This window comes from Temnothorax nylanderi, unplaced genomic scaffold (genome assembly GCF_030848795.1).
Source record: "Temnothorax nylanderi isolate EJ_2023f unplaced genomic scaffold, tnyl_v1.0 TNYL_tig0936_pilon, whole genome shotgun sequence".
NCBI classification, from domain to species: Eukaryota; Metazoa; Arthropoda; class Insecta; order Hymenoptera; family Formicidae; genus Temnothorax; species Temnothorax nylanderi.
The window spans coordinates 1-51519 of record NW_027249998.1 but is presented as its reverse complement, the minus strand read 5'-3'; the positions used below and the strand labels follow the sequence as shown (position 1 = coordinate 51519).

The window sequence follows — 51519 nt, the reverse complement described above, 5'->3', positions numbered from 1 at the left end:
GGTAGTCCCAGGGGGTCTCCTCTTTCCCCTATCCTTGCTAACATGGTGCTTGACGACCTTGAAACATTAATATTGCCTGGAATTATTAAGGTTCAAGGTTCCCATATTCGGGAGATTTGTTGACGATATATTTGCAATTATCCCACGTGATAGAATAAATGACACGCTTGAGGCTTTTAATAGTTACCCACCGCGCCTGAATTTTACATGCGAAAACTGAGACAGATCTCTCGATCAACTTCTTAGATGTGACTGTTATTCGGGAATGGTGAAAATCTGTTAACAAATTGGTACAGAAAACCCACCTTCTCAGGACGGTATATTAATTTTTATTCAAGCCACCCAATTAACTACAAAGTTAATGTTATTTCTAATTGGTTGACCGAGCTATTTTATTGTCCGACGAACGCTTCCATGAGAATAATATTCGTGTTGTTAAGAGATTCTTACTGATAATTGTTATCCGGCATATTTTTATAACAAATATATAAAACGACGATTAATGCTTATAAAGAACCGCGATTCGGGAAACGACAAAGTTCATACTTTGCGACATCCTGTCACCATTCCTTACATAAAGAATTGTAGCGAGAGTTATTAGCAAGGCTCTGAGGAACAAGGGATTCGACGTGGTCTATACGGTTCCGTAAAAAACTCGATCGTATTATTAGTAGAGGCAAAGATAGGCTCGAAAGCGCTAAACGTATGGAAATCGTATACGAGATCGATTGTCTTAATTGTGACGCATGTTACATCGGACCAGACCAAAAGAAATTTGGTGACTAGAATCAAAGAACATCGTGCTGATATTAAAAAGCATCCCAGTAATCATTCTGTGGTCAGCAAACACAAGACCTCTTGCAATCACGAATTTAATTGGACTAGTCCCAAAGTTCTACATAGCGAGAAACAATTTAAAAGAGAGAGATAGCCGAAATAGTGTTTATTAAGAAAAACAATAACACTATTAATTTACAAAAGGACACCGATAACCTTCCTGTTATTTATGACAAAATAATAACTTAAGTGAGCGCTTTCGGATACCTCTGCCTTGTTTCTCACTCAGTCGTCCGTCGTCACCTACAGTGAGCACACCATCGAGTTTCACGTTGTTAATATGACTCGCATATCCTTTATCACCTTCGACACGCAAAACATGTAAGCGTTGCTAATTTATTCCTGAGTTTACTTTTCGTACGTCATTTTAGTTTGTTAATTTATTATTTTACTTTTCTTTTTTTATATATTTTAGTTCGCAGACTCATTGCTGCCACATGGTGTTTAATGAAGTGGTTTGCGAGCGTTAATTTATTGTAAGCACTTGAGAAGAACCGGAATCACGGTCGAAACGCGTTGTGCTGTTTAAATAAATATTAGCCAGTTTGGTCGCAGCAAAGGATTTTTGTAATTTCACTACTCACTGGCGAAGTTAAAGTATTTGATATTAAGATAGTAAATTCATGCGGATCGAGTCCCTGTGAATGAACACAGGGGAAGATACAATGCTCCAAATACCAATGAGGTGGCTATATTGCTGGTAGATGAAGATAAAGGTCCTAGAAACATCGTCTTAAAATGTCGAGATGGAGGATTGCAACGCCTGTCTGAGTTTCATCGGGCATATGATTCTCTCCAGTATCCCTTGATGTTGTAAGAGGAGAAGATGGCTATTACTTAACTATTCCACAACAAAATAACACAAATAGTGAGAGAAATAAAACAGTAACATGTATGCAATTTTATGCATACAGACTTATGATTAGAGAAAGCAGTATGAATCATCTGCATTATTATAAAAATTGTTAAATCAGTATAGTGTAGATATGATGGCAAAAATGATCACAGAAAGATTAGATTTTATACGTAGAAATCAAAAGAAAATGAGAGTTGATGATTATATACATCTAAGAGACGCACTAAATCAGCAGGATGGTAATATGAATCCTGAAAACATGGTCAGTTTATTATTCTTCCATCAACATTTACGGGGTCTCCGCGTTACATGCATGAAAAAACGCAAGATGCGATGACATATGTGCGTAATTATGGACGCCCGGATTTATTTATAACTTTCACTTGTAATCCAGAATGGCCAGAAATAAAGAATGAATTATTTAAAAGACAAAAATCATATGATAGACATGACATAGTTTCAAGAGTTTTTAATTTGAAGATGAAAAAACTAATAAATTTATGTACCAAAAGTGAAATATTTGGTCGGGTGAGATGTTACATGTATAGTGTGGAGTGGCAAAACGAGGATTGCCACACTGTCATATATTATTATGGTTACAAACGAAAATTCAGCCAGATGAGATTGATGATTTTATTAGTGCTGAATTGCCTGACAAGATACGCGATCCTTTGTTATATGAAATTGTGTGTAAAAATATAATACATGGATACATGGATACATGGATCGTGAGTCGAAAGGCTCAAAACAATGTGACACACTACTAGGCGGCCGGTCCTCGCGGGCCGGTCGTCGCACGAGCCCGGTTTGCCGTACGGCGCCTCTGCCCGTCGTCGGGATCTCCGCTTACGACGGCACGGCGTCTAACGGTCGAACATGAGTTTCGCGAGTTCGATGTCGAGACTCGGAATCGTCTGTAGACGACTTAGATAAAAATAGAAATCCAGAGGATGTGGAGGACAAATTGCAATCCTTAATTTACGAGGAAACACAATGGAGGTAGACAACAGATGGTTGTCCCATATTGTCCAATGCTATTGCGATGCTTGGTTGCACATATAAATGTTGAGTATTGCCACTCGGTTCAGGCAATAAATTACATATGTAAATACATTAATAAAGGATCAGATCAGGCTACGTTTACGGTTCAGAATAAAAGAGATGAAATTACAAAATATGTTAATGGTCGTTACATAAGTACTTCAGAGGCGGTATGGCGATTTTTTGACTTTCAAATTCATGAACGATATCCAGCGGTTATACATTTAGCTGTTCATTTAGAAAATGGACAACGCGTTTATTTTACAGAAAATAATTTACAACAAGTCATTGAAAATCCACGAAAAACTACACTTACTGCTTTTTTTGAATTGTGCAGAAATGATGATTTTGCAAGAACACTTTTATATCACGAAGTACCAAGTTATTACATTTGGAATAAAAATTCATTTACAAGAAGAAAACGTGGGAAAGATGTAAAAGGATATTCCGGAATAAAAAGAGATACAGCACTAGGAAGGATTTATACCATTCATCTAAAGCAAACAGAGTGTTTTTATTTAAGAATGTTACTGCACCATGTCCGAGGGCCGACTTCATATGAGAATTTAAGAACTGTAAATGGTGTGGTTAAATCTACTTTTAAGGCAACTTGCCAAGAACTAGGTTTATTGGAAAATGATAACCAATGGAAAGACACACTTGCTGAGGCCGCGATTTTGAAGTCGTTGTCGAGGTTGAGAGAATTATTTGCAATCATTTTAGTATTCTGTCAACCGGCTCAACCAAATATATTATGGGAAACATTCAAACAAAGTTTTTGTGAGGACATTCTATTAAGAGAGCAACGACGATGTAATGATAGCACAATAATATTATCTGAGGAAAACATCAACCAAGGACTGTGTGAATTGGAGGATAAGGTAGTAGCATTGAGTGAAAAATATTTGGTTGATTTTGGTATGCCTATACCGAAACGTAGTGAACAGAATGCAAGCGATCCCTATGATGCAATTTTAAGATGTCCGTTTGATAATAACGAGATGCAAAATTATGTACATGAAAATCTTCATAAATTAGTGACTGATCAGAGACGGGCATTCAATATAATTATTAATAGTGTTATCAATAATCGAGGAAAAGTATTTTTTGTGGATGCTCCTGGAGGAACAGGAAAAACATTTTTAATCAATTTAATACTGGCTAAGGTGAGATCGACATGTGGGATGGAATTAGCAGTGGCATCGTCAGGTATAGCAGCAACTTTATTAAGTGGAGGTAGAACAGCACATTCGATTTTTAAATTACCATTAAATGTATCTATGGAACAAGAAACAGTTTGTAGCATTCGTAAAAATGGATCACTTGGGAAAGTAATACAAGAAACAACATTAATAGTGTGGGATGAGTGCACGATGAGTCACAGAGCACATATTGAAGCAATTTAACGAACTTTAAGAGATCTTAAATCAAGCAAAAAATTAATGGGAGGGGTAACAGTGGTTTTTGCGGGGAATTTCAGACAGACCTTACCAGTAATTGTAAAAGAAACTCGGGCAGATATCGTAAAAGCGTGTATAAAATCATCTTGGATATGGAACAATATGGAAAAATTAAATTTGCGAACAAACATGAGAGCACACCTTGGAGGAGGAGACGTAGAATTTCCGAGGCAACTATTAAATATAGAAGAGAGAAAAATAGAAAACGAAAAGGGGAACATAACTATTGATCAGAAAATAGGAAAAATTGTTAGTATATCTGAATTAATTTGCGAAGTTTATCCTGAAGTTGAAAATCTATTAGAAAAAAATTATCAATGGTTATGCGAAAGAGCAATCGTATCGCCCAGAAATGCATCTGCGGAGGAAATAAACAACATTATTTTGGAAAAACTGAATGGAGAAATAAGAGAATATAAATCTATAGACACTGTCATTAATAATGAGGATGCAGTACACTATCCAAATGAATTTTTAAATTCACTAAAAGTCGGAACACCAATTATGTTATTACGTAATTTGAATCCACCAAATCTATGCAATGGAACTAGGTTGCAAATTAAAGTAATGCATACAAATATTATTGAGGCGATCATTTTAAATGGAGCAGCAACAGGAGAAATTGCATATATACCACGAATTCCGATGATACCAACAAATTTGCCGTTTCAATTTAAAAGACTGCAGTTTCCCATAAAGGTATCCTTTGCAATTACAATAAATAAATCACAGGGTCAAACTTTTAAATATATTGGGATAGATTTGCGTATAGATTGTTTTCCGCATGGATAATTATATGTAGGATTATCAAGAACAGGAAATGCAAAAAATCAATTTATATTAATACCAGAGAGTAATAAAACAAAAAATATTATTTATCCAGAGGTGTTGTGAAAAAATAATATAGATATATTTATATATATAAAGACAAATGTCCTGACTGATTGACTGACTGACTGACTGACTGACTTATCAACGCTCAGCACAAACTCCTGAACCTAGAAACATGAAATTTGGAGAGTGTATTCCTCTCATGACGTAAGCACTCACTAAGGAGTATTAAGCTATTTTTATTTATAGTGGAATAGGCCTACTGGGGAAACCACTAAAAAAAACGCATTTACAATAGTACCTCAAGGGTGATGCGGAAATCTATTGGCGTTAAATGTAAATATACGCTAGCACCTATTTGCGTGTTTTATTATATATGTCCTCCGGGGCGAAGCCTTTATTACATATGTCCTCCGGGGCAAAGCCCGGGTAACCAGCTAGTATCTAAATAAACCAAAAATTATAACTCAGCAATAATGATAAATGGCACAGTATCCATTGCATAAATAAAAATAAATCGCACGAAGCAACTACATCGGCATCGACCTGTTGCCGCTGGAGATCGAAGGACGGTTGCGTATATTAAAACGCACTTCTCGATCTGTACAATGTTGTGGCGTATAATATTTTGCTGTCACTATTGTATCCGAGGGACACTCAATTCTTAATATAACTTTCACTTACCTTAGAGATGTGACGAAGATTCTTGCGATGTCCTTTCTTAGGACATATATTGCGAGTCTGCGTGAAAATGCCAGGCCAGCTATAATAAAACTGACCCGAGCCAAAAGTTCGTCATGCAGCTGAACCAATTTATTCTGGGGAAAATTCCTGTTTCTCGTATATTTTCTGGACTATGCTGAGCAGCATAAACTGATCGGCCACGATCCGTACCTGTTTCACAAACGCGCCCAATATAAGGAGAGCCGCGAGATCTTGCTGAGTTTCTCGCGCGAGTTCCTAAGCGGCATCGGCGACGTAACCAGACTGCTGCGTGGCCATACGACTACGTGCTCACTTATCGGCAGATTTACATCAAGGAGTACGATTACGCGGTGGTGAATATACGGCACGATTTACGTGACGGCGTGCGACTGTGTCGCGCGATGGAGCTCATCACCGGCGCCCGAGGATCGAATATACCGGTATCACTGGAGGTCTTGGCAAGGGCACGTATAGCAACAGCAAAGCTCACGCGAATTAGCACACCGCTGGGCTATATAGTGCCGCGCGGCGGTTATCATTTGTCAAACGCACTTTCTCGCGCCACGCGCGCAGAGCGACTCAACGGCGTAAAGTGTAAACAATTACCGCGTCTTTCTTTTTTATCATAACCGTCCGCGCGCTTCGTCGGTATAAGTGGCATCACGTGCTTGCTATCGTGAAGCACGTTTTTTGATTGTTATAAAAATACTTAATTATACTTAATACTATTTCTCTTTACTGCAATATTGCATAGATCAAGTATCGTGTTTGACTTTGCAGGCTTGTAGTTTTTTTTTAAATAAATTTAATTTATTAAGGTAGTCCTTTCATGAAAATAAGTATTAGATATTGTCGAACGTTTTGCTCTGATATTTGAGGTTAAATTAGTAGTGGATCCAATCGCATATTGCTTTCGATCCGAAAGTGACATCTTTGCTGGTCTGACCTCAGGCTTTTTAGGATTATAATTACGATTTTATATATTTGAAGGGTTGAAACGACGAAACTGTCCATTTTTTGACATTTTGCCTGAGGAAATATTTGTTCAGTGACCCAAAAAGTAAACATATTTCAAATTCAGCCATTTTCGGCGGGGCCCAATTTCACGCGGTTTAGTACTAATTTATTAATATAATTATAATTAATGTGTTAATTCTAATCCCTCTGAAAAAATACTTTGCTATTTTTTTCAATAACTTTAGTTATCAATGTTGGTTTTCGTATAATAATTTAATAATTATATTTCGTTTACACTTTAGGCTTTTGCGACATGCAACTCGACTGGCAGACGTAGAACGTCAGAACACTGCGGACATCAGCAATTCGTCGGATACGGAAGGTGTTCCGACAGACGACAATAATTTAGAGTATGCGAGTACCCAAGACGAAGGTGACAACAGGCAAGATGATACAGCCGTAAATGATCGCATATTTGAAGAACCCGAATACGAGGAAATTGATGAGAATGACGATGAAAATAAAAAAATTGAAGAGAATGACGATGAAAATGAAGAAATTGAAGAGAATGGCAATGAAAATGCGAGTGATGGCGATAGCAATGTTGAAGAAGAACAGTTCAACGATAATCGACCTCTGTATGCTGGGGCATCTATTACAGTAGCCCAAAGTATGCTGTTAATTATATCACTCGTTCTCAAGCATAATTTGACCGGAACTGCTATTGCAGATATTATCACGGTAATTAATTTACATTGCTTGAATGAGGCTTTTCAGAAAAATAGTTTGTACAAATTTAAGAAGTATTTTTCATGGTCGACAGATAACTTCTGCACTAAACATTATTATTGCTCGGTGTGCACGACATCACTCGCAACAAAAAACTCGGATCTGCGAAACGTGTCAAGCGAATAAGGGCATTTCCTACTTTATAGAAATGCCATTTATTAAGCAGCTCGCGTTGTTGTTTCAACGAAATGGTTTCCGGGAGCTTTTACAGCACCGGTTTCATCGTGAAGGAGGGCTGCGGCCCAACTCATTTCGGGATATTTACGATGGAAGTTTGTATCAACAGTACGCTCAGAACGGATTTTTATCCAATCCGAATAATATATCGTTTACATGGTATACAGGCGGAATTCCAGTTTTTAAGTCGTCCCACATAAGCATGTGGCCTGTATACTTAACTATCAATGAGCTTCCTTACAAACTTTGAATGAAAAAAGAAAATACCCTTCTTGTAGGCTTATGGTTTGGCAGTAACAAACCATCCACGAATCACTTCATGTATAAGTTTCGACCAAAGTTTGAGACACTTTTTCGAGGACAAATTATTACTCTGCCAGGACAAAATGTTATAACTGTAAGAGGCATTATCTCGCTGGAACTTGTGACTTACCCGCGAAAGCCCAATTTCTCAATATGATGCAGTACAATGGTGAATTCGGGTGCAACCATTGCAAGAATAAGGGGGAATTTTTTACACATCCAACAGGAGGTACTTCTCGCGTATATCCGTATAACAGATATCCAGTAATGAGAACATCAGCTGAAACTCTTGAAAATGCCAATCAAGCGTTGCAAGATAAGCATCTAGTCAATGGTGTAAAAGGCCCTTGTGCTTTGTCCAAATTGATGCCCGATTTTATTTGAGGTACAGCTATTGATTATATGCACTGTATCTTTCCTGGTGTAGTAAAAAAATTGCTACAATTTTGGTTCGATCCTAGCTTTTCTGGCGAGCCGTTTTCGCTGTGTGCATTGTCTGGTGTCGTAGATTCGCGATTAATTCGCATAAAACCACCCAAGTTTGTACACAGAATGCCACGTACTGTATTGGATCTTTGTCATTGGAAAGCTTCAGAATTGAAGATGTGGTTCTTTTATTACTCTATAGTGATACTCGAAGGAATCATGAACCCGATTTACTTTCGACATTATTTACTTCTTGTAAGCGGTATTTCACTTTTAAATTCGTCATACGTTACTGTCAAAAATGTCGAAAATGCCGAACGTTTGTTACACGAATTTGTAAGAGAATGTCCAACGTTGTATGGTCTCCAATTCTGTAGCATCAATATTCACCAAATTCTACATTTACCTGACTGTGTAAGACGGCTAGGACCACTCTGGGTCTACTCATGCTTTCCATACGAAGGCATCAATGGTAAAATACTAAAACTAGGTCACGGTACAACAAACATAGAATCGCAAATAGCATCTGCACATATTTTTCTGATAAAAATGAGAAGGAAACTAGATCAGTTACCAGAAGGCCCAATCCGCGATTTCACCACCGACTTTAAACACCAGGTAAAAATACGTGAACGAATTGCTGTTGGTTGTTATAGTGTGGGCAGCTATAAACGGATTCCCTCAGACTCCCTCTATACATTCAGCAAGCCTTGATGAATTCAAATCTTCCGCTTGAGAATGTTCATACATATTTAAAACTGTTGAAGGACAGCAAACTATTCATTGGCGAAATGTACAATAGAGCAGAGAGTACGATCTCTTCGCGTGTTGTCTATAAAAAAAAACCGAGAGAAAAAGCTAGGAGTAATTCATTGTTTCGTAAAAATTTCCGAGTGTGATTGTGGCGATCATTGCATATGTGAGGGAGAGCATTTTGCGATTATTACGGAAATAATAAAAGACGGTATATTCCACGTTCGTGCAGATGTTGAACTTCAGGTCAGGCTGTCTCACTTGCACAAACTTCATCGAGGAAACGTAATCGTCGCTATACCAATTGCGTTTCTTAAATCAGTATGCATTCACATAAACGTTGATAATCAATCTGTTATTGGACAAGTAATTATGTAGAGCTAGAGTAAAGCAGATATTAAGAAAATAAGAGATCTTTGTTATATTCACATTCTTTTGATTGACTTGTATCTATTGACACATAATTGTATATTGACACATAATATAAAATATGATATAAAATATAATTATAAAACATAAAAACGAGTTGCCTGCCGTGTTACTATGATTTAAATAATACATAAAAGGTCTGTATATATTCAGTAATCTTATACAAGATTATATTTCGTTGAAATTTTGAAAATTTTACCTTAAATGTTCAAACTTGTCATTGCGACGTAATCCTTTTATAGCGGAATCTGACCTGTTTTTGGCACGGAGATACGCCATTTATAATATATTATTGCAGATGATGAATAAATTTCTCTCTTAATATTTTGGGGAAACGTTTTACTTTATGGGTCGGCAACATATAGACAATTAGGTTCTACAGAGGATACACGGAGGCTTACGGGAATAGAGTGTACGGAGGCTCTATCGAAGTTTTAGAAAAAAGTATTTCGAAGGTTCTACAGAGGGTACACGGAGGCTTACGGGAATAGATGCCTACGTCGAATTGTAGGGAGGGTGAACGGAGAGCACACGAAACGCGTACGGAGAGTCTGCGGAGTGAGCGCGGAACATTAGGACGCCTACGGAGGGTACGTGAAGTCATCGCACAAGCCATGAATTGTAACGAGAGTAAATGGAGGTTCGATCATAGTCAGAGGAAGTTTGAGGAGGGTCCTAGGAGTGGTTTTTTCATGACAAAACCTGAAAGTAGAGTCCAAATAGGTTATAAGCAGGGTGCACAGTACGGCGACATATGCTCTTTCAATGGATTTCGAGTGAACGCAGGGTATTCGGAGGGTTAAATTTTGACTCGGGTAGAGTAATCAGATATGATGAATTAGTGATCACGCAAATAAATTATGTAGAAGATTTAGGAATCAGCGTCATCATGACATGATAAGAGCGGAATTAAGGCTTTTAGGTCGTTTCCTGATTTCTATTAAAAAGTTTAATCAAAGTATCACTGATTTTCCCTCAATCTATCAACCACGCCATTATGACTCATGCATTTTAGCTACTAAAGATGTAGCACAATTTGATCCAGATAGTAACACATTTAAAACGCCGTCTGTCGTCACACGACTTGGTACTCTTTTAAAAAAATTAGGAGACTTATTAGAGGCTGAATATATTAAAAGAGATGATAATGAGAGTTTAAGGAATGTACAAAATTTCTTGAAACTTTTGATAGAAGATTATGGAACAACAATAAATAAAACAGCAGAGGAAACTATAACACAAAATAAAAGGCATGAAAAAGTTGAATTACCAAGTACGGAGGACATACAGAAATTATATAACTATTTGACAGACACAAGAAATATATTGTATAATGATCTTATTAAATCTTACAACTACAATACGTGGTTAAAATTATTAAAAGTAACGCTTACTTCTTTGCAAGTTTTTAACAAAAAAAGAGCAGGTGAAATAGAAAAACTTGTAATAGAAGATTACAAATGTTATAAAAGTGTTGGAAGAGCATACAGACCCAGAAGTGTATCATTCATTATCAAAGGCTGGAAAAGAGGTAATATTATTGTTATTTCTCTATTAAATGTTAATTAAACCATTCTTTGTTTTTAAACATATTTTGCATCTAATGATTCACGTTTTCCTTTCTCTAAATTATTTTACATTATTAATTTTAATGCAAAAATGAAAACACTTGTCAAATGTATACTTTAATAATTCATTTTCTATTTAATTTCCCTCTTTTCTGCATTAGGCTATTAAAAAATATGTCACATTTGATATTAGAGGTAAACTAGGTCGTAATGTGCCAGTGTTATTGCACTCGCAATTACAAGATTGCATCGAATTATTATTGCAACACAGATTGGATGCAAAGGTAGAATCACGAAACCCTTATCTTTTTGGCATTCCTGGATACGACAAACATCGATATAAGCATTTGAGAGCGTGTGCGCTTATGCGAGACTATTCTTCAAAATGTGGAGCAGCAAGACCTTTGACCTTACGAGGCACCAAATTGCGAAAACATATTGCCACAAAGTGCATCACACTTAATCTTCCAGAGTCGGAAGTCACAGAGTTGGCAAACTTTATGGGCCATGATAAGAGTATAGGGGAGACCGGGGCCTAACCGTCGCCGGGGTTGAACCGTCAAATCAAATATCTCGGAACCTGTATATTGTGCGAACTCGCTATTAACATTGTAAACGCTGCTTATGGTACCCATGTGACCAACGGAGTTTCGGCAGGTTACCTGCCGTGTTATGATTTTTACGAGGGCAAACGTGTTTTCGGAAGGTGAAAGTTACATTTTCTGCGCGTGGAAATTTTGTAATATCTGCAATAATATTTGCTCTCCAAATCTCGAGGTACGTGATTATAAAAAGTAATGCATGCTGAACACGAATCCAGTGTAGTTTTTTCATTATCGTTGATGTCTAATATTTCGTGGGCGATCAAACCTGAAACTTGTGTTTGGGGTTAATCCGTCAGTAAGCAGTCCGGGTGCATTTTCAAGGCATTCTCGGGCATTTCCAGGCTCACTGCATATGGAATATGGATGAGACGGGAATTACAACCGTTCAGACACCGAATAGAGTCATCGGACGTCGAGGAGTGAAACAAGTCGGGCGAGTGACTTCTGCGGAAAGAGGAACCCTCGTAACTATTTTTTAATAATGTTTCGCATAAAAATTTTTAATAAATTTTTATATTTTTCTCTTAAAAAACAATTATTGCATGTATCCTATTATTTTTTAGGATTAGATGTACGTATATGTATTGAAAATGCAGTGCAGACTGTTATACCTCGGTATTTTTGAGATTTTAATTTTTCCACCGTTGTCGTTTTTGCTCTATACCGGTTAAACAAAGCGACGTAGACAAAAATTTCCTATATAAATTTTGTAGCTAAAGGTTCACTCTTTACAATGGTATACCACATTTAACTAAAATTATTTATTTTCTTGTTAAAAATCGGCACCGAAAAAAAACTGACGGTTAGGCCCCGGTCTCCCCTATTTGTATTTGCTCGTTGATTATTTTTGCATCTTCAGCATCCATGGTACCAAATAAAGTTTTACTTATCTGGCCGATGGCATTGATTAAACCTCGCTTAATTACGGGTGATTTGTAAATTGTTTGTAGATGTTCTAGGGCGCGTGTCGTTCTATCGTTTTCTCTTTTAGTGGTTCGGAGAGCAATCTGACATGTATTTTTGATGTCTCCAGTGGCATAATTGCAAGTTCTTCGGTGTGCCCTAGGTATTTTTGAAGCTGTTGATGTCTGACGTTTAATGCGGTTACGTCTATGCGTATTGCTAATTCCCACGTTGCCTTCGTTTGCTGCAGGTGTCCGATTCTTTCGAAATAGATACCTGGCTCGTTGATAAATTGCGTTACCTCGTACGGTGGTACGGGCGACGCTCCTGTTGTGAGTTGCTGATAGAGGATGAGCATCGTTATCCTGCAATAGGAATACTTTTTAATTTTCGATAAAAACCTTTAATCTGTTCGCGTGTACGCGTAACATTTTTCGTCTAGGTACTAGGTACGGTCCTATCCACTGCGATTCTAATTTCTTTGATCTTCCTCGCCGAATCGTTTCTTCATATAATAATACTTGATTCCCTGTTTTAAGGGGGTAGTACAGTCTGGAAATTTCAAAAAATCGATTTTTTTTATTGCATATTTTGAAAGTGTTATCCTTTACGCGTATTTTGAGCCCTTGCCGATTGCAAAATTCCAAAAATTGACGAAGTTGGCCGCTAAACCGGTATGAGACGCCGCCGCTCGGTGTTTACATTCGTATTGTATATTCTATGTTATATTGTCCATTTCTTGTATATATTTTTTCAACTAGTATTTCACAGTCCGTTTGACAGTATACATCGCGTGAGTCTAACGAAAATAAAATGCTGAAGAGACGAGCATGTGCAGATCGCAAAGGTTCCAGAAATACTGAGGGAAGACCTTGTAGACCGAAAAAAAGGATACGTCCTTTGACTGCATCTGACAAGGGAAGGGTCAACCCTTGGGGTCACCGATTTTGTCGAAATTTTACTAAAATGTAGTATTGATATAGAAGTGACAAATGCTGTACGGAGACGATGCGCTTCTCAACCGTTGCCGAGAAATCGCGATGTGAATTTTAGCACGCTCCTTTCATACCATTGTAGTAAAGCGTCTTTCAAGTGTCAGCGTGGCGTAGCGAACTAGGCGTCGGACTACAAGCGTAAAGGTTGCTGGTTCGCGTCCCGTTCCTTTTATATAATTTTTTTTCTTTTTTTTTTACTTATATTACAGCATACATCATATACAATATATTTATTATTATTATTATTACTTTTAGACAAAAAAATGTTTATGATTATAATTTTAAAACTGTGCATAAAATGTTCGTAAAATATTAGCGATTTTGAAAGTAAATAAAAATATATATATATATTGGCGGAGATATTTACATAATATTAAAAAAATTGTATGTATATTTATTGGTTTATTTATTAGTTTTGTATAGGTATAAAAAAAGGTTACAATAAAAAAAGGCGTACAAAAAAAAATATTATAATAAAATGATTGCGATTATTCGTCGTCTTACTCTGTAACTTTACAAACTTTAGAGTGATTGAAATAAAAAAAACAAGTGAAACATAGAACTGACTTACACCAAGCACACTTTATAAATCCAATTTTTTCGCAAGCACATTTTGTTTTTAATAATGAGACAGGAAAACACACGTCATTAACATTCAAAAAGCTCGGCCGTTCGCTCGTCAGTTTTGATGCAAACCATGCGTATTTAATCATAAGTGAAAATACCGGAGCATTTAACTGATGCAATATTAAAGAGTGAATTTTTATAACATCTTCACGAGATGCTATTTCTCTTTTTTCTTGTAGTAATATAGAAGCCTTTTTTTATTGTAACCTTTTTTTTATACCTATACAAAACTAATAAATAAACCAATAAATATACATACAATTTTTTTAATATTATGTAAATATCCCCGCCAATATATATATATATTTTTATTTACTTTCAAAATCGCTAATATTTTACGAACATTTTATGCACAGTTTTAAAATTATAACCATAAACATTTTTTTGTCTAAAAGTAATAATAATAATAATAAATATATTGTATATGATGTATGCTGTAATATAAGTAAAAAAAAAAAGAAAAAAAATTATATAAAAGGAACGGGACGCGAACCAGCAACCTTCACGCTTGTAGTCCGACGCCTAGTTCGCTACGCCACGCTGACACTTGAAAGACGCTTTACTACAATGGTATGAAAGGAGCGTGCTAAAATTCACATCGCGATTTCTCGGCAACGGTTGAGAAGCGCATCGTCTCCGTACAGCATTTGTCACTTCTATATCAATACTACATTTTAGTAAAATTTCGACAAAATCGGTGACCCCAAGGGTTGACCCTTCCCTTGTGAGAAGGAGCAAGAGACAGCCAGTACCAGTACATCAGCGAAAAAATTACAAGATCGGATGGAGGATGTAGAAATTGACGCGAAATTCGGCTATAGAATTATACATTTTGTAGCAGTCTTCTCTGCAATTAGTGACCATGTGAAGTGCTCAACTTGTGGAGGCAAAGTGAAATTTTTGGAGTCAAGTATTCGTGGACTCAGTTTTAAAATACTAATAACGTGTAATGCGTGTAAACCGCGAGGAGTATTTTCCAGTCCGCTTATCGATTGTCATGCTTACGATATTAACAGGCGCATTACTTTTACTATGAGATTACTTGGACAAGGATTAGCGGGAATAGAAAAGTTTTGTGGTATAATGGATTTGCCGAGACCAGTTTTTCGTACTTCATACGTATATATACAAAAAAATATTTCCTGTGCAGCAAAAGCTGTATGGAAAAAAATACGAAAGAAGGCAGGAAAAGAGGAAAAAATGCTAACATCGCAAGCGGAAACTTGTAAACAACCAAATAGTTTAATTGTGTCTGGAGACGGAACATGGAAAAAACGAGGCTTTTCATCATTGTATGGCGTCTGTGCTGTAATCGGCCATTATTCCAAAAAAGTACTCGATGTTGAGATAAAATCATCTTACTGTAAGGCTTGTGTTCTCTGGGAAAAACAAAAGGACACCGAAAACTATGCAGAGTGGAAGTAAACGCACGATGCTGAATGTTTTGCCAATCATACAGGATCTGCAGGGAAGATGGAAGTTGATGATATCGTAGATATTTTTCAACGATCTATCGTGGTTCATGGAATAAAATACTTGTTTTACGTTGGAGATGGAGATAGCAAAACTTTTGCTGCAATCTTGAAATCGAAACCATGGTAATAATGTACTTGTACAGAAAAATGAATGTATTGGCCACGTCCAGAAACGTATGGGTAGGGGAGACCGGGGCTAAAACGTCTACGGGGTAAATACGTCTAATCAAATATCTCGGAACCTGTATATTGTGCGAACTCGCTATTAACATTGTAAACGCTGCTTATAGTACCCATGTGACCAACGGAGTTTCGGCAGGTTACCTGCCGTGTTATGATTTTTACGAGGGCAAACGTGTTTTCGAAAGGTGAAAGTTACATTTTCTGCGCGTGGAAATTTTGTAATATCTGCAATAATATTTGCTCTCCAAATCTCGAGGTACGTGATTATAAAGAGTAATGCATGCTGAACACGAATCCAGTGTAGTTTTTTCATTATCGTTGATGTCTAATATTTCGTGGGCGATCAAACCTGAAACTTGTGTTTGTGGCTAATCGGTCAGTAAGCAGTCCGGGTGCATTTCCAAGGCATTTTCGGGCTCACTGCATATGGAATATGGATGAGACGGGAATTACAACCGTTCAGACACCGAATAGAGTCATCGGACGTCGAGGAGTGAAACAAGTCGGGCGAGTGATTTCTGCGGAAAGAAAAACCCTCGTAACTATTTTTTAATAATGTTTCGCATAAAAATTTTAAATAAATTTTTATATTTTTCTCTTAAAAAACAATTATTGCATGTATCCTATTATTTTTTAGAATTAGATGTACGTATATGTATTGAAAATGCAGTGCAGACTGTTATACCCCGGCATTTTTGAGATTTCAATTTTTCCACCGTTGTCGTTTTTGCTCTATACCGGTTAAACAAAGCGACGTAGACAAAAATTTCCTGTATAAATTTTGTAGCTAAAGGTTTACTCTTTACAGTGGTATACCACATTTAACTACAATTATTTATTTTGTTGTTAAAAATCGGCACCGAAAAAAAACGGACTGTTTAGCCCCGGTCTCCCCTACTCGACTTCGCAACGTAAAAAAAGCAAATAAAGGCGAGGAAAATTAACAGGAAAATTGATCGACGAATTGACAGTTTATTATGGTCTTGCAATTCGAAGACACTGCAATTCTCTTGAGGATATGAAAAAAGCGATCTGGGCAACGTTTTACCATAAAATTTCAACGGACGAGAATCCGCAACATAATTATTGTCCTACAGGAGCCGATTCTTGGTGTACATTTCAAAAGGCATGCGCAGAAGGAAAATTAAACGAATATCGCCACAAGCCAGGGATGTTAGATCTAGAACTCAGCCTGACTCGTTGGACGAGAGTGGGGGACACATACACATAGAAGAGAAGGCACGTACGTGTGCGCTCGAACCTCGGCGGGGCTCGGCGAGCCTCGGCCAGCTTCGGAATAATAGACAAGGACAGCCACATATGTTCTTTCTCTTTCTCGTGCGTTGGAAGCCACGTGACCGTGCACCGGCACGGCCAGCTACGGCTAGGCTAGCTTGGTGAAAAGCGAGAAATCTTTCGTGAACGCGAGGGAAGATTTCTTCGGTGGCGCGGCACGACGAAATGTCTTCGTCTACTATTCGAGGCTATGCATATACAATAATATGTGCATGCAAAATTTTATAACTATATAATTAAAATTATATAATTAAAATTATATAATTAAAATTATATAATTAAAATTATATAATTAAAATTATATAATTAAAATTATATAATTAAAATTATATAATTATCACAATAGATTTCCGCGTCACCCGGGAGGTACTATTGTGAATTGACGCGTTTTTTTTTAGTGGTTTCCCCCGTAGGCCTATTCCACTAAAAAATAATATGCTATGAAATGGTCGTAGCTTGTCGCCAGGGGGAAAGAATAAAATCATGCAATGTACACAAAATATTATTCGCACTTAAGTTCGTCAGAAAAATAAAATTGTATGATAAATATATAATAATCGCACACTTACAGCTCGTCAAAAATAAAAGTAAAATTGTATAAAATAAATATAATAAACTATATATAAAAAAATAAAATAAATAATAAATAAATATAATATATAATAAATAAATTATATATATATACATATATTTATATATATATACATATAATAAATAAAATTATATAATATATGGGTGTTTCTACGTAAATAGCGTTTTTTACTGTCCAAGCTTGTTATATGTTCATGATTGAGAGGAGGGTAAGCAAGCGTTGTGAAAGTTCACTACTGCATCGTATTTGAAGTATCGCACAATAATCTGTTAATTGGGGAGTGGCTTATCCAATGGAAACATGCAGAAACTCCTAAAAATGTCAGTTACCTGGCCTGTCCATTGTCGAAAATTCTCTATTCCAATTACACTTACTCCCTCCAATTGCAAACTCAATTGAAAATTCCCCATGTTCATTTAATCATAATATAGAACTAAGATTTTAACATCATTATTAAACATAAATCTCCCTTTGGAACCGAAAAAACCGGCTTCAAACTTGGTCCGGACATATGGAGTAAAATTGCACATTTTGAATTTTACCGCGGTTCCGCCATGTTGCATCGATTCAATGGGAGTCTGGTGTAGAGATTTCAAGCATTGCACATATACCCAGGTAGGAAACGCCGATACTCGAGAAACGGGCCAAGACTGGCACGAGTGTCGGCTTGCCGACGTTTAATGCCCAAGCCTGGCCCAACTATTACCCGAATTTGGGTAGCCGAGGCTTGGCAAGCAAGTGCCGCCCAATATTGGGCCAAAGCTTGGTAGCCAGTCCTTTTAATGGGACTCTGTTAAAACTAACAGAATTATTATTTTTTGTTTCAGTTTTGTGTTTATTTTATGGTATTTATTAGAAAATCTTTATAAATGCGTTTTTTAAGAAAAGTGAACATATACTAATAATATTAAAATATACTTTGATAAGTTTCGGATTTAAAAATATATATTAAAAAATTGATTGATTAATTCAAAGATTAATATAAAAACTAACTGTAGCTGAATTTGTTTCTTAAGATGATTTTTGAGAAATTATATATTTGCGCTGGTTATGACATATGTAGACTATATATAACACTTACATTAAATTAAGAAGTAGTCTACCACGCAAGGCAGTTGGCTCACGATCCAGAGGTCCCGAGTTCGAATCCCACCAAGGTAAGTGTTTTTTTCAAATACGAGAAATATTATAATCATAGACTGCATCTTAAGAAACAAATTAGTTAAAAAATAGTAATAAAATTTCGAAATAAATAATTTTTTTTGTCGGATGAATATTCGTTTTTCCTTTAGCATTAAGAGGACTGCAATCCTCATGGTTAGAGGATATTCCTCTAGATTTGAAAATATCTTCTTGAGACTGTATTTTAGAGGAAAATCCTCTAAAATCAAGCGGGAGCCACTAAACGACAAAATATTTTTTTTGGGTGTGATTATGAGCCAATCATGGGGCACGTAAACGCCGTTGTATGGCCCAAGACTGGTGGCTAGGTTTGGCCGAAGCTTGTAGCCAGTGTCGGGCCAGTGTTATCATCCCGTCATACAACCAAAACTGGGCCAGTCGAGGCTAAGAAACGGCGCCCAAGATTGGCAGCCTGGGGACCAAAGCTGGCCCCTTTTCGAATTCCTACCTGGGATCAGGTGTGTTGTTTACATTGTTGGTGGTTGGTTGTTTTGAGCGTGATACAATCGTAATCGTGTATTTCACTTGAGAAAAGGTATGTCATAAAATTACGCGTCATTTGCCTGGCACATCTTTTTTATTATATCGCAGTAAATTTTTCCTTTTAGTGGTAAAATTCTGATGATATTCGGTAGGCTAAACTTGATTTTTAATGGAAATTGGTTTACGTCAATTCAGGAGAAAGTGAGATTAATTCAACCATGAAATGTCAGTCTACTGGCATGTCATTCACCTGGCCATTCATGGGTTTGACGTTGAAATAAAATCAAACACGGTAAAAAACGTTGAAATAAAATCAAACACGGTAAAATACGGCGAAATAAAATCAAATACGGTAAAATACGGCGAAATAAAATCAAATACGGTAAAATACGGCGAAATAAAATCAAATACGGTAAAATACGGTGAAATAAAATCAAATACGGTAAAAAAGTAAAGTAATTTTAGGAATTTTTTTGACATTTCCTCTCAAAATCACTCATTGTTGAGGTAATTCAATATTTTACTAGACATGCAAAGTCGACTCATTACCGCATTTTACCAGATCACTGATGAATAAGCCATTACTTTCAGGTTTTTGATGTTGTAGTACGCTGGCTTTCAGGGTATGTTTCTGCTTCTATATTCACTCAAAAACAGGAAAAAAAAATTTTTTTAGGTATGTTTGAAATTGAGAGATTTGCAATCTGAAAAAACGCTATTTACGTAAAAACACCCATATATTAAAGTATTAAAAAAAATTTTTTATTAATTTTTTATTGACAAAATGGCGGCGCCAGAGCCATTGATCCAAAGTGCCTTTTTGCGGAAGTCGTCCAACGGGCGGAATCGAAGCTCCTATAATTTCTAAGCTGGAACAAAAATTTAAAGATTTTTGAAAAATATATAAGATTTTCTATAGAAGTACGTATGGGAATTGCGAAATATCATTTTTTGTAAGAATGGTGCATGTTGGAAAAAAATGTTTCATTTTTTGCTAAAAAATTTCGCACAAAATTGTTTATAAAAAAAGTTTTGTTCAACTTATCGCAAAATTCATACGTACTTCTAAAGATAATGTTATTGTAAAGTTTCACTCAAAATTTCAAGTCAATCGGATAAAAGGTGTTCGAGTTCTGATTCCGCCGATTTTAAAAAAGCGATTTCGAGAAAAACGCGTTTAAAGTTTCAGTTAACATTCACAGATGCAAAATTTTGATATACCTTCATTCTGCTATGCCTGGAGCGTACATTTCGCCTAATACTTGCATAATATGCATTACACTAATTAGACCGTCATTAAATTCACATACAGAAATCTCTGCTGCTGTATATCCACAATAGTTTTACCGCTGGATACGGTTTTTGGAGCCATCGCCCAGACCTTACAGTTGAAAGACTCGTTGTTATTTTGAGTAAAACCACCGAGGCAGCGAGTGAGAAGGTCGTCGCTACTTAGCTCCTCGTAAATTGGCTTTATTGCATTATAAACTTCTTCTGGAATAGCTGGTTTATGCTTGTACTCGGCCAATGTTTCGATGGCTCTTGCTTTTTGCCACGTGCACCATGAATCTGCACCGGACGGACACTTATCGTGCTTACAACCTTCTCTTGATCCCTTATGATCACTATACAATTTTTTGTCACTCATTATGTTAATTTTTCACAATTCGTAAAAAACAAATCAGTAAAACAACGAAATTTCAAGATAAATCCGTTATGCGAGCAGCGTTCTTGCCAACGGTTTTACTGAGACTACACTAATACATATATAAATGTGTACACTAATTCTGACACCTAGTGACAAATTTTGAAACTTGAAAACCCTCAGCCTCGAAGGTAACTAATCCTCAAAAGATACAAGCAGGCACAACCAAAATAAATGGTTTGAAATAGCGCGATGCGTTGAGTCACCGAAGATGCTCGAAGCGCGCTCCGAACGCGCCGGCAGACGGATTACAAAAAAGGCATAATAGAGATTTTTCCGAGCTTTGAAACCAAGTGTACCTTATTTCTAAGACCTTAAAGCATCGTTTAAGCAAAAAAAAATCGATTTTTTGAAAATTCTAGAGTGGCGTTACCCCTTAAAAAGGATGGTCAGATTCGCATTTGTGGCGACTACAGTGTCACTTTAAATCCTCAGCTCGTCGTTGACGATCATCCACTTCCGACAGCGGATGAATTGTTTGTCTCAATGGCTGAGGGTACGGTCTTTTCGAAAATCGACTTACGACAAGCATACTTACAAATGGAAGTTAGTCCCGAGGATCAACATCTTCTTACGTTAAATACGCATAAGGGTCTTTACCGGTCTACACGTTTAATGTACGGATCCGCATCTGCACCAGCCATTTGGCAACGAAAGATCGAATACATTTTAAAGGATTTGCTCGGAATAGCTGTTTTCTTAGATGACATAAGAATCGCGGGTAAAAATCCGGAAGATCATTTACAAACATTAGAAGCAGTCTTTAAATGTTTACAACAATACAACATAAGGATTAACTTAGATAAAAGTGAATTCTCTCTTTATGAAGCAAATCAATTATTGTGGATACATTATTGATAAAAATGGATTACATAAAGAACCGAATAAAGTCGAAGCAATTAAGAAAATGCGTAGACCAGAGAATGTGACTGAAGTGCGTAGTTTTCTTGGCATGATAAACTACTATGGTCGCTTTATTAAAAATCTAAGCGTGATACTACACCCGTTAAATAATCTCTTATGTAAGAATACTAAATTTATTTCGACTACAGATTGCAAAAAATGTTTTATAGCTGCGAAAAAAGCTTTTTCAAGTACAAATTTCTTAGTACATTTTGATCCAACTCTACCTTTAATTCTAGCCACGGATGCTAGTGCGTATGGTGTAGGCGCTATTTTGTCACATTTGTACCTGGATGGCACGGAAAGAGTTATTCAGTACGCTTCTCAAACTCTTTCTAAAACGCAAAGATCGTACTCCCAGATAGACAAAGAGGCTTATGCCATTATTTTCGGCATAAAAAAGTTCTATCAGTTCCTACACGGGACATTTTACCTTAATCACGGATCATCGTTCGTTAGTGCAAATTTTCTCACCCCAAAAAGGACTACCAATTTGCAGTGCTATGCGAATGCAGCACTATGCTCTTTTTCTGCGAGGTTTTAACTACACTATTAAATATAGGAAATCAGAGGCACACGCGAATTCCGATTGTCTTTCTCGCCTTCCAATTAAAGAAAATCAGGTAAACGAAGACGTAGTAGATATTTTTCAATTTGATATGATTGAAAGTCTTTCACTTACAGTTACAGAATTAGCTACAGCTACAAGTAAAGATAAAGAACTTTTAGCAGTTTTAAAAGCGTTAAAATCAGGGAAAGATTTTAAAAATTTATCAGGTTTCAACTTAGATACCGGCGAACTTACACTACAAAATAACGTAATTCTAAGAGGTCATCGAGTAGTAATTCCAATAACATTACGTAAAAGAATTCTACAAGAATTACATATTGGACATTTTGGAGTTAGTAAAATGAAAAATTTAGCCAGGAGCTATGTTTAGTGGCCAAATATCGATAAAGATATAGAATCTATAGCTAAAAATTGCGGAGATTGTAACTCTTTTCGCAATAATCCTACTAAAATAGAACCAGATATTTGGGAGCAAACCGCAACTCCTTTCAGTCGTGTTCACGCAGATTTCGCAGAACCTTTTGTAGGACATTTTTTCTTTATCTTAGTAGATTCATATACTAAATGGCCAGAAGTCTACATCGTCAAAGACATTACAGCAAAAATTACAATAGATTTGTGTAGAAAAATTTTCGCTACATTCGGGATTCCAAAAACTTTTGTATCGGACAATGGGAGAACTTTCATCTCAACAGAATTTACATTATTCTTAAAACAAAACGGAATCATACAAAAACTTACAGCACCGTACAATCCGACTACGAATGGCCAAGCAGAAAGGTTCGTACAAACCTTAAAAAACTCTTTACGTCGCATGCGAAGCGATAGAACGAATGTGCACACTGCGTTACAATAAATGTTAATACAATATAGAAACATGATTCATCCAGCGACAGGGAAATCCCCTACAAAATTAATGTTTACTAGAAAAATACGCACACGTCTGAACCTACTACTCCCAGAGATGAAGAATTATAAGGAAAGAACAGAAACTCATTGTATCTTTAAGGAGGGAGAGAGAGTGAGTTGTCGAAATTATACAGGTGCAGACAAGTGGATGTTCGGAAAAATTTTAGAGCGTATAGGAAATTTACACTATAAGATTAGACTAGATGATGGACGAATTTGGAAAAGACACATCAATCAGATGCGCGTAATTGGCAAAAAGACGCCAGTAAAGATAAATGATAATGTAGTTCTTAACACGTCCGACTTAGATTATTCATTAGTCGATTATATTATACACCTCCAGTAGAGGAAAGAGTTAGGGATAACGTTGAGGAAGCGGATCACCGAATACCAGAAGTAGTAAGAACACCGCCTCCTCCACAAGCGTTGCCAGCACAACCAGAAAATCCTCCCGAATGCGAGATTGATCCGATAGAAACTACTCCAAGACAACCTGTGAGACCACGAAGGCCACACAAGTTGCCTACACGTTTCGGAGATTATGAAGTTAATCTGAGATAGAGAGAAGTTACATTGATATTAATTTTCTCCTTTTTCGCGAATTGCTATGTTTTATTTTCTTTTCGTACAAGTGCGCCGCGTAGTCATCGAAAACGTTTACACTCGCTTATGTTTCCTTCTTTCCTTAGCGGAGAGGGTGTTATGTGCGTTTTCTATTATTCAAACCAGCCGCGCTCCACTGTATACGTGTAATGCTAGTTCTTTTATGAGCGCGGGGATTCCCCTCCTGAGAGAGGGCGTTGTATGTATAGCGGAGTCGCTCGTTCGTCTCTTCCGGCAGACGGGCACGACTGAGCCATGTAACAACACGCATTTTGTCTCGATTAAATTAAGTCGTAATTACAAGTACGTACATTAGTAACCCTATCCCTCAAGTAAACCCCGAAACACGTTGGGTCACAACATCTCCCGATACTTAGTTTACTACTTCCTCCTTAACTCCCACTCTACTCTTAACCCCTCCTATATTCCATCCCTTCCACTTTATTTTTATATTACATTTTCCGACTGTTGCATTTGCCGTTTGACCAACGACTGAAACACTTGTATTCCCGGAGATAAATTAAGGTATCAAGATCCACATCACATACAATTCATTACATATAAATCACTATAACTAATTACTATATATGGTAATCTAAGGACATTCGGATTGTCAGCGTGTTTCAATCTTGTGTGTGTGGACGGTAAAGATAGATCCTTTCCTCTACCGACTTATTGACACTATCTAAATAATTGTACAAGAATGGAATCAGCATTGTTACCGGTGGCTGCGATAGACGGAAAGGACACACGAAGACAGAAATGTAAGCGAGTATCTCAATCGATGTAGCGACTTCTATCAATTTATAACGACGTTAGTTTTTCTGTTAAATTAATACTTGATGTAATGACATTTAGCTTCTCTATTAAATTATAACAATGTTAGGTTCCGTTATTTTAATACTCAATGTAACGACTTTTTAAATTTCAACGACCAAGGTTTTTTTACACTGATGAAGGCCATATTCAAGGCCGAAACGTCTGTATTGTTTATTAGAATATAATAATTTAGCAAAAACACCTAGCTTGTTCGCCAGCCCTCTTATTGAATATTTGTTTTATATAAAGCGAACAGTGTTAACTATTGTTTAAATTAAATTAAATCAATTAAAACAATAAGTTCTCGTTCATAAAAATTCCAATTAATAACAAAATCAAAAGTTAAAACATCTAATATAAATATAAATAATAAAATAGTGACTCGAGTTTAAAAAATGAACTAAAGGGACTTTGGTACTTCCGTCGCTCCGCACTCTCCCTTTCCCTCCTTCCTTCCCTCCTCCGCCTTCGACTTTTCCTCTCGAATTTTGTCGACTCTCCTCATTGACTCATAGAGGAAAAGCGCTGACGGTATGAGAGTCGGTCGAAAATTTAGAAAGCCTGTGTTTTGAAGAACTTAAATCGAAATTAGAGCAGATTGCTGACGCTTATTACCACGCGAAGATTTTAAATGCGCGAAACTCTATCTACGACCGGATGCCGTGATATCCACTGAAAGGCGACAGACAGCAAACAGCTCGTCGTCAAGTTCGTCGTCAGGGACCACTTCGCGACTGTCTTTAGTAGGGAGATAGTGAGACTTCTAGGCCGGGGTGCTCGAGGGGGGAGCGGGGCGGGGGGGACTCTAGCGCCGCGGTCCGGCCGAGGGGTCTGCGGGGGGGGGGGACCTGCGTTCCCAGCATAGGGTTCGCGGGGGGGGGGGGGGATCAGGCGAGCGCGTCGGGGCATGTTCGATAAACAAATGTCGCCTCGCGTCGATGTTCGGCCGATAGTATTTATAAACAGATGTCATTTCACACCTCAGATGCGAGCGAGCGCCTATGGCAGGCGGCTATAATTTATGACCTGCGACTAGCGTGACGCCGCCGTCCTTTTCACCTTTCTTCGTAGGAAGAGTTATCAAACGCGGGGAGGGGGGGGGCATTAAATAATTAAATTAATTAAATTAAGTTATATTTTTTTTATAACCTAACTCAATTAATTTAATTATTTATAACCTATAAATTAATATAATTTTTTATAACCTAATTTAATTAATATAATTATTTATAACCTAATTTAATTAATATAATTATTTATAACATAATTTAATTAATATAATTATTTATAACCTAATTTAATTAATATAATTATTTATAACATAATTTAATTAATATAATAATTTAATTTAAAAAAAATTTGCATGACAAACTGTAGAGTTGAACGCAGAAAGAGATGGCGTCGAAAACCTTTTTTTTTCTGGGTCTACGTTCAATAAATAAAAAATTAAATAGATTAATAAATAGATAAATTAAATAGATTAATAAATAGAAAATTAAAAAAATAAATTGATAAAATAAATAAATTAGATAAATTAATAAATAGATAAATTAAGTAGATTAATAAATAGAAAATTAAATAAAATAAAAAATAGATAAATAGAAAAATTAAATAGATAAATAAATAAATAAATAAATAAGTAAATAAATAAATAATGAATAAATGGTCTTCGACACCATAATTATAAAGCTCGCCTTTGTACTCATACCTGTGTGATGGTCCCCCTCGCCGCCGAGATTCCCTCGCCCCGCACTTCCTCGCCGTCGAGATTCCCTCACCCCACACCCCGCACAGAGCACCACATATTTATGCCGATATTTAATTTTAGAAATTACATCATTCATTCAGTCATAAAAAAATCCGTTTATTTAACTCTTTTTACATAATATTTCATACTTCATACGCGACGACCCGGCATTAATAAAATAGAAAGTTTCCAATCTGTTCGCGTAAAGATGTAAAACAAGTATACTTGGCGCGAAACACTGTCATGTCTCTTGACATAGTCAGACAAGACATTCCCCAGATATTAGACTCCAGATAGACACATGTGGATATTTTTCCTTTGTCTGAGCAAAGAAGTCGCTATTGTGATCATGCATTACATGAATCGCTCTCAGTTTAGGATGCTGCTCGAAAATTGCGGAACTAGTTAACTGCCGCAAGTATACTTGTTTCACATCTTTACAGAGCGTCAGCTCGTTGATATCGTCATGATGATCCACCAAATTGACTTCTTCCAAGCGTTGACAGGAAGAAAACAATCTATGGAACAAATGTCTAGTGTAATCGTAGTTCCTGTAACCATAAACCACATACTATTACTATACGGTTCAATCGCAAAGAAAAAAACAACCGTTCATGATGTTTGCAAGAGATGTTTCGAAAACATACAAATTTCAATAATAAAGAATATGATAATATGCATTAAAAAAGTATAGCAAAAACTTACATCCATAAAATACACAGTTTTCGTAAATTTTTGCACTCACAGAGGTCATCAATATTTCGCGACAAAATAATACCTACCGATATATCTAAAATTTCCAAGTCTGGACACGAATTTCTTAACTGCATTGTAATTGCGTCTACATCTAGATCTTCTGCTACACCGCCGGGGCAAAGTAAGACACGCATTCGTCGAGTTTTTTGCAGTATTTTACAAACAGGTTCAGCTGTTCTAAATGTCATTCTAAGGTCTAAATGTTCTAGACTTTTTATGTTGCGGATGTTCGAGAGACCTTTATCCGTTAATGCGCCTCGATATGCAGCGAGATCCAATACTAAAAATAATATATACATATATATATTGGTATCACATCCAATTTACCCGTAATCTTAACAATTCATATTTATAATATTAAATTAATTTAATTACCTTTCAAATTTTTACATATCCTCGAAATTTTAAATAAAATAAGGTTATTAACAGAGTCGCAATCTCTTAACCGCAGGTGAGTTAAAAACCTGCCAAATTTGTTTATCAATCTTAACAAATGTGCAACAGAAAATCCACTTGATGTTAAATCCAACTGTTTTAAAAATTTACTTGTGGGTGCAAAAAAGATATTATATTATGGATGTGAGTAGAATTTTTATATTGTATATTACGTAAATTTAAACATTTTAATTTAAAGAGACTACGATCCCGTGTTATTTTTCTGAGACGTTTATTTACTGCATACATGTGACTCAACGACCTAACATCTAGGTTTTTTAATATTTTTAGAATTATTTCGTCCTGCAAAGATAAAAAATAAAATACATGAGATTGCATATGGTGGTCACGTGTACCCCTACCAAAGATAGCACTACACTAATTAACCGCGTTTTCTCGCGAGCGCTCGGCCGCGCTGACTTAAATATGTAAACAAATTCGACAACAATATTCATTGCCCCAATCGACGCTCTCACCGACGATCTAGTCAGACGACATAAGCTATAGGCGAACATGTACATGTGGAGAGTCATATCATCGTGACCCACAGAGAGTCACATGGTATTGTTGAGGACTCATATTCCACACATCTAACCATACACTACTACTCTCCACAACTACATATGTTAGCCCCAAATACATTTCGAATACTTACAGGAAGTACAGATAAATTCTTGCAGAGTGACTTCTCCATAATTACTGATGGCAGTTTGATATCATCTCTTGTATTATACTTTGTATTATTCAAATGATGATTTCTGTGATATTTCTTATCCTTAGAAGATATACCACTGCGAAAAATATTAAAACAAATTAATTTTAATTGTCATGGATGAGGATATACTTGAAATGTTAAAAATTTTCCATATTAATTGCACAGCATCTAGCCTTGTAGAATACTTTGAAGAGCTGGACATAAAATTTGTTTTTAAAACAATAATAAATATGTGTGAAAATTTTCGGAAAGAAACCTCAAACAGTTTTAAATTTATTCTATTTTAAAAATCACCTCCAAAACAGCATTCTAGACTGGGATACTCCCTTAAGAGAATAAAAAAAGATTGAATATTACATATAGTCAATTATTATAATACCTTTCACAAATACTACAATATTCAAGAAATTTCTTTTGAAGATCGAGTATATCCAAGTGAGCATTTTTAGGATCAGGTGTCAAATTGTGAATATCCTGATGGCACGGATACATGCAGTTAAGTCTTATTAATAGATCAGTTAAACTCTCTTCAGGATTTCTGGGAAGGATCAATTCTGACGTCCCTATCAACTGCACAGCATCTAGCCATGTAGAATACTTTGAAGAGCTGGACATAAAATTTAGCCTTATTGTTTTGGTTTTAAAGTTGCATGTATGCAATAACGGTGGAGAAAATATCCTCGATGTCGCAGGAACAATCTGACGCTGACCATTCCATAATAAAAACCACCGATCGTCAGAATCTTGAGCCCAAATTTTAGTTATGTATCCAGGATTATATACTTCATATATAGACACTCTGATTGGATATACAGCTTCGCGAAACTCGAGATCTTCAAAACAGAAAATTTAATTATAATTCTTTCTGAACACAAACGTATCTTCTTCAACAATATCTTATTTAATTAAAATCAATTCAAATGTTATATATACATACTAATATAATTATAATGGCTGTTCCTATGATTTTGTGATACATAATTATCCTGTCATGGGGATCCCGAGATATCGAAACCATAAGTTCTCTGTGCAAGAAAGTTGTGCAAAAGTTAGATTACATTCTACTTAATAATAACACACGTAATAATATCATCAGAAAATACGTACCATGACTAATGTTTTCGAAAAATCTCCATAATTTGGAAAATTGGTAGGTGTTCCAATTATATTTCTAGCTGTTTCGGCTAAACTTCTATTATTAATATGACATCCTGTCGCAGTGGCACCATTCACAAATTGATACATGAAATCAACACGATCCATTATATGCTATATACGCCATATACGCTATAACGCTATTTGTAAGCCGAACAATAGGGTAACTCAGATATATATGTCGCACCTAAGGACAACTCAAATACTACTGCAGCTTGACGCATCCCTCGTTATATACCCTTTACTCTCTCCCACTCCAACTGAATCTTGAAAGATCATTTCTTCCTTTGTTTTGCATTTCTTCCTTTGTTTTGTGTACTGCATCGTGAAAAATAGTGTGAAATAGATACATCTACGCAATAACCGCCCCTCCCCTTTTCCAAGAAAAAATTTGTTTATAGCACCATGAAACACGAATAGTCCTCGAGTGGATAACGTATTATAAGAAAGGATATTAATAAAGATATCGTACATGTATTTCATATTTCTAACATTTAATATGTTACATACGTCTTATATATTTTTATATATTTAATATCTTGTATTTAATATTTTTTACATAGTTTATTTTGTCATATGTTTTAAAAATACGATCTGCATGAATTAAATCACATTGTCCTTGTGTATCCATGAATTGTGTGATCCATCCCACAATCCCAGCCATTTCACGTGGACCTTGTCACCCCTCCTGCGCAGTACTTTCTCCATGAGATACGTGTCCGGGTAAGTCGCGCGATGTAACTCGTGCTCCGTGAGCTAGAACGCTCCAGCAGTAGATTTTCCGCGATAGCCCTCCAGCAGATAGGTTACGGGATTAGTACGTTGCACTTTAACGATCTTAAACACCTCCATCGTCCAATTCGGTGTGTAACCCTTCTCGAAGATCGTCTTGTGCTTGCTAACGCGTACCGAGTCGCTTGCTTTGAACTTTGCCGGACCAGCGATCTTTATCGCGCTGTACACCGTAACCAAGAGTCTTTCGGCGATCGCAGGGATTGCATACGTACATACATGTGTATACATACATACGTACATACATACGTACATACGTACATACGTACATACGTACATACATACATACGTACATACATACATACATGCGTATATGCACAATGTTATAAAGGTATTCGATAATGCCCCCACGGCAACGTATCGGTCAAATCCAGTACGATATAGATCCCCGACACGTAGCTCGTCAAAGGACGGGACAATTGTAGGTCATAAATTATAGCAGCCTGTCATCGGCGCTCAATTCTATAACATTTGCTGTATGGCTCTTTCTTGGAAAAATTATCAGACGGGTATGCATCGATGCAAAAACAAAAATTTGTTTGTCTTCGATACAAAAGTTTAAGTCGCGTAAAATATGTTTTTTTGTGAATTTTTGCGTCGATGCACATCCCTCTGATAATTTTTTACCTACAATTATGCATGTTCTATGATGAGCTACGTGTCGGAATCTATATCGCACTGGATTTGACCGATACGTTGCCGTGGGGGCATTATCGAATACCTTTATATCATAGTATATACGTATGTATGTAGTATAACGTAAATATAATAAATTTTTAATTAATCTTTACGTACTTTTTTATTCTATTTCCAGAAAAACTTAGAATTATTATAATAGGGGAGACCGGGGCTAAAAAGTCTACGGGGTAAATACGTCTAATCAAATATCTCGGAACCTGTATATTGTGCGAACTCGCTATTAACATTGTAAACGCTGCTTATGGTACCCATGTGACCAACGGAGTTTCGGCAGGTTACCTGCCGTGTTATGATTTTTACGAGGGCAAACGTGTTTTCGGAAGGTGAAAGTGAAATTTTCTGCGCGTGGAAATTTTGTAATATCTGCAATAATATTTGCTCTCCAAATCTCGAGGTACGTGATTATAAAGAGTAATGCATGCTGAACACGAATCCAGTGTAGTTTTTTCATTATCGTTGATGTCTAATATTTCATGGGCGATCAAACCTGAAACTTGTGCTTGGGGCTAATCAGTCTACAAGCACCCGGGGCTAATCGGGCTAATCTCGTCATTGTGGCGCGCCGGGCGCACGACTTCAGCTCACGGTAATTTCAGGTTAGGTTTCCCTCGAGCGTGATTCTGTCTTCCCTTGCACGTGCGTCAGTTTGTGTAAGAGAGAAATGGTACGCACGTATCGTCGCAAAACGGGTGTTTTGGCCGACCGAAAAGATGGCGGACCGTCGTTTTCGAGATCGCTCGCGCTCACGGCACGTCGGCGAGGTACGGCGAGGCACGGCACGGCTATGAGATCCCGCGATTTCCGCGCGAGAGTTGACATGCCGCGCGCGCGGTAGATCGTCCCGACTCCCGGCCGCGGTAAATCGTCGTTGTTGGTCGTTGTGTCAGTGACAGTCGCGCGTGCGACCGCATCGTCCAGCGTTCGCCGCATCGTCTCGGCGTCATCGTCGCCGCCGTTGTAGTGGTGGTGGTGTCGGTGGTGGTCATGGATTTGACCGATACGTTGCCGTGGGGGCATTATCGAATACCTTTATAACATTGTGCATATACGCATGTATGTATGTATGTACGTATGTATGTATGTACGTATGTACGTATGTACGTATGTACGTATGTATGTACGTATGTATGTATACACATGTATGTACGTATGCAATCCCTGCGATCGCCGAAAGACTCTTGGTTACGGTGTACAGCGCGATAAAGATCGCTGGTCCGGCAAAGTTCAAAGCAAGCGACTCGGTACGCGTTAGCAAGCACAAGACGATCTTCGAGAAGGGTTACACACCGAATTGGACGATGGAGGTGTTTAAGATCGTTAAAGTGCAACGTACTAATCCCGTAACCTATCTGCTGGAGGGCTATCGCGGAAAATCTACTGCTGGAGCGTTCTAGCTCACGGAGCACGAGTTACATCGCGCGACTTACCCGGACACGTATCTCATGGAGAAAGTACTGCGCAGGAGGGGTGACAAGGTCCACGTGAAATGGCTGGGATTGTGGATGGATCACACAATTCATGGATACACAAGGACAATGTGATTTAATTCATGCAGATCGTATTTTTAAAACATATGACAAAATAAACTATGTAAAAAATATTAAATACAAGATATTAAATATATAAAAATATATAAGACGTATGTAACATATTAAATGTTAGAAATATGAAATACATGTACGATATCTTTATTAATATCCTTTCTTATAATACGTTATCCACTCGAGGACTATTCGTGTTTCATGGTGCTATAAACAAATTTTTTCTTGGAAAAGGGGAGGGGCGGTTATTGCGTAGATGTATCTATTTCACACTATTTTTCACGATGCAGTACACAAAACAAAGGAAGAAATGCAAAACAAAGGAAGAAATGATCTTTCAAGATTCAGTTGGAGTGGGAGAGAGTAAAGGGTATATAACGAGGGATGCGTCAAGCTGCAGTAGTATTTGAGTTGTCCTTAGGTGCGACATATATATCTGAGTTACCCTATTGTTCGGCTTACAAATAGCGTTATAGCGTATATGGCGTATATAGCATATAATGGATCGTGTTGATTTCATGTATCAATTTGTGAATGGTGCCACTGCGACAGGATGTCATATTAATAATAGAAGTTTAGCCGAAACAGCTAGAAATATAATTGGAACACCTACCAATTTTCCAAATTATGGAGATTTTTCGAAAACATTAGTCATGGTACGTATTTTCTGATGATATTATTACGTGTGTTATTATTAAGTAGAATGTAATCTAACTTTTGCACAACTTTCTTGCACAGAGAACTTATGGTTTCGATATCTCGGGATCCCCATGACAGGATAATTATGTATCACAAAATCATAGGAACAGCCATTATAATTATATTAGTATGTATATATAACATTTGAATTGATTTTAATTAAATAAGATATTGTTGAAGAAGATACGTTTGTGTTCAGAAAGAATTATAATTAAATTTTCTGTTTTGAAGATCTCGAGTTTCGCGAAGCTGTATATCCAATCAGAGTGTCTATATATGAAGTATATAATCCTGGATACATAACTAAAATTTGGGCTCAAGATTCTGACGATCGGTGGTTTTTATTATGGAATGGTCAGCGTCAGATTGTTCCTGCGACATCGAGGATATTTTCTCCACCGTTATTGCATACATGCAACTTTAAAACCAAAACAATAAGGCTAAATTTTATGTCCAGCTCTTCAAAGTATTCTACATGGCTAGATGCTGTGCAGTTGATAGGGACGTCAGAATTGATCCTTCCCAGAAATCCTGAAGAGAGTTTAACTGATCTATTAATAAGACTTAACTGCATGTATCCGTGCCATCAGGATATTCACAATTTGACACCTGATCCTAAAAATGCTCACTTGGATATACTCGATCTTCAAAAGAAATTTCTTGAATATTGTAGTATTTGTGAAAGGTATTATAATAATTGACTATATGTAATATTCAATCTTTTTTTATTCTCTTAAGGGAGTATCCCAGTCTAGAATGCTGTTTTGGAGGTGATTTTTAAAATAGAATAAATTTAAAACTGTTTGAGGTTTCTTTCCGAAAATTTTCACACATATTTATTATTGTTTTAAAAACAAATTTTATGTCCAGCTCTTCAAAGTATTCTACAAGGCTAGATGCTGTGCAATTAATATGGAAAATTTTTAACATTTCAAGTATATCCTCATCCATGACAATTAAAATTAATTTGTTTTAATATTTTTCGCAGTGGTATATCTTCTAAGGATAAGAAATATCACAGAAATCATCATTTGAATAATACAAAGTATAATACAAGAGATGATATCAAACTGCCATCAGTAATTATGGAGAAGTCACTCTGCAAGAATTTATCTGTACTTCCTGTAAGTATTCGAAATGTATTTGGGGCTAACATATGTAGTTGTGGAGAGTAGTAGTGTATGGTTAGATGTGTGGAATATGAGTCCTCAACAATACCATGTGACTCTCTGTGGGTCACGATGATATGACTCTCCACATGTACATGTTCGCCTATAGCTTATGTCGTCTGACTAGATCGTCGGTGAGAGCGTCGATTGGGGCAATGAATATTGTTGTCGAATTTGTTTACATATTTAAGTCAGCGCGGCCGAGCGCTCGCGAGAAAACGCGGTTAATTAGTGTAGTGCTATCTTTGGTAGGGGTACACGTGACCACCATATGCAATCTCATGTATTTTATTTTTTATCTTTGCAGGACGAAATAATTCTAAAAATATTAAAAAACCTAGATGTTAGGTCGTTGAGTCACATGTATGCAGTAAATAAACGTCTCAGAAAAATAACACGGGATCGTAGTCTCTTTAAATTAAAATGTTTAAATTTACGTAATATACAATATAAAAATTCTACTCACATCCATAATATAATATCTTTTTTGCACCCACAAGTAAATTTTAAAACAGTTGGATTTAACATCAAGTGGATTTTCTGTTGCACATTTGTTAAGATTGATAAACAAATTTGGCAGGTTTTTAACTCACCTGCGGTTAAGAGATTGCGACTCTGTTAATAACCTTATTTTATTTAAAATTTCGAGGATATGTAAAAATTTGAAAGGTAATTAAATTAATTTAATATTATAAATATGAATTGTTAAGATTACGGGTAAATTGGATGTGATACCAATATATATATGTATATATTATTTTTAGTATTGGATCTCGCTGCATATCGAGGCGCATTAACGGATAAAGGTCTCTCGAACATCCGCAACATAAAAGGTCTAGAACATTTAGACCTTAGAATGACATTTAGAACAGCTGAACCTGTTTGTAAAATACTGCAAAAAACTCGACGAATGCGTGTCTTACTTTGCCCCGGCGGTGTAGCAGAAGATCTAGATGTAGACGCAATTACAATGCAGTTAAGAAATTCGTGTCCAGACTTGGAAATTTTAGATATATCGGGAGGTATTATTTCGTCGCGAAATATTGATGACCTCTGTGAGTGCAAAAATTTACGAAAACTGTGTATTTTATGGATGTAAGTTTTTGCTATACTTTTTTAATGCATATTATCATATTCTTTATTATTGAAATTTGTATGTTTTCGAAACATCTCTTGCAAACATCATGAACGGTTGTTTTTTTCTTTGCGATTGAACCGTATAGTAATAGTATGTGGTTTATGGTTACAGGAACTACGATTACACTAGACATTTGTTCCATAGATTGTTTTCTTCCTGTCAACGCTTGGAAGAAGTCAATTTGGTGGATCATCATGACGATATCAACGAGCTGACGCTCTGTAAAGATGTGAAACAAGTATACTTGCGGCAGTTAACTAGTTCCGCAATTTTCGAGCAGCATCCTAAACTGAGAGCGATTCATGTAATGCATGATCACAATAGCGACTTCTTTGCTCAGATGAAGGAAAAATATCCACATGTGTCTATCTGGAGTCTAATATCTGGGGAATGTCTTGTCTGACTATGTCAAGAGACATGACAGTGTTTCGCGCCAAGTATCCCAGGTAGGAATTCGAAAAGGGGCCAGCTTTGGTCCAAGCCTGGGCACCCAGGCTGCCAATCTTGGGCGCCGTTTCTTAGCCTCGACTGGCCCAGTTTTGGTTGTATGACGGGATGATAACACTGGCCCGACACTGGCTACAAGCTTCGGCCAAACCTAGCCACCAGTCTTGGGCCATACAACGGCGTTTACGTGCCCCATGATTGGCTCATAATCACACCCAAAAAAAATATTTTGTCGTTTAGTGGCTCCCGCTTGATTTTAGAGGATTTTCCTCTAAAATACAGTCTCAAGAAGATATTTTCAAATCTAGAGGAATATCCTCTAACCATGAGGATTGCAGTCCTCTTAATGCTAAAGGAAAAACGAATATTCATCCGACAAAAAAAATTATTTATTTCGAAATTTTATTACTATTTTTTAACTAAATTTGTTTCTTAAGATGCAGTCTATGATTATAAATATTTCTCGTATTTGAAAAAAACACTTACCTTGGTGAGATTCGAACTCGGGACCTCTGGATCGTGAGCCAACTGCCTTGCGTGGTAGACTACTTCTTAATTTAATGTAAGTGTTATATATAGTCTACATATGTCATAACCAGCGCAAATATATAATTTCTCAAAAATCATCTTAAGAAACAAATTCAGCTACAGTTAGTTTTTATATTAATCTTTGAATTAATCAATCAATTTTTTAATATATATTTTTAAATCCGAAACTTATCAAAGTATATTTTAATATTATTAGTATATGTTCACTTTTCTTAAAAAACGCATTTATAAAGATTTTCTAATAAATACCATAAAATAAACACAAAACTGAAACAAAAAATAATAATTCTGTTAGTTTTAACAGAGTCCCATTAAAAGGACTGGCTACCAAGCTTTGGCCCAATATTGGGCGGCACTTGCTTGCCAAGCCTCGGCTACCCAAATTCGGGTAATAGTTGGGCCAGGCTTGGGCATTAAACGTCGGCAAGCCGACACTCGTGCCAGTCTTGGCCCGTTTCTCGAGTATCGGCGTTTCCTACCTGGGTTACTTGTTTTACATCTTTACGCGAACAGATTGGAAACTTTCTATTTTATTAATGCCGGGTCGTCGCGTATGAAGTATGAAATATTATGTAAAAAGAGTTAAATAAACGGATTTTTTTATGACTGAATGAATGATGTAATTTCTAAAATTAAATATCGGCATAAATATGTGGTGCTCTGTGCGGGGTGTGGGGTGAGGGAATCTCGACGGCGAGGAGGTGCGGGGCGAGGGAATCTCGACGGCGAGGGGGACCATCACACAGGTATGAGTACAAAGGCGAGCTTTATAATTATGGTGTCGAAGACCATTTATTCATTATTTATTTATTTACTTATTTATTTATTTATTTATTTATCTATTTAATTTTTCTATTTATCTATTTTTTATTTTATTTAATTTTCTATTTATTAATCTACTTAATTTATCTATTTATTAATTTATCTAATTTATTTATTTTATCAATTTATTTTTTTAATTTTCTATTTATTAATCTATTTAATTTATCTATTTATTAATCTATTTAATTTTTTATTTATTGAACGTAGACCCAGAAAAAAAAGGTTTTCGACGCCATCTCTTTCTGCGTTCAACTCTACAGTTTGTCATGCAAATTTTTTTTAAATTAAATTATTATATTAATTAAATTATGTTATAAATAATTATATTAATTAAATTAGGTTATAAATAATTATATTAATTAAATTATGTTATAAATAATTATATTAATTAAATTAGGTTATAAATAATTATGCTAATTAAATTAGGTTATAAAAAATTATATTAATTTATAGGTTATAAATAATTAAATTAATTGAGTTAGGTTATAAAAAAAATATAACTTAATTTAATTAATTTAATTATTTAATGCCCCCCCCCCTCCCCGCGTTTGATAACTCTTCCTACGAAGAAAGGTGAAAAGGACCGCGGCGTCACGCTAGTCGCAGGTCATAAATTATAGCCGCCTGCCATAGGCGCTCGCTCGCATCTGAGGTGTGAAATGACATCTGTTTATAAATACTATCGGCCGAACATCGACGCGAGGCGACATTTGTTTATCGAACATGCCCCGACGCGCTCGCCTGATCCCCCCCCCCCCGCGAACCCTATGCTGGGAACGCAGGTCCCCCCCCCCCCGCAGACCCCACGGCCGGACCGCGGCGCTAGAGTCCCCCCCGCCCCGCTCCCCCCTCGAGCACCCCGGCCTAGAAGTCTCACTATCTCCCTACTAAAGACAGTCGCGAAGTGGTCCCTGACGACGAACTTGACGACGAGCTGTTTGCTGTCTGTCGCCTTTCAGTGGATATCACGGCATCCGGTCGTAGATAGAGTTTCGCGCATTTAAAATCTTCGCGTGGTAATAAGCGTCAGCAATCTGCTCTCGGGTTTCGCGTCGGCGTTCCCTTATTGCGCGTCGCCGGAGAGTGGCCCTGCGGGGTACCTGCCTGCGCGCTGCGTAGAGACCAGCCCTGCGTTGTCATTCGCGATTTGTGCGAGACGATTATTATTGTTCATCGCGTAAATATAGAATCGTTGTCTTCGTCTTTGTGTTATTCGTGATAAGGGTGTCGCGAGGGATTTCGATATCGCGTCGACGTTACCTGCGAGCATTGCGAGCGACCGCCCGACGCCCTTGGTGCGTCGCATTTCTTGCGAGCGAGCTCAGGCGCGCCCGGCAGGGCGCCGCCCCGTAAAGTCTGTTGAGAATACTCGTCGATTCCCTTCTCGCGATACAAATTAGTTACTTTGCGCTAGTAGTGATAAGTTAGATTTAAGTTGTCTCCGCGACACATCTGTTCGTCAACCACTCTTTCATAGCATTGTATTGCCGTTATTTCGGCTCCGGATATTGCTCAAGTTCAAGTTTCCTTTACCGCGTATGATACAGTTGTAATTTTGTTTTGCTTTCATCCGACCTGTTTATTTTTCCGCTTGATCTCTCATTCAACGATAATTCACCAGTCCGCCTTTTCTCTTGACTAATAATAACCGAGGCTCGCTTATCGCTTTTATCATTTCTCAGCTAATACCGTCTCACCGGAACTATCACTTATTGTTATCCGTCCCTCTAATTATAATAACCCGGACTGATTGTAATATTCTGTTCCGTTAATTCTCTGCTTGCCCAGATGAACCAGGCTTGTTATTTTTTCGCTATCCCAAAATTATTTACTTTTATTTTAATAAACGAAACCTATTGTTTATTAAATATCTAGCGATTTGTGTGGAAATATTTTGTGTCCGTTCAACGAATCCGCGCCGCCCTGCCTCTACCCTGCCCCTCTGCCGTTAGGTCGAGCTGGCTGGCCCCTCGTGCGACAAGCTTTGGTTCTCGCTATTTCGCGTTAAAGTTATCAAGAGTTTAGTGGACGCGAGGGCATCGCGTCTGGCGCCCAACGGATTTAATTGAGAGGCCTATCACCCGACTCTCCTAGCGTTCCTTTGCTCAGGCCGAAAAAGCCATGACATCGTATTGTTTGTATTAAAACAACCTGGCTTCGAAACGCGGATCTAGCTCGCGGCTGGGCGGGGTTCGAAGGAGGCGCGGAGGAACAGACGCGAGGCGAGGTTGGCAAAATGAAGCGTATTCCCAGGTGTAACAAAGGAACAAGATTTTATTCGATAACAAATGCTCACGATATTTTACAATGGTTCGGGGGCGCGGATACGGCGACGAGATCGCGGTAATTCGGCGCGTTAGGCGGCAGGATAACTCTGGCGCGAGTCCGGCCACCGAGAAGCGCTCGGTGGAGGCAGAGTACGGGGCTCTACCCCCGAGGCAGGCTACAAGCGTCTAGAGACGGGGCGGTATCCGGCGAGAAGCGCTCGGTGGAGGCAGAGAAGCGCTCTGCCCCCGTGCGGATAACTCCGTGCGCAAGGAAGCCGGTTGTGTATCGAGAAGCGCTCGGTGAAGACAGAGTATGCCAGAGGCTCTCTACCTTCGTTCTGACTAGCGGGTGCGTGGTGTAAGACAGCTGGTCGTCTATCGAGAATCGCTTGGCGAAGACAGAGAGTGCCGGAGGCGCTCTACCTTCGTTCTGACTAGCGGGCGCGTTGTGTAAGAAAGCTGGTCGTCTATCGAGAATCGCTTGGCGAAGACAGAGAGTGCCGGAGGCGCTCTACCCTCGTTCTGACTTGCTAGAGAGATGCGGGAATTCAGGATCGGTGCGGTCGGTCGGAACGTTGATCAGGAGATCGCACATCGCCTAGCAAATGCTCGCCTTATATAGGGGAGACCGGGGCCTAACCGTCAGTTTTTTTCGGTGCCGATTTTTAACAAGAAAATAAATAATTTTAGTTAAATGTGGTATACCACTGTAAAGAGTAAACCTTTAGCTACAAAATTTATATAAAAAATTTTATCTACGTCGCTTTGTTTAACCGGTATAGAGCAAAAACGACAACGGTGGAAAAATTGAAATCTCAAAATGCCGGGGTTTAACCGTCACACTGCATTTTCAATACATATACGTACATCTAATCCTGAAAAATGATAGGATACATCTTAATAATTGTTTTTTAAGAGAAAAATATAAAAATTTATTCAAAATTTTATGCGAAACATTATTAAAAAATAGTTACGAGGGTTCCTCTTTCCGCAGAAGTCACTCGCCCGACTTGTTTCACTCCTCGACGTCCGATGACTCTATTCGGTGTCTGAACGGTTGTAATTCCCGTCTCATCCATATTCCATATGCAGTGAGCCTGGAAATGCCCGAGAATGCCTTGAAAATGCACCCGGACTGCTTACTGACGGATTAACCCCAAACACAAGTTTCAGGTTTGATCGCCCACGAAATATTAGACATCAACGATAATGAAAAAACTACACTGGATTCGTGTTCAGCATGCATTACTCTTTATAATCACGTTCCTCGAGATTTGGAGAGCAAATATTATTGCAAATATTACAAAATTTCCACGCGCAGAAAATGTAACTTTCACCTTCCGAAAACACGTTTGCCCTCGTAAAAATCATAACACGGCAGGTAACCTGCCGAAACTCCGTTGGTCACATGGGTACCATAAGCAGCGTTTACAATGTTAATAGCGAGTTCGCACAATATACAGGTTCCGAGATATTTGATTTGACGGTTCAACCCCGGCGACGGTTAGGCCCCGGTCTCCCCTACACGTCGCGGCGGTGTTACGCAGTGGCGGGGGTAACGTCGGCAATCGCGAGCGCCGGGACGGTGCGGCGGGATGGTCGGTAGTTACGGCGTCCCGACGCCGCCGCGACTGCGTTCGGCGGTCTTCGGTCGCTGTCGGCACCGCTCGGCGTGTCGAGGCGGTTGCCGCGGTAAGTCCGTTCGCGGACTTCCTAATATTACATGCTAAGCGTTTAAAATAAGGTAGGCACACCGTGCCCGTTCCTCGCCCGGCGGATGGTCGGCCGGGCGGCATCGGCAAGGTGTTAGGCCGGAACGATGCATTTTAGGGGTGCATCGTTACAGTATTAATATTCGCTTATTGTAATAGTTATTTCGGGTAATTGCCATCAGGCTTTACCATGAGCTGTCAATGTGCTCATCATTCGATATTGCCGATATCAATTCATGGTGACTCGCGCGAAACGTCGGTAGATCGCGATCGGATCGTATCATCGATATTTTCGCGACTCAGTAATCGGTGCTGCCCTCGTTCACCCTGCGAGGGCACCCCTGAAGAGCAAGTACTCGTTCGCGACACGCGTTCCAGGGCTTGCTCGTCACTCATCGTCAAGAAGTCTCGGAGTGCACTAACCGACCTAACCTCCGGGAGGTCTGCGTTTACCCGTTTCTCTTCCTGCTTGCCTGCCTTTGCTTGTGCCGCCTACACGTGCTACCACTACCGAGCTCGTCGTTGTTGTCTTCTGACCAGACCGAACGGTGAGTCGCTTTGCTTTAGTTTCGCTTTTTGCAATCATTCGCATTGAGGAGACGTTACACACCTCCTCTGGTCCTTCGAGCGCTATAGAAAATTAGCAAACGAGGGGACGTAAACACACCCCCTTCTAGCTATCAATTTAATTTATAATTTTAATTAAATTTTATATAAAAGTAAATAAATTTACTTTTCAAATTTCACGCACACGATGTACTAATCTCAAAAATACGTTCTTGTTGACAGCTCTTCGTTCCGGATAATGCCTGTTATATTCGCGCGCAGCAAGACGAGCGTTTTGTCCAAATTCACCATACATAAATAACATATCACAATATTCTGCTGACGTGAAATCCATGTTGGAAGATAATAATTATTTTATTTTTACGTTATTTTGTTTTTGTTTTTTTTTTGTTTTTAATACCATTTATTATAAAACATGGAGAAATGGTGCAAGTAGAAATTTGCACATTGCTTCCTCATGCAATTGTTTACTTATAGTTCTTAAGCTTTTATTTTATTCGATGCATAATTATTAGTATTTATTTATTTGTTTTGGCTTCCTCATAGAGGAAGCTTTGTGAGCGAAGGTTTCTACTTGCACACTTAAAAACTATGAAACAATGTGCAAATTTATAATTTACATACTTAAAAATTTTAAGAAAGTTTCTACTTGGCCACTTAAAAACTAAATTAATGTGCAGGTTTCTAACCTGCATTAACTTAAAAACTATTGGACCGAATTTGTATTAAAACCATATAAAATAGGGGTAGAATTTTCCGGCGAGTGCTATAGAGTGTGTAGTTTTTCGTTACCGATGTTCTGGAAACCGATTTTTTAATTTTTCTAATTCTTACGGGTAAAAAAATTTTAAAAATCGGTTTTCAGAAAATAGATAACGAAAAACTATACATTCTATAGCACTTCCCGGAAAATTCTACCCATATTTCATATACAATTCGTTAAGATTTGGTTGATTAATTCTGGAGTTATAGAAATTTCGGTAAATTTGGCACATACACACATACACACACACATACATACATACAGACATTTTTTAAAATTACAATTTTTCGACGTTTTAGAACATTCTGAACACATTCAGAAAAACAAATAAAAAAAAATTTTTTTTACGAAAACAAAGCTTCTTCTATGAGGAAGCAAAAAATTACAAATTATAAGAAAAAATTTTAATAAAAGCACAAATGAGAATTTGATCAATACATCGTGTGCGTGAAACAAGATCTGTAATTCCTGACAAAAGAAGAGATGCAGTTATTGAACGTCGTATCCGCACAGTTCAAAATAAAGAAGCAATTTTACAAGCTGCAGAAGATGAACCTTCTACTAGTATATGCAAAATTATTAGGGAATTAAATATCTCGAAATCTACAGTACAGCGTGTATTAAAAGAAAACAGATTTTATGCGTATCATTTTACAAAAGTACAAAATTTATTGCCACAAGATTATGAACGCAGAATAAGATTTTGTACATGGTTACTAGAACAGGAAGAAAATCAACGTGGTTTTGTACATGTTCAAGAGCACGCGGTAGCGCGAGGTAACCGAACTACCACAAAAGACAGCAAGTACAGAAATACAATAAAACAAAATATATTTAAAGTCTGAGTATGTACACTTATTTACAGAATGATTGATTGCCGTGAGTGGTAGCGCGTACAGAAGCTATCATAGCGAAAAGCGGCTAAGTTAACAGAACAAGCTGATTTGAAAGCAAAAGCGGATTGTGAGTTATGTTCAAGCGGTTGCACGAGCGGTGACAATTGTCTAAGCGGGTGAACTTCGAAAAGAGAGCCTCCTCGGCACAGCGGCGAACCTTTATTATCTCCGAGACGAGGCTCTCTCCGGGCTAATCACCAATAAATTTATCACGTTTTAAAACGTTGAAGGATATTCGAGGACTTAATGCGTGATTGGTGGCCACGGACCGCCCACGGAAACGCTCGCGTCTGACATGCGCGGAGCTCGGAAGGGTGATTGGCCATCGGCGGCCTACGTCATCGTACTTACGGCAAATTTTCGTTTGGCGATCCAAAGAGATTGTTGCTTGTTTTTGATCACAATGTTTACAGCATGGATTTTTTCTTGTTTGTAAGAGCGGTTACGGCTTGACTTTGTTGTTGACGAACGAATGTTAGTAAACTTTCCAGAATACGAATAATAGAAAAATCCATGCTATAACTTAACAGTAGTACGACTCATTTAAGGCGAAATTCCAAGCGAGTTATAATTTATCGAAAGCGTGCGTGCACTGGCATGCAACCGAAAGCGATTTTCGGTACGAATTATCCCGATCTCAAACAGTACATAATATTTTATTTACGGATGAATCGTGTTTTACGCGTGAAGGCAGTTTTAATACTCATAATTCACATGTTTGGGCGAACAAAAATCCAAATTATTATAAATTGAGGAATTATCAGCGTCGATTTATGGGCTGGTATACTAAATGATACATTTGTGAGTTCTAATGTATTAATTACTTTAATTATTAGAAACACAATTTTCAATGTATTTCACAATACTGATATTAAATTTCAGATTGGTCCTTTTGAAATGCCTGCAAGGCTAACTGAAAATATTTATACAAATTTTTTAAGAAATAATTATAAAGGCCGTAGCCGGATAAGAAGGGTCAATGTGCCCCCACACGGATCATGCTCATTTTTTTTGCTTTGATTGCTATCAGTGTCACTTACAATTTAGTCAAATATTAGCCCTTAATATTGAACCGTTTTGCTGTAAAAAATAAAAGTAAAAATTTCGAAAATAATTCATATCTTTTGATCGGCTTAACCGATTTTGATAAAATTTTAATATGTTGTAGATATCATTGAGACACATTTGTGGAAAATTCGGGAAAGGTTTCTGATGACAGAAACATTGATAAAAAAAAATAAATAAATGTTCTTGATTTTTTTTAGTCCGATATCTTTCTTGTACAATTACGAAAAAATTTTTCTAGAATCTTGGAGTAGTTTCCTATCGGACATAATTTTTTGGAAGCGATAAAATGGGTAGGCGGTACTTTTAAAAAATAAAATATTCTTATTTATTTTTTTTAAATATGATATGCTTTTGGTACGATCGCCATATATTTTATGTAGAATTTTGGAATAGTATTCTACAACAAGTAATTTTTTCGAACCAATAAAATAGGCGGAAGTTAAAAAAAATAAAATATTGTTTTTTATTTTCTAAATTATGATATGCTCTTCGTACCATTGCCATATTTTTTTGTAAACTTTTGAGACGGTATTTTATAACAAGTAATTTTTTCGAACTAATAAAATGGGTAGAAGGTACTTTAAAAAACAAAATATTTTTTTTCAAAATTATCATAGTTTTTTCGTACCATAGCCATATTTTTGTTTAGAATCTTGGAATGGAATCCTACAACAAGTAATTTTCCGGAATCGATTAAATAAATAGATGCAGGTACTAAAAAAATAATAAAATAAAGTAAATTGAAATAATTATGAAAGGATAAACTATAATCGTATTAAATCAAATGTTTATTTTAATGAAGTACACATACACATACACGTACACATACACTAAAAATAATGACGTACACATACACATTCGTTCACATAATCACTCTCATACTATTATTTACACTATTTATAGTCATATGGATGGACTAATCTTCATCACTATCTTCATTGATAGTAAGCGTGATGCCGTCTGTTTTAAATATATTTAAATATTTTTTTATATTTAAATATATTTAAAACAGACGGCATCACGCCTATTATCAATGAAGATAATGCTGAAGATTAGTCCATCCATATAAATATAACTATAAATAGTGTAAATAATAGTATGAGAGTGATTATGTGAACGAATGTGTATGTGTACTTATTAATAAACATTTGATTTAATACGATTATAGTTTATCCTTTCATAATTATTTCATTTTACTTTATTTTATTATTTTTTTAGTACCTGCATCTATTTATTTAATTGATTCCGGAAAATTACTTGTTGTAGGATTCCATTCCAAATTCTAAACAAAAATATGGCGATGGTACCAAAAAACTATAATAATTTTGAAAAAAAATATTTTGTTTTTTAAAGTACCTTCTACCTATTTTATTGGTTCGAAAAAATTACTTGTTATAGAATACCGTCTCAAAAGTTAACAAAAAAAATATGGCAATGGTACGAAGAGCATATCATAATTTAGAAAAATAAAAAACAATATTTTTTTTTTTTAACTTCCGCCTACCTATTTTATTGGTTCGAAAAAATTACTTGTTGTAGAATACTATCCCAAAATTCTACATAAAATATATGGCGATCGTACCAAAAGCATATCATATTTAAAAAAAATAAATAAAAATATTTTATTTTTTAAAAGTACCGCCTACCCATTTTATCGCTTCCAAAAAATTATGTTCGATAGGAAACTACTCCAAGATTCTAGAAAAATTTTTTCGTAATTGTACAAGAAAGATATCGAGACTAAAAAAAATCAAGAACATTTATTTATTTTTTTATCAATGTTTCTGTCATCAGAAACCTTTCCCGAATTTTCCACAAATGTGTCTCAATGATATCTACAACATATTAAAATTTCATCAAAATCGGTTAAGCCGATCAAAAGATATGAATTATTTTCGAAATTTTTATTTTTATTTTTTACAGCAAAACGGTTCAATATTAAGGGCTAATATTTGACTAAATTGTAAGTGACACTGACAGCAATCAAAGCAAAAAAAAATGAGCATGATCCGTGTGGGGGCACATTGACCCTTCTTATCCGGCTACGGCCTTTGATAGAAGATATTCCATTAAACCAACGACAACAAATATTTTTTCAACACGATGAAGCACCATCACATATTTCTTTAAACGCACGCTGCGTATTGGATGCAAATTTTCCAGCGAGATGGATAGGACGTGGAGGTCCTATAAATTGGCCGGCAAGGTCACCAGACTTAACGCCTTAGATTATTTTTTATGGGGTACTTTAAAAGAATATATTTATCGAGAAGATATAAACGACCGTGAAGAACTTGAGGGCAAAATTATTGAAGCAGTTGCGACTATAACACCACAAATGATACGAGATGCAGGGCGGAATTTATTAAGACGTGCACAATTATGTATACAATGTGATGGTAGACATTTTGAACATCTTTTATAAATAAGTATAAAAATTTATTTTAATCTAAATGATAAATTCTGTATTGAATTGTAATTTAAATAATTTCTGTATTCTGTATTCTGTAATTTTGTAAAGTTACGGCCAGCTTTTGTAATCTTTTATCTAGCAATAAGTTTATTTTAAATTATCAAATGTTACATTAAAAATAAATAATTTTATTATTAATAAAATTTATTATTAATAAACTGTATTTATTATTAATAAAATGTAATTCAATAGCAAGACAAGTAGAAACATATGTATTTCAAGCTTATTAAATAACTTTATTATTAATTAAAGTAAAATTATGTATTTTTATTTTATGTAAAACAACCTAACTTCCGACGCGCGGATTTGCTCGCGGCTGGTCAGGGTTCGGAGTAGGCGCGGAGAAAGACACAAGGCTCGGTTTTTCAAGTTATATTCACAATGATTTATTCCACGATGATCGGTGATACATTTACATGCGTTGCTATTAACAAAGATTTATTCGCGGTGCTTGATGAGATATTTACAGTCGCTGAGATTAACAAAGATTTATTTCGCGGGGTTTGATGAGATATTTACAGGCGCTGAGATTAACAAAGATTTATCGCGTATATACAGTAATGCCGTATTCGTGGGCGGAGCGCGAGGCGCAGAGATGGTGGGAGCGCGAGACGGTCTGCCGGCGCGGCGGGATGCGAGCGGCGATCGGCGAATGGGCGCGCTCGCTGAATACGGCGCGGTGCTACGCCGCGGTGCTACGGCGCGGTTTGATACCGGGGTGCGGATTCGTGCACGGTGGCGTCGCGATGCGGGTCGCGGCGTTTATGCTATCGCGTGGCGTTTTCGCCGGTGTGGAGGAAAAGGATTGACGATCTCGGGCGGCTGAGACATTCAACGAGTATAGGGACTGACTCCCCAAGCTGGTGCGTCTGGATCCCGTCGGCCAGAGAATAGTATCGTGCGGCCGAGACTCTCGGCGAGGATAGACTGTACCTCTCTATCCTGGTTCGCGACGGTGTGATGGACGGATAGTCCTATCGGACGGCTGAGACCCTCAGCAAGTCCAGAGACTCTCTAGACTTGAACGTGCCGATAAAGCGAGGAGCGGTCGGGAATGACGAGCCGTCGAGATGCACTCGACAGAGGCAGAGCACTCTCTACCCCAGGACTCGTTCGGTTGTTAAGGATTCGGATGCCGAGAGCAGCGGATGATCGGTCGGTTCAGTGTGTTGGTTCACGGTGGAATACGAATTGTTACTAACAATTTCGGGCTTATATATCCGCGGCGGCGCTACCCGTGTGAAGTTAGCCCCCCAACTTTAAAAAAAATTAATTTTTTTTAGCTCATTCGATTGCTCATCGTTTGCACATGTATGCACATTTTGAATTTTCGTTTGCACACTTCTAGTCAAAAAGTTATTAACAAAACAATTTTGGGGGGCCAACTTCACATTAGCCCCCCAACTTCGAGCAAATTAGATCCAACTAGTCTTAATCGATAGATTTTCGTTTGCACATTCACAAACAGGTCGATTTTTCGTTTGCACAACCTTGGTTAAAAAGTTATTAACAATTAAAGTTTCGAAAACGGTCAATGTCAGTAGATAAGTTCGAAACACAGATACTGTGTTTAAAATGGCATTAATCGACAGATTTTCGTTTGCACATTCACAAACAGGTCGATTTTTCGTTTGCACACCCTTAGTTAAAAAGTTATTGATTAATAAAGATACGAGAACAATCGATTTCGGCAGATAAGTTTATAACACTGTTACTACGTTTAAAGTTAATTGAGAGAGAGTTGCACATATTAACATATAGTTTGAGTTTTTGTTCGCGTCCGTAGTAGAAATGTTAACAGTAATAAATGGTTTAATTAACCGTAATAATCTAAAGGTGGGTATGCTTATTATATTGGTCGAATTTTCGTTTGCATAAAAACGTTTTCTTCTGCTCGCTCGTTCTTCGCATTGCAACAAATATATCTTAAGGAGATTCTCTATTTTCTTTTCACATAATATAGGATCTTAATAAAATGTTGAGAATATATTTATGATTAATATATAGGCATTCTTGAATATTTTCAAAATTTTTAACCGTATGGTTTTCTTTAAATAACTTTCTGAAATAGAAATCTTTAGTCTCTTATGGAAAAAGAAGAATTTTAAGTAATTTAGTCTCAAATAAAATATAAGAATTTTGAGAAATTACTCATATGAAAAAATCGAGTTTAAAGACCATTTTGGAATTAAAAGAATGAAGTTTTACCATATCGTTTTCGTGTATTTAATAATATGAAATGTGTTTATGAATTATACAATTCTCTTTAAATATAATGTCACAATAGTGACAACGTGGCGAGACGTCATTTGTTAATAAACGCATGTAAAATTTGAATTGTTTATTATTTATTATTAGAAGATGACAATGGCTAAAGTTCTGTGTTAAAAGATATGGAAATTTACGAGACTCTTCTGCATCTTTCTAAGCTGGAGAACCTCTTTAATAATAAATCTAATAACTTATGAGAATAACGTTGTAAAACCTGTTATTTACTTCAGTATATAAAATGGAATTGTTGATTGCTGGATTTTTTATATGTATCAGAAATTAAATTTTAAATCTAGAAATTTAAATACCGCCGGCATTAGTATTACCTGAAGCGTACCACGTGGAGGTTGCGCGGTCGGTTTTACGCTTCTTTGTTTGTGTGTGTGTTTGTGTGTGTGTGTGTGTGTGTGTGTGTGTGTGTGTGTGTGTGTGTGTGTGTGTGTGTTTGTATTTCAGCAGAGATAAGGACCCCACGGTTCGTCACTCCCGTAGTATTTAATGACTCCAAACCCTCTCTGCTCTGTGTGTGTGTGTGTGTGTGTGGCGCGCGCGCGTACGTACGTGGTGAATGCGTAAGTAGGGTAAATGTTGGATGTAGATATATGTAAATGCATGCGTACATTTTTAATTGTTTGTAATAATATATTTGTCCTATCCTCTTTTATCTGTTGCTTTTATTATATTAAAGAAAAAGCGCAATTATTAAGTTAAGGTAATTATGCATTTTAGGGGAGGCACCTCCGATGACCTTGACCTTGACATATGTTTTCAAGGTCACCCTCCTGAGTGACCTTCACAAAGTTTTAGCCGGCGCTCGTTTTTTATTAAAAAATTATAAACAAAAAAAGTTTGAAAAATGTAGCAGTCATTTTGAGTACTAATAGACATAAATGACTGATATTTATGTGGAAATAGTACATGTATGAACGAAGGAAAATTATTTAAAGCAGTGAATTGTTGGTATATTGAAAGAAAAGTTATTTAAAGCAGAGAATAGTTGGTATATTGAAAAGTATATATACAATTGTATATGTTAGAAAACACAAACGAAAGAAAGCGCAATGCCAAAGATAGGTTTCGTTATTTAAATCACGAAGTAAGTCTTTTAATTTTTTATAACTATATTAAATATATGTATATTTATTAAATGTTTTTCATAAATTTGTAGGCATTTGGACGAGATCGACGTAGTCGTGTTTATAGTTACCACGTTTATTTCAAAGAAATGTTAGATTTAAATTTCGAACCACGTAAAAATTAATAATATATGTATTAAAAAGAGAATAATAAAAGGTAATAATGTATTTACATACTGTTATTTCAATTAAATGATTAAAGCAAAGAACAGTTTATGCTTTTGATTAAAGCAGGGAATACTTTATATTTATGCTTTCTAACATATACAATTGTATATATACTTTTCAATATACCAACTATTCTCTGCTTTAAATAACTTTTCTTTCAATATACCAACAATTCACTGCTTTAAATAATTTTCCTTCGTTCATACATGTACTATTTCCACATAAATATCAGTCATTTATGTCTATTAGTACCTACTCAAAATAACTGCTACATTTTTCAAACTTTTTTTGTTTATAACTTTTTAATAAAAAACGAGCGCCGGCTAAAACTTTCTGAAGGTCACTCAGGAGGGTGACCTTGACAACATATGTCAAGGTCAAGGTCATCGGAGGTGCTTCCCCTAAAATGCATAATTACCTAAGTTACGCTATGAACGCTTGGTGTTACGTGTGTACGGATCACTGTTGTTGGCTGCAATGATACATATTTATTTCGAAGATCGTCATATTCTTCCCATAAACCTGCGTACGTAATTCTGTGGCAATAAGTA

General features: G+C 36.8%; 1 pseudogene; it reads left to right on the top strand.

Moving 5' to 3' along the window:
• Positions 1–23764: 23764 nt before the first annotated feature.
• On the top strand, positions 23765–47345 carry LOC139786012 (uncharacterized; annotated as a pseudogene).
• The last annotated feature ends 4174 nt before the right edge of the window (positions 47346–51519 follow it).